The sequence below is a fragment of the Acinonyx jubatus genome, chromosome B1, assembly GCF_027475565.1.
Source record: "Acinonyx jubatus isolate Ajub_Pintada_27869175 chromosome B1, VMU_Ajub_asm_v1.0, whole genome shotgun sequence".
In the NCBI taxonomy this organism is placed as follows: domain Eukaryota; kingdom Metazoa; phylum Chordata; class Mammalia; order Carnivora; family Felidae; genus Acinonyx; species Acinonyx jubatus.
In genome coordinates this window covers 174,843,308-174,915,396 of record NC_069382.1, presented here as the reverse complement: position 1 = coordinate 174,915,396, position 72,089 = coordinate 174,843,308, and the positions used below count along the sequence as shown (strand labels likewise).

General features: G+C 35.9%; 1 long non-coding RNA gene across 1 annotated transcript; it reads right to left on the bottom strand.

Moving 5' to 3' along the window:
• Positions 1 to 30,361: 30,361 nt before the first annotated feature.
• Positions 30,362 to 43,803, bottom strand: LOC128314571 (uncharacterized). The gene is made up of 3 exons (XR_008296366.1): positions 43,509 to 43,803; positions 39,596 to 39,668; positions 30,362 to 37,388 (listed from the first exon to the last, which is right to left on the bottom strand). It is a non-coding gene; the product is annotated as an uncharacterized LOC128314571 (long non-coding RNA).
• Between the last annotated feature and the right edge of the window lie 28,286 nt (positions 43,804 to 72,089).

Genomic DNA, 72,089 nt, shown 5'->3' with positions numbered 1-72,089 from the left:
TTTTTTTTTGCTTTCAACCTGTTATGTTGTAATAAAAATGTTGCAACTGTTCTTTCTTAATGATTTTTTTAATAGATAGGGTTAATTTAAAGTTTAGGTCAGATTTAAGAAAACATCCATGTTATTTTAGCACTCCTGAAAAATTCTGAGGCACTTAAAATTATCATGGTAAAAATGTGGATATTTTCAATACATGGTGAAAGAAAAACAGGTCTAAAGTCAAACAAATATAAATCTGAATCTCAGTTCTGACACTCATTAAACTATGATGTGGAAAAGTTACTGTTATGACGTGGGTCTCTTCATGCATAAAATCGGGCATTGTGTACTTCGTAAAGGTATTATGAAGATTACATTGTAATATTTTTTTTTAAATCTTAAAATACTTTCTGGCTTCTGATAAATGATTGATAACTATATGGCTTTAATATAATATTTTTATTTGAACACTGTTACTGCTACTATTATTAGCCTTAAAGTTATATGGTACCTGTATTATAAAACTTAAATTTAAAATATAAAATAAAATAGAGGGCATTGATCATATGCCATAGAAAATATTTAATGTACAGCTTTTTTCCTACTGAAAATTGCAGACTTTTCTCATTTTCAGAAACAAATGTTGATTGGCAAATTTATCTATAGAAAGAACAAATAAACATACTGTAAGTTTAATTTAAATTATTTTTGATATTCTAAAGGGAGAAAATATGAAACAATTCTATGGAAAAAAGCATATGTATAAAATCAAGATGAATTGTTTACCTGTTGGGGGTTTGAATTTATCTGTTAATTGGATGATAACAGCTTAATTAATCAAATTTAACTTACGTAAAAGCTCTACAAATGTTAGTTATTATATCTGAAACCTTACCACAGGGAAACCTGGGAAAAATTAGCTCTTGTCACTTACTCTTTAATACTTCCATAATTTTTAATTTAAAGATAATATATTAAAGACCCAAAAGTTTCAGCATTTGCAGGGCACACTTATTGTTTTATTTACCCCCTACACATCTTCTAGAAACTGTACTTCTCATGCCCATCATTCCAAACTATCCACACATCCACCACCCACATGGTTATAATGGCAGCTGCCATGTTGGAATAACATGACCACTGCTCAGGGTTTTTGATGCAAACTGGTTCTATGAAAGTATTATCCATGGTAAGTGTGGATCTGATATTTGGGAACTAAATCATGTAAATGACAATACTCCCAAAAAAGAATCCAACGCTTAATGTAAGAATCCAACACTTAATTTGTCAGACTCCCTGTTGTATGCCAAGAGACAACTTGGCATTATTTTAATAATTTCTCCTATGCTTACCCATCTCCTTTTCCTTTTTCATTTCCTCTATTTACACAAACTTGAGAAATCTTCCATGTGAAAACAAATAAATGCTGAGGTGGATATACTGGGCAACTGATAGATTCTGTTCTTTGGATCCCCAATTCTTGGGTAAGGTTACTATTTGCATGTATTAAAAGGTATTCCCCTTAAAGTCTGTAGCAGAAGCTAAAAAATCTTAAGCCATCATAAAAGGCATGAACTTGGTAGACATGTTAATTCCAAACAATATTCCCAAGCAATCATTAATAGTGCCAAAAGACTGATGGGTCTTGAAGATTGATGGGGGAATGATCACCCTAACTGTAATCAGAGAGTAAGTCCAATACTAGCTAAGATTTCAAGTCTGTGTCCCATACCCTCGTAGAACAATGTGCTCCATTCATTTGGTACACAGATATATTGATCTTGCAGTGTATATTTATTACTCAGTGTACTAATATGCAGCCAAAACTAATTTGCTTTCACCTACTTTTCGGTCCCAGTGATTTCTACTCTGAAGTTTATGACACTATGACTCTGTTAATATCTTAGGGATTAACCAGGAGTAGTTGCCATTGTGAGGGTACACACATCCAGGAAAACATGCCAGGATAAACATGTTCTTGCTTCACTATCTCTTCAGAGAATTTTTTTTAAGATGATTCGAAAGCAATTCATAGGGGCTCCTGGGCGGCTTGGTCGGTTAAGCGTCCGACTTCGGCTCAGGTCATGATCTCACGGTCCGTGAGTTCGAGCCCTGCGTTGGGCTCTGTGCTGACAGCTCAGAGCCTGCAGCCTGTTTCAGATTCTGTGTCTCCCTCTCTCTTTGCCCCTCCCCTGTTCATGCTCTGTCTCTGTCTGTCTCAAAAATAAATAAACGTTAAAAAAATTTAAAAAAAAGCAATTCATAGTGATTGTAGTATTTCTAAAACTTTCCACAGTGATTACAAAAACAGAAACAAAAACAAAAACAAACAAAAAAAAACCAGGAGATGTTCTGCAGGTACCACAATTGTTGGTCGTAAGTAAGCAAATCTCTCACAAAATACTTGTGATTAATTTGTAAGGGCTAATACATTATTTTAACTTTCATTGTTTGAACTTTTTGTATGTAAGAGGCATTATGTGAGGTAATTAGCATATGTTATTTTATTCAGTTACAATAATTATATGATGGAAATATTATTCTTCGCATTTTACCTTCATGGATAGCGAGGCATAGAGAAACTAAACCTCCTCTGTTTCTCACATCTAACCAGTGGTTGAACATGGATTCAAATCTATACCATGTAATTAGAATTTCCTTCAGGAAAAAGTAACATATACTTCAAATAAAGCAACTCAAGGTAGAGGATTTTTTTTAAGCAAAAGGAAGTTTAGAGTTAGATAGTCTAATGCCAGGGCAAAGTCCAACAGTGCTATCAGGATCTTCTGCTTATTTATAACTTTGAGAAGCAGTTTAGTCAGAGCATGAGAATACAGCTCGGGGGCGGGGGTGGGGGCAGAGCTCTTGGGTTCATTTCCCACCTCTATCACAAAATTGTTACAGGACCTCGGGTGACTTACTTAATCTCTTTTTGCTTTATTTCCCTCCTCTTAATGTTACATACAACGACAGTACCTAAGTTACAGGAGTTTGGTAAAAACTAGAATACAATCTGTTGTGGACACACTACAAGGATGGACTCCTTCACCCCAAATTTGTTTCTGATATCAAGACTGATGACAAAACACATACGGAAGAGTATATATATGCTTATCTTCACATAATGATGCTTCCTAGGAGAGCAGGGAAGTCTCCAAAGCAGGTCCACAAAGGGTTTGAGAGAACAGGAAAAGGAGATAGATGGCTTGGATTTATTTGTAAATAGGGGGTGGGACCGGGGTCAGAGTTCCTATGCACAAACAAGCAGTGGCTTGCATGTTTTGAATTTCCTGTCAGCCCCAAAGGAAGGAAGAACACCTGGCTTTCTTACCAAGTTTCCCAAGAGGTGAGGCAGAAGGAACAGAGGCAGTGGTAGAGGTCACATGTCGTCACCAAACATCGCAAACAAATGCAGATTCTTTATTGCCATTCATGCCTCAAGTTTGAAGACTGCAATGGGCCATGTGCCATTTATTTGAATTTAAATTTATTTAAGTAAGCCATTATGGCACTCTTTGAGGTAAGTAGCTTGAGTCCACTAAAAGGGGTGAAAATCCTCTTGAATGTCCTAAGAGACCTGCATGTGGATAAGGAATATCTTGGTGAGACTTTATGTTGTGTCTTTAGTTTGTGTGGAGGTATGTATAACCTTAATTCATATCGTGGGTAACTATGAGGTAAAAGATTTACAACAGTTCTTTATCACAAAGGGCTAACCTTGGATAAGTCATTTTTACCCCTATTGACCAGATCAGACGGTTAGACCATTGGCAATATCCTGAGTCTAAAAATGTGCAGAAGGGGCTGACTGTGGGCCAGGATAGCCATTGCTAAAATGACTGCCTGAGGTTGGGCCCACTTTGCTTACTCTTGAGTCCTGTCGCTAATCAGGGGCATCTTAGTTAAGGGATGAAAAGCAGCAACTCTCCAGCACACTCCATCATATGCAGTGTTGCAACTACTGCCTGTAAATCATAGTAACTCTTTTGCTGCTCACTCAGTTGTTCCCCAGAAGCTACGCACGTAGTCAAGGAGCTCAGGAAACGGGAAGCCTCCTCCAACATTATGGCATCTGGCAAGAGACTGAAGACAGAGGAGGTCAACCACTCTTGCAGGTGAGATTTGCCAAAGGGTCTGCATTTGACTCTATTCTATAGGTACCGTTTCCATCTTAGCAAGGAGGGCATAGTGGCTGTGCCAAGCTTGAGGATGCTGCTTCTAATGGGAAACTGTGTACCAAGGGTCTTGGGTTCAGAACATATGAGAGTCTTTATTTCCAGAAGAGCCCAGTGTTCAGCAAGCAATCAGTACAATGGCATACAGAGTGGTGCTGAGGAAGACAGTTTCTTGTACCAGAAGTCCAGGGGCATTTGTCACCATCACGGCTAGTTGAGTGACTCCAGAAGTGTGCTAAAGTCTCTGTTGTGAAGGAGCCTTTCAAGGGTATTAATGGGTGTGTTTGTTGTAATTTGGACAGATTCTAGCGATTCTTTTTGTTGGGAGTCCTATAATGAGGGCCAATTTGCAAGTAACACCATAACAGGCTTAAGTAAAATTTGCAAACAAAAAATATGTTGTCTTTAGGGTGCCTGGGTGGCTCAGTTGGTTAAGTGACTGACTCTTGATTTCAGCTCAGGTCATTATCTCACAGTTCATGACATGGAGCCCCACATTGGTTTCTGTGCTGACCACACAGAGCCTGCTAGGGATTCTCTCTCTCCCTCTCTCTGCCCCTTCCCCCTCTTGTTTTCTCTCTCTCCCAAAATAAATAAATAAACTTAAAAAACATGTTGTCTTTAGAAGCCATAAAAATCTACAGTGTGTTAGTCTTGCTTTAATGTTAATATTGTTGCTTTAATGTTGAATGGGTACTGAGAAGGTCAATAGCTATGCCTTTATGGTGTTGAGGATACAGCGTCCCTTGGTTGAATAAAAGATTTTCAACAATTTAACCAAGGTGGTGAGGTCTTTTACTGTGTGTACTATGTGTGGGACAATGGCCCATCTCCTTTGCATGAACTCCTTTGTGATTATCTGTATGTGAGTGTGTCAAATGAATCTCCTCGGAGGAGGATGTCATCAATGTAATATTATACCTTTGTTGCAAGGGAAAATTAAACGTAATTAAGATTACATGCATGTGATGGCAAGGCAGTTGGGAGAACTCAGCAGGGTAAAGATGTGTTGTGCCTTTTGAGAAGGTAAAGGCAAACTGCAGCTGAGAAGCCACTGAAAGAGGCACTGAACAAAACATATTAGTCAATTCTATGACTGTGGAGTATTTATCATCTGTTGATCAGATGAAAATCAGTCATTTCAATAATATTGGGTATGGGTCCTTAATGGTCAAGGTCATAGCATTGAGGTTGTGGAATCTACCATGAGGTGCCATTCTTTCTTTCCAAATTTAAGAATTAGCTAAATTTGATTATTAAGTGGAGAAGCAGAGTACATAATTACCTCTTCTTTAAACAGGTCTTGTATAATGGATTTCAATTCTTGAAGATACTGTTTTATATTATATTAAGCTATACTAAATATACTAATCAAGGATGGAGATTCATGGAAGCCTTTTGTTGTCAGACTAGTTTTAAGAGCCAAAAACATAATTTTAATTTATTATTCATTGGGTTACTAAGATGCTACAAATGCCTTTGCTGATGCTGCCTATACTTCTGTCATTAAAAAAGATCCTGATCTTTAGAGTTTAAGGAAAAATACCCAATTCACCCCCATTGCAAGAGCAAAGGGTTAATCAAACTCATTCATGCCTATTTTTTTGCTATTTTTAGGGCAAAAGCTGTTATGGCTATGGAGAACTTAGGTAGGGCAGTAGTTCTCACGGCTTAGGTAAAGCATACCTGATATTGCCCTATGATTTATGCTTGGTAACCTGCCTAAAAGCATAGAGGTACCTCACTTAAATGTGATGGAATTCACAAGTTTAACTCTAATTTGAGACCTAGTATGGACTAAGTCCATGAAAGTTTTCTAATTGGTGCTTTTCAGCAGATGTTAGTTAATTCAGAACTTATGGTCTAGAAGCACAAAAGCCAATCAACCCCTTTTATCTTGTAACAAATTCTATTTGCAAATATTTGGATTACCGAATTGTGGAATTTTGGGCTCTCAAATTGGTCCAAATTGTGGACCTCTATTTTCAGGCTTTGTTTCCTTCCTTGTGTCAAACCATTTTTTTGTTTTGTTTTGGTGATTTCTGGATATACTTCAAAGGGTTTCTCTCTACCCTACTTGTATTTATAATGTATTTTCCTCTAGAGCATCTCAATTCAATCTCATTAAGACTTGGGGCCTCTTCCATGAAAATGATGGATTTATAGGATTTAAGTACCCCAGGCTCGAGTTGGGTTTAAATGAACCATGTGCACTAGGAGTGCCTGGGGTATTTTCCCTAAAACTTTAAGGATCACAATCTCTTTCATGATAAAGGTACAGGCAGCAGCAGCAAAAGTATTTTGTAGGATCCCAGTGAGTCACCTGCTTTTACTGACCATGCAAGGGGACCTCATATCATACAGACTATTAGGTTTTCTCCTGAGCATGCTATAGATTGGAGCCGACACCTGATGGAGACACAGAATCCATTCAAAGTCACAGGGTAATAGTTGTCACCCTGAATTCCCATCATGGCTTTTGCTGGAATCAAGTCATATCCTTCAATCTGAGATACACAGATATGTTCAGGCAGAAACACATGACCCAAAGCCACTTTAACGAGGGTGACAAACTGACACCCCATTTCTAAACATTAGCTCTTGGAACTCCTTAGTTAAATCTGTAACAGAACTCCGTACAATTCGGCAAATGTGGCATAAAGCAGCCAGCACAAGATTTCCAACAGGTAGCAGCTCAAAGCTCAAGTTAGGCAGCAGGCAGCAACATAGTTCAAAGAATGTGCTAGCCAGCAGGCAGCAGAGCAAATTAGGGAGATATTAAAAGAAGAAAGACCCCTGGTGGTTGTGATCATCACCTAGGTATCTTGCTCAGAATGCTAATGGTTGAGGTTAGCTCATAGAAGTGAAATGGACATCCCATTGAAAATTTGGATTGGATATTGAGACAGGTGACACCACACACATGCCAGGAGGGTATAAAAAGGCTTTATGAAGTTTTCTGGGGATAGCAAGGCGAGCTCCCTGGTGGGCTGGAAAATGACTTGCATGAACAGGGTTAGACAAACTGGCTTTTCTTATGCATGGAGAGTGGGCTGGGTGAAATTTTCTGTGCACAAGTGGGCTGTGGTTCATGTGTCTGAAATAACCTTTTGGTATTGAAATGCGGAGCACATGAAATTTCTTATCAACTCTCTCAGATATGGGCTGAAGACGAAGAGAGAATAGAGGGCCTTGAAAGCTCTTAGTAGCCAAATATTAAAATCTGAGTCAGACTCTTTATTACACTAATGTATTATTTTTTCCACAAGTGGTGTCTTTATCAACCTCTGAGTATCATATTCCTTCTCATAATTGTTGCTCTGTAACTACAAGGTGCTGTTGAACTTGCAGGCGTCACACAAACATTCCTAGCATGTATGAGGGTTAAGATCTAAATTGGCACAGATTGCACCTATCCCTTTTATAAAGTAAGGAAAAACTTGCCCAAGAACTCTTACTGCAGCTTTCCCCTTAAATATCAGTGAATAAAACTCAATGACATGAGCATCCCTACCTCAAGGAAGACTGAGAAAGGCAGTACAGTAAAACCTTGGTTTGTGAGCATAATTCCTTCCAGAAACATGCTCGTAACCCAAAGCTCACAACCCAAAGCGAATGTCAGGAACCATTGGCTCAGTTGTGATCACGTGACATTCAGCATCATGTACTACTCAATGTTGCAAGACACTGCGTCTTTATCAAGTTAAAATTTATTAGAAATGTTCTCTCATCTTGCAAAACACTCGCAGAACAAGTTCCTCACAATGCAAGGTTTTATTTCTAACTTTGAGCAAATGAGAAGCCCTCTTATTAATAACTACTGGTAGGTAGTTGGCTAACTATGACAGTTATGGTCTTTTTTATTTCCTTCTGCAAAGAGGTTTATACAATAGTCACCAACAGTTGTAGATGCTGTGAATTGTTTTATTGCAGCTCACACCCTGTTACCTGCTGCTAAAAGTTGGCAACATCCATCACATAAAAATAGCTAAGGAGTTTACAGTTATCTATACTTTATCAATATTGTGTCATGTCTTATACATGTGGAAAAGGGGGAGGGACCAAGAGAAGATGCACTTATTACACTGGAAACTTACTAAAATTTCTTGTCTTTCTGTTTCAATGGCTGATAGATGAACATGCATATTTTAAGAGATCGTTGGATGGTCACCTATGTAGCTGTTCTTAAAAAAAATAAAAGAAAAGAAATAGAAAAGCTCAACCCTGAATATGAAGCATTAGCCTATTTCTGAGTCTATTTCAGACATAAATTATATTTCCCACCCATTCCTAAAGGTCAAATAATCAATCATAGGAAAAAATCTTTTAAGTATATTTCCATCCAGTCACATAAATAAGGAGAAGGAAGAACAGTATGTACTTTAAAAACGTTTGAAATGAAACTGAATGAAATGAAATCTGTTCACATTTGGATATCACAATTGTATATCTCAGTGCCTTTCCTTTCATACTTAAGAAACATAATGCCCCTGAAGACGAGAAGAATAAATTCAAGCTATTAAACACATGTTCTTTTCTCTGTGCCTCTGCATTGATTAACACCCTGAGCTCACACAGCTGTAAAGTTATACTGATGTCCTCTTTAGACCATGCCTCACATGACTTTACTCAGAAAAGGAGAGAAAGCCTCGTCAAGTCAAGAGCAAATGAGATATCTCATTTGCATTGAAATATAGAGAAGACCAAAGGGAAGGACTTTCTTTCTGTATGCTGAGAATAAGATCTCATTTCCCACTTTGGATTACTTTATCCTATTATACTATCCACATGATTGAAAACAACCTTGTAAATAAAATACCCAAAATTTACTATCTGATAAAAATAATTTATCACCCCTTCTCCTACCAAGAAGTACAGAGGTAGTTAAATACATGAAATCAGACATTCTTTACTACTTTGCCTCAAGCATTATTCAACAGAGGGTAGTGGTTATTTGAACAATTATATAAAATTAGTCTAGCTTTCTGACCATATGAAGTAATCTGATTCATTGTAAAGTTGTTCAGGTGAGCCATACTCATTATGTAAACATTACAATAACATGTATGTTTCATTTCATTTCCCCATCACATTCATACTTAAAAAAAAGCAAAACAAACAAAACACTTTGACTACACATTTCCATGCTCGAGGAGAATAATAATAATATTATTTTCCTTAATGTCTAAATATATAAAATTAATAATTTTTTCAGTTGGCTACACTTGGTAAAAATGGCCCTGAGGTGGATGAATATTTCCAGAATCGACAGACAGCACTCTTTAGCTTGGGTTACCACAAGCAAGACACTATAGGGAATGCACAACATTGCATCTGAAAAGCAAAGCAGTGTCCTTTCTCGCCAGCTTCTCTTGCACTGCTGGATTCAGTTCTGCGTGCTGTGATTGTAGTAGGCTAATTCCCATCCTGCTGTTTCTAGGTCAGACTAGTCTGCCCTTGCCTGGATTCTACACACACAGACATTTCACCAGTTAATTACTTCTCCTCCAGAGTATTGTTCAAGGACCTGCACCATTGCATGTCACACTAGTAGGTTATTATGATAAAGGAGGTGCTAATTTAATGTATTATTGGAGAATATAGACCATGGACTTCAATATAGGAATTGCCATAAGGAAACCTCCAGTAAGAAAATAATTTAGATTGTAACCTTTTAGTTCAGGTCAATCCATAAACAGCATTAAGTACCTGGGACTAATGACCCCCAAGTATAAAACAACAACTTGTTAATATCATGAAACATTTATAATTAGATTACAATTCATTTCCAACATTAACTTTTTTAAACTTCTAATGCTTGTAAAAAATTTTTGTATGGTTCATTTACATATTTCATCATGAATTTTACTTTATTCTTTTACGTACCCTGATTCATTCATGTAAACGTTTCTGGTCTTTAAGGAAAACTCTGCTTCACAGCATAAGCAAACTTTGTAGAAACCTGTCTAAATTCATTACCTCCACCTCTTTAGCTTTGATTCAGTCCTCACTGCAGAACTGCATCTCTGGGGCACCTGGGTGGCTCAGTCGTTGAGCCTCCAACTTCAGCTCAGGTCATGATCTCACAGTCTGTGAGTTCGAGCCCCGCATCAGGCTCTGTGCTGACAGCTCAGAGCCTGGAGCCTGCTTGGGATTCTGTGTCTCCCTCTCTCTCTGACCCTCCCCCGTTCATGCTCTGTCTCTCTCTGTCTCAAAAAATAAATAAACGTTAAAAAAATTTAAAAAAAAAAGAACTGCATCTCTTACTATCACTTGCCTCATCTCTAAAACAGGTGGTTCAGGGGGCGCCTGGATGGCTCAGCCTGTTTTTTTTTTTTTTTATTTTTTTTTTTTTAACGTTTATTTATTTTTGAGACAGGGAGAGGCAGCATGAACGGGGGAGAGTCAGAGAGAGAGGGAGACACAGAATCTGAAACAGGCTCCAAGCTCTGAGCTGTCAGCACAGAGCCTGACACGGGGCTTGAACTCACAGACTGCGAGATCATGACCTGAGCCGAAGTCGGACGCCCAACCGACTGATGGATGGCTCAGCCTGTTAAGCGTCCAACTTTGGCTCAGGTCATGATCTCACGTTTGAGTTCCGGCCCTGCATCGGGCTCTATGCTCCCAGCCTGGCTCCTGGAGCCTGCTTCAGATTCGGTGTCTCCCTCTTGCTCTCCATCCCTCCCCTGCTCACACTCTATGTGTGTCTCTCTCTTTCTCTCAAAACTAAATACACATTAAAAAAATTATTAAGGGGCACCTAATTGGCTCAGTTGGTTAAATGTCCAAATTCAGCTCAGGTCATGATCTCTCAGTTTATGGGTTCGAGCCTTGCGTCTGACTCTGCATTGACAGCTCAGAGCATGGAGCCTGCTTTGGATTCTGGGTCTCCCCCTCTCGATGCCCCTCCCCGACTCACGCACACGCTCTCTCGCTCACTCTCTTTCTGTCTCAAAAATCAATAAAACACTAAAAAAATTTAAAAATTTAAAACAGGGGTTTCAAATACGCACTAGCAGACCGAATTTCAGGGTAAAACCCTACATGTGTGAATTCTTAAAAAAAAGGACATTTTCTTATTTAGGGTATTAACAAATGTCACCTCTTACATCTTACTCTTTCAGAAAAATTCGTATTTTCAAACAATTTATTAGCTTTACTGTTGATATACTGTTTATTGAAGGTAGCTTTAACTATCAGGCAAAATGACTTCCTAAGTTTCTGACACAGAGTTAAAGAGGCTTACCCAATCTTAAGCAGAGAGGTCTAAAAAGAAAATAACAATGAGCAAACCATGAAGAACCCTTTTGCAGGCAGGAAGAGGGAGGAGGGAAGGCTGAACTTAGTATCTTCCCTCAAAGAAACTGTATTAGTTTCCCAACACCACTAGAAAATATTCCCACAAACTTAATAGCATAAAAAAAACACATACATTTATAATCTTACCAATTATTAGTATGTCAGGCATCTTACAAACGCATACTGAGCTAAAAATCAAGCTAGTGGCAGCCCTCTATTCCCTTCTTAAGGGTCTAGGGAGGATTAACACCTTTGCCTTTTCCAGCTTCTAGAAGCTGCCTGCATTCACTCGCTCTTGGGTCTTGTCCTCTCTCCAAACCAGCAATAGCAGGTTGAGTCTTCCTCATATTAAATTATCTCAAACCTCTTCTTTCAGTGTTCCTCTTTCATTTTTAAGGATTCATTTCCCCCACCCAAACAACCCAGGATAATCTCCCTTTTTTTTAAGTTTATTTATTTTTAAGAGAGACGGAGACAGTGTGAGCGACAGAGGATCAGAGAGCGGGAAAGAGAGAACCCAAGCAGGCTCTGGGGTGCCAGTGCAGAGCCCAACGTGGGGCTCAAACTCACAAAACCATGAGATCACGACCTGAGCTGAAACCAAGAGTCAGAGGCTTAACCAACTGAGCCACCCAGGGGCCCCGATAATATCCCTATCTTAAGGATAGCTGTCTGGCAAATGTAATTCCACTTGCTGCCTTAATTCTCCTGGCTATGTGAGGTGTCATATTCCCAGATTACAGAGATCAAAATGTGGGTATCTTTGACCTACCATTATTCTGCCTGCTATAGTCAAACCTGGTCATCATGCCTTCCCCGAGTGAGGGCTTAGTAGAAACCTAATCGAGTCGTTCCAGACAACATCTCCATCCAGGAAACTTGACAATGGTGATAAGTATTCTTCCCACTGTCAATTGAACTGCAAGAAAGTCCTGATTGTTTCTTCTCTGAATCCACCCCCATTGCATTGTGTCTTTGCAGCTCCACTTAACCAAAAGGTGGAGTCCATTTCTTCACTCTATGATTCCTGGCAGGCCTGGCCACTGGCTTTGATAAGCACAATGCTGCAAATGGGATCGTGTCAGTACCTGAACCTGTCTATGCCTCAAGATAACTCAGGTTTCCACACACTCTTGCTCGCTTCTCTGCCTTTGCCATGAGAATGTGTCCAGGCTAACCTGTGGGATTATAGGAGACATGTGGCCCATCATACTCCTTCCTTTCATCAAGACACCTACTAGATAAACATACTTGAGGCCACAGAACCACCCAGTCAAGTCTACAGCAATTTGCCAAAACCAAAACCAAGAAGTCACTTTTAGTGCATTACATTTTGTGGTTGGTTATGCAGGACTGTCATGGCAATAGACTATTACGCATCATAGTAATAACAGTGTCTACCTGAAATGAAGTTGAAGAAACATTTCAGACACATCATCTCACCTAGAAAGGGATCCTATTGCTTATTGATATACCACTTTCCCAGTTATCAAATGGATTTCATTGTCTGACCTTACCTCTTTGTTCTTCTTGTCTCTGTTATACGGAAGGTTGATTGATACGAGGTTCAGTCCCTTACTCAGGGTTCCACAAATGTTGGCTAACTCTACTCAAGCTTTTATGTTTTCAATTCCTCGATGGCAAGTTCTAAAGTAAATATATTGACTTTGTTTCACTATAATTTAGTAGTTATAGTTGTTTCAACTTCACCATCCTTGTGAAAACGTAATATTAGCAGACTTAACAAAATAAAATATAAATGTAATATTTGCAGACTTTAATGTGTGAAACTCAAGTAATGCAGAATAGTATCATATGAACCCATATGCACAGTATTGAACATATTTGAAAGGTTCTTAGGCTAGAATAATGTATTAAATATTAATATAATTTGTTAACATATTGATTATTCCCTTCCCTTACATTTAATTTCAGAAAAGATATTTTTTTGTTTAATGAATAATTGTTAAGAACATTTGGAAAATAGGGAAAGATGGAACTAGACATCAGGTAGACCTTCACCAGTTAAAAACAGAGATGGGTTGGGCAGCAACCATATTTACTTTTAGATATAGTTAATGCCACACAGTATTATGATAAAGAATAAGTTAAATTATGAAGAGAAACATTATCAAAAATAAGTAATGTGTATTAACAATAACAGTAAATATAATAACAAAGCTAATTGGTACTCCATAAAAATCAGAGCCTTTTTTTACCTTTGAATTTCATGAGGATTTGCTGCAATATTTGACTTTTTGTGTCAATTTTTTTAACTTAAAAATAATCCATTAAATTTCAAGTGGAAAGGGGCGCCTGGGTGGCGCAGTCGGTTCAGCGTCCGACTTCAGCCAGGTCACGATCTCGCGTTCCGTGAGTTCGAGCCCCGCGTCAGGCTCTGGGCTGATGGCTCAGAGCCTGGAGCCTGTTTCCGGTTCTGTGTCTCCCTCTCTCTCTGCCCCTCCCCCGTTCATGCTCTGTCTCTCTCTGTCCCAAAAAAAAATAAATAAATAAACGTTGAAAAAAAAATTTCAAGTGGAAAATTTACCATATAGTTAATGTTTATTCATTTCCAAAATTTTTCTATTTCAGTGGTGGTTTTTTAGGAAAATTCTAATGTAACTGACTTTTATACTTACAACTAGGCTAAATGCTATATGGAAGCATTGGAGAAAGATAAGTAAGAAAAATTAGAGAAACTGGAATGGTGGATAATAGCCCATGGTCTGGAGCCAAACTAGCTAGGATTTGACTCATGGCTCTGCCATTCACTATTCATATGCCCTGGGTAAGGTTATCCAACCTGGGTTATCCAACATCTGTATGCCTCAGTACCATATAAATGATGATAATATCATATGTCTTATGCAGTTATTATGAACATTCAATAAGTTAGCATTAATTGCTCAGAGCAATGACAGGCACACGACAGATTTCATGTAATTGTTAAAGTGTCTTTCTCTTTGTCTCTTTCTCTCAAAGTGTCCAAAATTAAGGTGAAGAATTACAACAACATCAAAAGTAAAGTGACCATTTCTTCTTCCTTTTGATGGGAAAATAAATATGGTAATGATATGCAAATATAGAGGCGGGTGTGCAGTTAATAAAATTATTAAAATTTAGGGTATAGATGGAGAGCAAATACAATTGCCATCTTGCAGTCCACATGCCCCTGCAACTGTGTGTGTTCCAATCATTTTCTCAGCACACTACCTCCCATTGGTGATAAATTCTTCTTCGATTTGCCCTTAACTTCAAAGAACCTACTGAGAAAAGAACAAAGGTATGGGTGGGCAACGCGAACATTTTTTTTTCTTCTTCTTTTTCTTTTTTTGAGAGACATTGCTGGGGAGGGGCAGAGGCAGAGAGAGAGAGAGAGAGAGAGAGAGAGAGAATCTCAAGCAGGGTCCACACCCAGTGCAGAACTGAGCTCAATGTCACGACCTTGAGATCATGACCTGAGCTAAAATCAAGATCCAGAAGCTAGGGGTGCCTGGCTTGCTCAGTCATTAAGTGTCTGACTCTTGATTTCAGCTCAGATCATGATCTCACGGTTCTCTGCTGGCAGTGCAGAGCTTACTTGGGATTCTCTCCGTCCCTGTCTCTGCCCCTGCGCTCTCGCTCTTTCTCAAAACAAATAAATAAACATTAAAAAAATTAAAACAAATGAATAGTCAGACACTTATCCAACTGAGCCACTCAGGCTCCCCACAAAGAAGACTTTTCCAATATAAACATCTCTTGGCTTATTATTAAACAACTTTAAAAATTATTTCATTTTCCTTCTCCAAATTCCCTTTGGTTCTCTTGCCATCTTAGTTTTCTCAACTATCCAACTTAATGCCAAGAACTATTTTCAGCCTCCTTCTCTTCTTTTTCTCTCCTTAATTCTCCTCCTTCATCTCTAAAATAAAATTCCTACACTTGTTTCCATCCATCCTATACACATAAAGGTAGGCTAAGCTGTTTCAGTAAACAAAAAAATAGAAATCCTGGTGAATACCATTTTTTTATCTCATTTAATCTAAGAATTAAATCATGAATAGTTATATATTAACTTCAAATACTCAAAGAAAACCATGCAGAACTGAAAAAAATAAGTTATTAAAGCAGGCCTTGAAAGTGGATGCACTTGAGGGGTGCCTGGGTGGCTCAGGCTATTAAGCGTTCATCTCTTGGTTTTCACTCAGGTCCCGATCTCATGGTTTGTGGGTTTGAGCCCTGCATTGCGCTCTGTGCTGGTAGTGTGGAGCCTGCTTGAGATTCATTCTCTCTTTCCTTCTCTATCTCCCCCTTCCCCTCTCTCTCTCTTTCTTTCTCTCTCTCAAAATAAATAAACTTAAAAAAAAATTGGATGCCATGAATATTCACTTGAAAAATACTGAAATTGGATCCCTATCTTATGCCACTGACAATATTAAGTAGGAACAAATTAAAGACTTAAAATTTAAAACTTGAATACCTAAATCTCCTAGAGGAAAACATAGGGAAAAGGCTCTTTGGAATTGGTCTTAATAGTTTTTTGGATAAGCAACCAAAAGCAAAAGTAAAAATAAACAGGTGGGACTACATCAAAACTAAAGGACTTCTCCATAGCAAGAGAAACAATCAACAGAATGAACAGGTAACCTACAGAATGGGAGAAATTATTAGCACACCATATATCTGATCAAGGGCTAATATCCAAAATATATATGAAACTCATACAATTCAATAACAGCAACAGTAAAATTCCAATTAAAAATGGGCAAAGGAACTGAATCAACTTTTTCCAAAGAACATATACAAATGCCCAACAGGTACATGAAAAGTTGTTCATCATTAATCATCAAGGAAATGGAAATCAAAACCACAATGAGATACCACCTCACACCTGTTAGAATGACTATTACCCAAAAGACAAGAGGTATGCGTTGTGACATGTGGAGAAATTAGAACCCTAGCACACTGTTGGTGCAAATGTAAACTGGCACAACCACTAGAAAAGACAGAATAAAGTTTTCTAAAAAATTAAAATTACAGCTGCCATATAATTTAGTAACCCTATGGCTAGATATGCATCTGACAGAAATGAAATCACTATCTCAAAGATATATCTATACCCGCATGTCTATTGCATTATTCACAATAAACAAGATGTGGAAACCACGGTAGTGTCCATTAATGGATGAATGGGTAAAGAAAATATGGTATATATCGACAGTGGAATATTAGTCTTAAAAATGAGGAAGTCTTAATATTGGCAACAATATGGATAAACCTTGGGGGAATTATGTTAAGTTAAATAAATCAGATAAGAAAAGGAACATATTATATGGTTTCAATTTTTAGGTGGAATCTGGGGGTGGGGGGGAGCCAAACATATAGAAAGACAGAGTAAAATGCTGGTTTCCAATGGCTGGGGTTGAGGGAAGTAGGTATTTGTCAAAGCATGCAAGCTTCCAGTTATAAAGTGAATAAGTTCTGGAGATCTAATACTCAGTGTGATGATTGCAGTAAAAATACTGTATAATATGCCTGAAAGTTTCTACAGAAATAGATCTTTAATGTACTCACCACACACCACACACACACACACACACAAATTGTAATTATGGCAAGTGATGGATGTGTTAACTAACCTGATAGTTATCATTTCATAATAAATACATGTATCAAATAATCTCATTATACACCTTAAATTTAAACAATGTTACATGCCAATTATATCTCAATAAATTTAGGGGAAAAAGTGGATGCCATGCAAGTCGGTTACCATTTAAACATGGACATATATATGATTATAAAATTACTCTAGAGGTCTTTAATATTTTTAACTATTTGGTCTTAAATTTCAAGCCAATAAGACATGCCCAAAGTTCCTTGCACTATCTTTTCTCAATTCTTTGAATTTTTAACTGCTCTCTTACCACCCTTCCATGTAAAAATTGCCAACTCCATACAATTCAAGGTAAAGCATGAAGGTAAAATCACAAAAGAGAAATAACATCTTAAAAGGAAAGAGATTAAAGGAAGATAAAGACATCTCTCAAAGACTGCAAATAATAAAGTTTGGAAAACCTCTGAATTACTAGGAAGCACTATTTTAAGGGAAACTTTGATAAGAATAATTGGCAATAACTTTATTATCTTGTTTTAGACTATTTTTTTCCCTGGAATGGGAATGTGAAATATTACATTTTTAGATTTTTTTGCTCAGCTTCGATGGAAAGAAAATGCTTTCCTCACATTGAGTGGATTATTTCTAGATAATAAAAGCCCAAAGAGAATTCTGAAGCACATCTTGTTTTAAAAAATGCACACAGGGGAACCTGAGTGGCTCAGTTGGTTGAGCATCTGACTCTTACTTTCACTCAGGTCATGATCCTAGGGTCATGGGATTGAGCCCCCCATTGGACTCCACACTGAGCATGGATCCTGATTGAGATTCTTTCTCTCTCTCCCTCTGCCCCTCTCCCCAGCACTCTCTCTCTCTCTCTCTCACTCTAAAATTAAAAAAAAAAAGAAAAGAAAACTTCTAAAAATGCACACAATATTTTTGATGTTTTAAAATAATGCTCATTTTTGGAATTCATATTCATAGATTAGGCTCTAAATGACAATTCTATCTTGCATCTTGTACTGTGATTGTCTCCTGTCTTGGCGATTTATGTGTTTGTTAATTGTTCATTGAAAGTAGTTATATTGGGTTAACTATATCAACAGAATTGAAGATTTCAGCATTGTAGTCTAGTTAAATAAAATTAAGTAAACCTTGGCCAAAGTGCCACCAGCTGGAATTGCCAGTTATTTTAAGAATTAAAAAAAGAGCTTCACTCAGAAGACTGGTAGCATCGAAGAAGCAAACTTACCAGGTAACTTAATGAGGAAGAAAATATCAGAAGATATCAGAAAAGAAGGAAAGACAAACACACACACACACACACACACACACACACACACACACACACAAAGAAAAAGAAAAAGAAAAATCTGTCCCAGAAAAAAATCACTAGAGAGAGAAAAGTCACTTAGGAAAGATCTTCCTTCGAAACAGGACCTTTTTATGCTAAAACTCCATTATTTTATCCTTAAGACACTGAGTTACTAGCATTCAATTTCTACTTCCAAAAACTATGGTGTGAACCAGAGATCAAAGTGAACACAGGCAAACTGGAAGTATCTCAGTCCACTTAATAAATGGTCAGCGCACGAATTTCTGCTTTCTGTAGTTTCAGCTCAGGCTAGGGGTTAAATAATAGCCAACTTGGAGGGCAGGAATAAGTTGGAAAGGTAGACTAGAGGGATAAACATACACACAGATATGTATCAATCTAGAAACCTTTCCAAGTAGAAGGAAGTAGACCTAAGGAAATTGTCAAGAAAACCAGGTCAGCAGTGCCTGGATGGCTCAACTGGGTAAGCGTCCAACTCCTGGTTTCAGCTCAGGTCATAATCTCGTGGTTTGTGGGATTGAACCCTAAGCTGCTTACAGCAGAGCCTGCTTCAGATTCTCTCTCTCTTTCTCTCCATCTCTACTCCTTCCCTGCTCAAGCTCTCTCTCTCTCTGTCTCTCCCCCCCTCTAAGAATTAATAAACAAACAAAACAAAACAAAAACCAAAAAAGGCAATCAGTTCAAATGCCAAGGGAATTGACCTCAATGATGTAGCACCTAAGGACTGAAATAGCACCAAATACCTATGCTGAACTATTCATATAAATTATCAATGGGAATATTGATAGATTTAAAAAAAAAAAACTGGCAGCAATAGGCCTAGCACACATTTGATCATTAACAAAAGTTTCCTCAACAGTATCATTAATCCAAAGGACATGGGTTTATAAAACCTTGTTAGTACTGATTTTTCTGGACAGCATAACACATATCAAACTGCTATCAAGCATTTTCAGGACATGGATGTCATGGAGACACACTGCCCTTGCTCCCTATCTGTCACGTTTTCTGTGGTGGTTACAACTTGATTAGCAGCTCATAACTAATCCTTTCGCACCCCCACATATTCTGAGCTTTCCTAGCTTCCTAGATTACCCCTTGAAAACCTTTTCACTAGGGGCTTATGTCTCCCCACAAAGCAAGTAAATCTAATATAAAATCACTGGTTGCAGAGAACCTCTGGGGAAGATGATAGAAGAGTAGGAGGATTGCAAGTTCACTGCCTCCTACAAATATAGTTAAATAACACCGTTGTCAGTGTAAATAACCCAGAAAAATGACCTGGAGACTCACAGAACAAATTCTCCACTGGTAAGTGCAGAAAGGGGCCACATGGAAGAGGTTAGGAAGGGAGAATGTGTGGCGGGGAACTGAATGGACCTGAAGGACTGTCCGTGGGAGGGGAGGACACCATGGGCAGGCAGAGGGGAAAGAAACAGACACTCCAGGCAGCCCAGGGATGGGGAACCTGCACAGCCCGTAACATTTGGCTTTGAAAACCAGAGGGGCTGACTTACACGAGTTCTGATAGTCAGAGGGGCTTAACATTTGGAGCTTTAAACACTTTTTTAAAGGCTTATTTATTTTGAGGGAGAAAAGTGGAGAGAGCACAATTGGGGGGGGGTGCAGAGAGAGAAGGAGAGAGAGGATCCCAAGCATGCTCTGTGCTGTCAGCGTGGAGCTGGTTGCAGGGCTGGATCCCATGAACTGTGAGATCATGACCAGAGCTGAAATCAAGAGTCAGATCCACTCAGGACCCCAACATTTGGAACTTTAAAAATCAGCAGGCTCAGCTCTGGGAGAGCCAGGAGGATGGAATCCCTGCCACTAAAGAGACCACACAAGGGGTGGCTGGGTGGCTCAGTCAGTCCAACTTCGGCTCAGGTCACGATCTAGGGGTCCGTAAGTTCAAGCCCCGTGTCGAGCTCTGTGTTGACAGCTCAGAGCCTGGAGCCTGACTCAGATTCTGTGTCTCCCTGTCTTTCTGACCCTCCCCCATTCACACTATCTTTCTCTTTCTCTCAATAATAAATAAGCATTAAAAAACATTAAAAAAAATAAAAAGACAACACAAGAAACAGCCTCATGGAGATACAGCATAGAAGCAGCAGTTTGAACGACATATGGTGTGTATGGAGGGAGATTTACTCACTAATCTCAGAGCGCGTGCCAGAGGAGCAGAGATTGTTGAGAGACTTCTCCAGGAAAAAGGGAGGTGGCAGGCACCATTTCTCTCCCGGACTCCCCAGCCTAGATACAAGGACACCTGTTGGATCCAGCACAGCAGCAACACTCCCCATCTAAGTAGCTAATACCAGCTCTCCACCCACATGTGCTTCCGCAGATCTGCGCCCTCCAATTTGGCCTGTCTTGGTCCCTGGTGGTTACAGGTCCCCTCTTGCAGCAGACCAGTGGGTCCTTGCTGGTACCATATGCCCCACCTCCCCCTTGATTCTCCTGCAGACCTGCCCCCTCCAACACACACTTGGCCTGAGCCCATCAAAAGTGGTCCACAAATCTGGTTGTGTGCAAACAGGCCTGACAGGGGCCAGGCCCACTCCTAAGTGACTCCTGCCCCAGAGAGAAAGGAAGATAACCACATACAGCAGTCTGGTTGAGGCCCCAGAAGTGGGCTGGGGGCAGGCATCTGGTCTGCCTGCAGGTCCCGCCCACCAACAAAAGCCTCTAAGGGGGACAGTATGGGGAAAGTGCCCTGCAAACTGGTACTATTGCATCCTTGGCAAATGTCTGGTCTGACTCCATTCAAACCCAAGATGACCACAGAGTGGCCCGCTAACAACACAGGGATCTAATCCTGCCCCCCCAACAGGCACAGTGGACCCATTGCAAAGGACTGGGCTCAAGGCAAAAGCAGCTCACCTCTAATAGTGTGGTTCATATAGCACATAGGAAACGCCCCTGACACCAAGCTTTTAAGGAAGAGTTAATATTTATTCTTCTCAAACTATTTTAAAAAGTAAGTGAGGGAGGAAATTTATAAATTCATTCATTCTATCAGCATTACTCTGATACCAAAGCCAGATAAAAACATCACAAAATAAAGAGAACTACAGGCCAATGTCTCTGATGCACATAGATGCAAAAATCCTCAACAAAGTATTAGCAAACCAAATCCAACAATACATTAAAAAAATCATTCATCACAATTATGTGGGATTTATTCCTGGGATGCAAGCGTGGTTCAATATTCACAAATCAATCAACATGATACATACATCAACAAGAGAGAAGATGAAAGTCATATGATCATTCAAAAGATGCAGAAAAAGCACTTGACTAAGTACAACATCCATTCATGATAGAAACCCTCAACAAAATAGGTTTAGAGGGAACATATCTTAACATAATAAAGTCCATACATGAAAAACCCACAGCTAACATCATACTCAAAGGTGAAAAACTGAGAACAGTTTCCCTAAGATCAGGAACAAAAAGGATGTCCATTCTCACCACTTTTATTCAAACATAGTACTAGAAGTCCTAGCCACAGCAATCAGACAAGAGAAAGAAATAAAATGCATCCAAATTGGTAAGGAAGCAGTAAAATATTTACCATTGGCAGTAGACATGATACAATGCATAGAAAACACCAAAGATTCCACCAAAGGCCTATTGGTACTGAGAAATGAATTCAGTAAGGTCACAGGATATCAGATCAATATATAGAAATCCATTGCATTTTTATACCCTAATAATCAAGTAGCAGAAAGATAAATTAAGAAAACAATCCCATTTATAATTGCATGAAAAATAATAAAATGCCAGGGATAAGCTTAACCAAGGAGGTGAAAAACCTGTACTCTGAGAACTATAAAAGATTGATGAAAGAAACTGGGGATGACACAACAAATGGGAAGCTATTCCATGCTCCTGGACTGGAAGAACAAACATTCTTAAAATATTTATACTACGCAATGCAATTAGACTTAATAGAATTCCATATCAAAATATCAACAGCATTTTTCACAGAACTAGAACAATCTTAAAATTTGTATGGAACCACAAAAGACCCTGAATACCCAAATCAATCTTGAAAAACAAAAGCAGAACTGGAGGTATCACAATCCTGGATTTTTTTTTAACATTTATTTATTTTTGAGACAGAGAGAGACAGAGACATGAATGGGGGAGGGTCAGAGAGAGAGGGAGACACAGAATCTGAAACAGGGTCCAGGCCCTGAGCTGTCAGCACAGAGTCCGACATGGGGCTCAAACCCACGGACTATGAGATCATGACCTGAGCTGAAGTTGGGTGCTCAACCGACTGAGCCACCCAGGCGCCCCACAATCCCAGATTTTAAGATATACTATAAAACTGTAGTAATCAATACAGTATGGTACTGGCACAAAACTGACACACGGAACAGGAGAATAGAATAGAGACCCCAGAAATAAACCTACAGTTACATGGTCAAATAATCTTTGACTAAGGAGGCAAAAATATGCAATATGAAAAAGAGGATCTCTTCAACAAATAGTGTTGGGAAAACTGAACAGCTACATGCAAAAGAATGAAACTAGATAACATTCTTACACCATACATAAAAATAAACTCAAAAGGGATAAAAGACCTAAATGTGAGACCTGAAGCCATAAAAATCCTAGAAGAGAGCACAGGCAGTAATTTCTCTGACATAGCCATAGCAACGGTTTTCTAGATAGATCTCCTGAAGCAAGGGAAACAAAAGCAAAAATAATCTATTGAGATTACATTAAAATAAAAAGCTTCCAGACAGCAAAGGAGACAATCAGCAAAACTAAAAGACCACCTACTGAATGGGAGAAAATATTTGCAAATGACAAATCTGATAAAGGGTTAATATACAATATATATGAAGAACTTACTACTCAACACAAGCCCCCCCCAATAATCTAATAAAAAAAAATGGCCAGAAGACATAAACAGACATTTCCCAAATAAAGACATCCAGAATGCCGACAGTTACATAAAAAAATGCTCAACATCACTCATCATCAGGGAAATGCAAATCAGAACCACAATGAGATGTCACCTCACACCTGTCTGACTGGCTAAAATCAACAACACAAGAAGAAAGTGTTGGGTAAGGATGTGAAGAACAAAGAATCCTCATGCACTGTTGGTTGGAATATAAACTGGTAGAGACACTGTGGAAGACAGTATGGGGGTTCCTCAGAAAGTTAAAAAGAGGGGCACCAGGATGGCTCAGTTGGTTGAGCTTCTGACTCTTGATTTCAGCTCAGGTCATGATCATAGGGGTGTGAGATCCAGCCCTGCATCAGGCTCCACGCTGAGCATGGAGCCTGTTTAAGATTCTCTCTCTTTCCCTCTGCCCGTCTTCAACTCTTTCTCTATATTTCTTTAAAAAAAAATGAGGGGGCGCCTGAGTGGCTCAGTCGGTTGAGCGGCCAACTTCAGCTCAGGTCATGTTCTCGCAGACCGTGAGTCCGACCCCGGCGTCGGGCTCTGTGCTGACAGCTCAGAGCCTGAAGCCTCTTTCAGATTCTGTGTCTCCCTCCTTCTGACCCTCCCTCGTCCATGCTCTGTCTCTCTCTGTCTCAAAAATAACTAAACATTAAAAAAATTTTTTAAAAATGAGTTAAAAATAGAACTACCCTATGATTCAATAATCACACTACTGGGTATTTGCGCCAAAAAATACAAAAACATTAATTCAAAGGGATACATGCACCCTTATGTTTATGGCAGCCAAACTTTGGAAATAGCCTCAGTATACATCAGTAGATGAATGGAGAAATAAGCTGTGGTGTTTATATGCAATGGAATATTACTCGGCCATAAAAAAGAATGAAATCTTGACATTTGCAACAACATGGATAGAACTAGAGTGTATAGTGCTAAGTGAAATAAGCCAGTCAGAGAAAGACAAATAGCATAATGATTTCCTTCATATGTGTAATTTAAGAAATAAAACAAACTAACAAAGAAAAACAGAAATGCAGTTAAATGCTACAGATGAGAATGTGAGCAAGATAATCTCTTCCCTCAAAAATTTTATCATGGAGAAATCGATGGAAACAGGCAAATGTGGCTTATAAATGTGAAAGGATTAATCCAACAGTGTTTATCTCAACTGAGCAGGCTAAGGAGTAGGGCATTTTAGAGATGGAAGGACAGCCGTATCAGTACTTCTCAAGTCCAAAAATATAAACACCCCCACATGTGTCATTTGTGTATTCTAATGTCAATTTTTATATTTTCACATTTTCCAGTTTTCACTTCTTTGTACATATAATCTCATCTATATGCCATAAATGTGTTTTGAATCAGTAGGAATCTGTAGACAGTGGGAAACAAGTGCCTGCTGATGGCCACAAAGTAAAAATTTTACCTATAAAAAAGAAACTTCTCACATTAAAATATTTTAGAGCTTATTCTGAATGGTCTTAGCAATATTACAGAGCTCACACTGTTTTAGAAAGTGAGGAAATAATCACAAATGTTTCTGAGAATGACTAGCTCTTAGAGGAGAATTGCCAGCCATTGCTTCGTTGATTTCAGTTGATTTCTTTTCAGAATGAGAAATTATAATGAATCACCACCAATCAGCAAACCTGATTATGGATGTCAGTTACATAGCCTAAAAAAAGCACCTGCTTCCTGGGCAAGTGCTAGACAGCTGTGGGCAAGACTGGAACTAAGTAGTCCTACACTAGCAACAAAGATTTTGGAAATCTCTCATTCTAAAACCTCTCCATCTGTAACATATTTCTTAAATCGTACCTTAATTATGCCCCCTCACAATTGAAATCTAGGATTTAAGATATATATTATATAGACTTAGAATTGTATCTATCTATTATCTATCTATCTATCTATCATCTATCTACACTATATAGTAAGTTGTCAGCTTTCTATTGACAGGGCTCTCATTTTAGTCCAAAGATAATGATAAAGGTGATGTGCAAAAACTGAATTACCCAGTAGGCAGGATATCATATACGGGTAACCAAATACCTCAGTAAAATAAAATGGGAAATGTAAAACTAGAAATATGTTAAATATTAATGTGTGTGTCCGTGTATGTTTTGGATCCATTTCAAATTTTGCTTTATGATATAGTGTTGTCTTCATTTTAAATTACCTGTAGGATACGTATCATTTTTTCCAAGGCTTAAAATTACTGAAGTTCTTAATTCAGCCCAGATGTTGCCACTGCCTATCTCAAACATAAGTGGTTCTCCTTTAACTGGGCAGTGTCCTAGGTCAACCCATGTGACATATGTTGCGGTGTTTGGGTTCACCCTGTATATAGTTGTCTCTGGATTCAGCATAAGCTTCTTATGAAATCTGTCTAGGTTGAGAATGTTGACTCGTTCAACGTAACAGAAATGGTCCCAACGTTGATCATAATAAATGGGAAAAATAATTTTAGCTATGTTTCTCAGGAAGAGGCAATGTAACAGATAGAAACCATAGGCATGATAATCTCCAGGTTAATACCTTTAATTAATGCTATTACAGGAAAGGTCAAATTGTTTTGGATGGGTGATTGGGTGCCTCTAAAAATCTCTCAATTCTAATATTTTGATTATAAATGTGACAGCTGGGATGAAATACAAAACTATTTTGAAAGTTTTAATTTGCTAAAATACTTTTGGTAAAAAGCATACAGTATTTTATCTTTTCACCACAAAATACATGTTCTGGTAACTCAAGGATGCTACTATTGACAAGTTTTAGCGTTGATGAGTGAGCATGACCTCAAAGAACAACATACGGTCCACAGATCTTTTTGTGCTGTGTATATGCAAAAATTTCACAAGAATCAAAATAAAGCCAGATGTTTCAGTGAGGATGCATGAACTATCTGTACAACCCAAATAAAGCATTTTATTTTTTGTCACAAGGAAGCCTTCAGGTTAAAACCTACTACAAAACCATTTTCATGGCTTGAAAAGAGGTTTTTTTTTTGGAGCCCCTGGGTGGCTAAATTGGTTAAGTGTCTGACTTCAGCTCACGTCATGATCACATGGTTCGTGGGCTCGAGCCCCATGTTGGGCTCTGTGCTAACAGCTCAGAGCCTGGAGCCTGCTTCAGATTCTGTGTCTGCCTCTCTCTCTGCCCCTCCCCCACTCACACTCTGTCTCTCTCTGTCTCTCAAAAATGAATAAACATTAAAAAAAATTTTAAACAATGTTTTTTTTTCATTTGTTAGTCTGCCATCTGAATGACCTTCATTATATTTTATCTCAGATCTTAATAATAGACTCCAACATGAAGAAGGAACCAAAAGTCATAACATTTATATATATCACCCATCCCAACGTCATGTTTCATTAAAATTTGAGGAAGAGGAAGGAGCTTAAGATAAATGGAAGGTGACAGCAGCATTAGAGAACTAAGAAATAAAATGGGGAAGTAGTAAAATGACTAGGTAACCAAGAAACAGGACACACATTGGTAATCTCCTCCAATTACCATGTTGACTTTCTTCTTCAGCTGAACTTCTTGTTTTACTACCCTCTCCATTCACTTCAAGATTTTTCTTAGAAAAACTAAATAAGAATACCTACCTTAAGAAATCACAATTATGACATATTCAGTGACCGTAATGAAGTCTTAACAGTCGTTAAACAAAACTTAAAGATGGTTATACCTGAAATATAGTTTTAATATGTAGAGTTTGGAATGGCCTTATAAACATCTTAATCTCCAGATAGAATAATTTGACATGTCTCCCTTTTGTAATAAAAAGGTGCTAGGTAAAAATATGAGTAATTTTCTCTGTAGATGTATTATGTGATAATATCCTGCATTTAGTATCTAAAAAGCATATTTTCTGTGGCCCACTGCAGTAGTATTTCCGCACCATTCCAAGTGTCTATCAGTCTTTCATATAAAGCAATCATTTATTTCATTAGGACAGAAATACAGTTATTTCCAACATTTCATATTAAGTGATCAAGTTTTTGAAATGAGTTTAAATGCTAGATCAGTTAGGATAAGCCAAGAAGTAATACCTTAGAACTGTCCTGTGTATAACCTGGTTATAAAACCAAGGCTAAAAATAAATTACAATGCTGACTAGAACACTGCATTTGTTGGTGGCAGTTAACTCCCCTACCTGTATACAAATGCAAAATTTCAAGAGTTCTGGGAAAATGTAAGTATATTTACATGTATACGCTTTAGCTGAATCAATGCTAAGCTTTTAAATACAGTGTGTTCCTGCACTTACTTTAGAGTTAATTATATATCTTGTCTCTTGTAATAATAATTTGCTAGTATCTCTGGTACAATGTTACATGACAATGGCAACAACGGATATTTTTGCCTACTTGCTGACTTAATGGAGGTATAAATCTTGCCTCACAAGGCTATTACAGTATAGATTACAATATTGCACATAAAATCCTTTCATAATCCCCACACTCACTGAGCACCTCAATTACTTGGTAATACTTGGTAATATTACTGTTTTATACAGATTAGTATCTTGAAAATGTGTTTAATTATATTGCCAGAATTTCTCTCCTCTCCTTTGGAGAGTTCGTCCCTCTGTGTTACCTTTACCCTACTCCACATGTTCCTGGTGGGTCTGTCGGGCACACTATCTACCTTAGCATCCCCACAGATATAGGCATGAGAAAGTGACTCAGGCCTCCAGAAGTAGAGTCCGCATGTACTGTAATTGATCTAAAGGTTGGAAAATGACACAAATACATTCACTTACATTCTTTTTATTTGATTGTTGTGTAGATATTGAAGAACTGAGTCTGTTCTTCAAATGAAAGTATTGTCTGCATGATTTAAGCCAGGGTTTGCCACTGGCCATTTTTCCTGTTTGGGGGGGGTGGGGGAAGCCCTTCTCCAATAGAGACAAAACATGTTTTTAGAGTCAAGTAGGATTAAAGAATCATTGCATTCAAAATATTAGAAGGACTGAGGGGCCAGAGATACAATGCTGGAAACTGAGAAAAACAGAGCTTTGCGGTGAAAGTACATACAAAGATCCAGAGCATGACTCTGGGGAGTGAAGGATGGAGAAGGGGGATACAGTGAGATCATTTAGGAGGATGTATTGATACATTTCATGATGAGAGAATTGGAGAGAACTGGATCCTATTTGTAGATACTGAAATTGTGAAAGCATTCAGTTATGAGTAGAGCCAGGGGGACAGTGAGTGAGGAGCTAGAATCTTCCTGAGTATGACTATGATGCAGAAATGGTGGAATAGCTTAATGGCATGGGAGTCAACGTGGAGAAGTTTTACAGGAAGGAGAATGGACTGGAATTAGCACTGAAGAGCCAAAAGGTCACCACTTTACTTCCACTGGTACAAAAATGGTAGGGAAACATGCCCCCACTTGAGAAGACTGGATGTAATACACAGCCCTTAGGGTAGAGTCATATTTCAGGAAAGAAAGAAGGTAAATGACATTTTTTTTTTTATTAATTGAGAGTATGTTTTTGTTCCTGGATGGCTATTTACAGAGGGTACAAAGGAAGAATGTGACGCAATCTGGAAAAGTTTTGGGGCAGGAAAATCCCTGAGTCCTCTGAACAGAGGGATAGCAGAGAGAATAGTCGTCTTACCCAGAATGGGCCAAATTACCCTTCACTCAGGCTGGAAGAGCATTGTAACATTAGACATACAAGAGTCTTTGAAAGATATTATTTACATTTTATATTTTGTTTTAAAATTCGTGGAGGTTTGGATAACAGAATTGGCCCCATTAATATATGAACTAGCAACAGTGTTCAGATAGTTTCAAGATGAAAAATTAAAATAGATTTTATTATTTTATTTTATTTTTATTTTTTTATGTGTATTTTTTTTTTTTGAGAAAGGGAGACAGAGAGAGAGAGAGAGAGAGAGAGAGAGAGAGAGAGAGAGAGAGAGAGAGAGAGAGAGAGAGAGAGACCACGAGTTGGGGAGGGACAGAGAGCAAGGGAGACAGAATACAAAGCAGGCTCCAGGCTCCTAGATGTCAGCACAGAGCCCCATGTGGCGGGGGGGGGCTCAAACTCACAAACTGTGAGATCATGACGTGAGCCAAAGTCAGACGTTTAAGGGACTGAGCCACCCAGGCACTCCTAAAATAGATTTTAATGTTAAAATGTATTTTAAACACTGGACTTCTAGCCATTACGTTCACTTCAAGCTTAATAAATGTAGTAACATTTTTGTATCTTTCCTGATATACACATACATCTACAGACTCGCACCCCTGTACTCACACATTCTTTTAAACTCTTAAGAAAATGTTGCAGCATTATACACATTGTTCCCACTACTGAAAATTTTTCATTGAAAATATTTATTTTAATGCCTTTTGATGGGTAAGTTTTATTCCATTTCATTACGTCCCATTTTATTAAATGTATCCATTATCAGTGAACATCTATGGTTGTTTTATCCCCAGTCTTTCACTATTACAAGCCATTTTGCAATGTGTAACCTGCATAAGTGAACCTAATCAAGTATTTCTAACAACTAAATTCCGAGAAGTGAAATTTCTGAATCAAAAGGTCAAATTATAAACGTAATTGTAATTTCAGTAGAGATTACAAAATTGCCTTTCATGAAGTTGTACCAATCCACATCTGCAAATAGTGGAAATTTGTTTTCAGATTACTATTTTTATAGCTATAATTCATTTATCACTTCTTTTTTAAATTTCTTTTAAATTTTTTAATGTTTCTTTATTTGAGAAAGAGACAGAGACAGAGACAGAGCACAAGTGGAGGAGGGTCAGAGAGAGAGAGGGAGACAGAATCTGAAGCAGGGTCCAAGCTCAGAACTGTCAGAACAGAGCACCACGTTGGGCTCGAACTCATGAACTGTGAGATCATCACCTGAGCCGAAGTCTGACACAACCAACTGAGCCACACAGATGCCCCAATTTTTACTTCCAATAACAACTGGATAGAATCTCTGAAACAAAGTTAAATGACAATGTACAATAAATATTCTTTTCACTTTCCTGACCATCCATTGACACTATACTATTTGCTTGGGTGGATTTTTTTTTTGGGGGGGGGGGAGGGTTAGAAAATATTTCATATATACATTTGTTGTTCTTTAAAATGATGGTTTAAAAGTGCATTTTAAGCTTTTCTGAAAATGTAAATATTATTTTCTTAAATTAATATGATGAATTATTTTGATATATTTTGTAATATTGCACTATCCTTGCATTCTTGGATTGAACAAAACCATCCTTCCCCTGCTCCCCCCAAAAATGAGTAAACAAAAATGTTAAAAATAAAACAATTATTCTAGGATAATGAGGTTGTCTGAACTTTTTTCTTATGTATAATCAGTTTCAGTAAATTTTATTTTGTAGTTGCAGACATACAAATACTGATGCTACATTATATGGTGCATAGGTATAAGTAACATCTTAATTATATTATAAAAAATAATTTTTAACTGGTCTTCTATATCACCTAATAATTTGGGGTCAGTTTTTCTTTTTTATTATTGGTTTTATTTTTAGAAAACTTATATCTTCAGGTATAATTTTAGTCTTAATTTTATTTTCAAATAGTCCTATTCATTTTGTTTGCCTGTGTCTTTATATAGAGCATAGTCACATAGTTTTTATTTAATTTTTTTAACATTTATTTATTTTTGAGAGATAGAGAGAGACAGAGTGCTAATGTGGGAGTGGCAGACAGAGAAGGAGACACAGAATCCAAAGCAGGCTCCAGACTCTGAGCAATCAGCACAGAGCCTGATATGTGGCTCAAACCCACAAACTGTGAGATTATGACTTGAGCTGAAGTCAGACGCTCAACCGACTGAGCCACCTAGACACCCCCATAGTCACATATTTTACTTTTAATTCAATTGAATTATGATAGCAGATACTTCTTGTGTGTGTGTGTGTGTGTGTGTGTGTGTGTGTGTGTGTGTGTGTGTTTTACCCAATTGCATTTACTGGTACAGTAGATAGGTATTGGTTTTTTTATGCCATATTTGTTTTGCTTTCTCTCTATATATTTTTAAAGTAACTTTTATTATTTATCCATTTTTGCTTTGAGTGTGATGTGTTTATATTAGTATATTTTGCTCTAGTAATTAACTATATAACTTTATATTTGAAACTCCAAATCTACTTGTTAAAGTTTTATTTACTAATGTAGATGTTTATGTTCCTTCTTCCTCCATATCTGTCAATTTTCTTCACTATTTAGTGTAAATCATATTATTATTCTTGGTGTTTATATTTATAAAAATAGTATTTTATATCATTTATTTCCTTGATTAACTCTAATATCCTTCAGGAGGTGAGACACTTTACTCCACCTGCCATTTTCTTTTCCCATTTCCATTGTAAAAGTTAATGTAATACTTTCTTTCTAAGCAAACATTTGTTTTTGCCTGGCATCTAATTTTAAATGTTATCAACAATTTTTTTTCTGTATTTTATTCAAAAGTCCTTTTTACTCTGTGGTGATTTACAGGAAGAGAAAGCAGGCATGTTAATGTTCAACACATCTTCAAAGAAAAAACCCATAATCAATGATAAGGAAAAAACTCATAATCAATTGATAAGGAAACTACTTCTGCTAGTAATAAAACAAAATACTTTTACATTATAGTTACTTTCCATCTGTCAAAATTTTTGAAGAATTGATGAAAAATCATTTTTAATTTTATTTTAAAACATAATTATTGCTTGAAAAATATCTAATTGTACAACCATCACCATAACAGTTGACTGGTGCCTGCGTGGCTCAGTTGGTTGAGTGACCAAACTCTTGGTTTTGGCTCAGGTCATGATCTCAGGTTGGGACTTCTAGTCCCTTGTCAGGCTCAGTGCTGGGTATGGAACCTGCTTGAGATTCAGTCTCTCTCCTTCTCTCTCTGTCTTTGCCTCTCCCCTGCTCACTCTCTCTAAAAAAAATAAAATAAAATATAAAATAACAAAAATAAAATAATAAAATAAATAAAATAAAATAAAATTGAAAGATACTGTATTTTATTTCTATTGTTGTGGCAAATTACTGCCAGTTTAGGGGCTTAAAACTACACAAATTCATTAGCTCTTGTAGATGAGAAGTCTGACATGGATCCTGCAGGGGTAACATCAAAATGTCTGCAGAGTTATATTCTTTTCTAAGGCTTTAGAAGAGAATCTGCTTCCTTGCCTTTGATAAATTCTAGCAGTCTCCCACTTTCTTTGACTCATGGCTCTTTCCTCCATTTTAAAAGACAACAATCTTGAGTTGAGTCCCTCTCATAATGCCATTTCTGTGATTCTCCTCTATCTCTATCTTCCATATTTAAGGACCCTTGATTATGTGGAACTCACCCACATAATCCAGGATAATCTATTTTAAGGTCAACTGATTAGCAACCTTAATTCCGTCTGCAAATTCAGTCTCCCACCCACTACATCTTGTCATGGGACATAACCCATTCACAGCCTCCAGACATTAAAATGTGGATATTGCTGAAGGGGCATATTTATTCTACTTACTACAGCTACCCTTCATCACGTATCATGGTCATCAATGTAGCTGTTTCTCATTAACTGACTAGTATGATGGCCAAATACAAAAGATTTAACTTTTCTAGTTTATTTTTCCTTATGAAGAAAGTGAATGTTTGATGAACTCTGCCTTTAGTTCTTGATTTGAGTTTAGTGACTGTGTCTTTTAAAAGCCATTAATTTAACATTACATACAATTTCATATTTGTGAAGTTTATCCTTGCCAATATCCTACCTCTTAAACAATTAAATGCATTGATGAGGAAACTCAGTTTCTTTTAAAGACTTTACTTGAGGATGAGAGAGAAAAGCAGAAAATCTTTGGGAGAGATATCAGAATGTCCTTAAGTTTAATAACTGTATGTTTTGAAGCTAAGGAGATGATTGGAAATGTTGGCAACAGCATTCATCACAGAAGATTATGTAGCTCTTAATGATCAGGTTTTTGAAGAATATTGAATAATATTTCATAATCTAAGGTTTCCTGAAAATTAAAGACACTAATCTTTTGTTTAATATTTTAATTCTGTTTAGTTTGTTTAAAAATGCTTGCAAAAGAGCATAAAAGGACTCAAAGTAAATACAACTAATTAATGAGCACAATTTTCTTTTTGGCATATTGTCTATAGGATATTCATGTATATTTTTTCTTTAAATTTCTCTGTATTTTCCCATTTTCTATCAGATCATAACTAATACATCTATAAAAAGTAACTTTATTTTATTTTTTTAACTTTATTTTATTTTGGAGAGAGAAAGAGAGTGTGTGAGTAGGGTAGAAGGGCAGAGGGAGAGAGAGAGAGAATCTCAAGCAGTCCCATACTCAGCATGGGGCCCAACATGGGATCATGACTTTAGCTGAAATCAAGTCAGATGTTCAACCAACTGAGCAACCCAGGTGCCCTCAAAGTAATTTTTTTGAAATTAGAAGTTTGGGGAGATGTATAATAAAGAAACTGATAGCGAGTCAAATAACTAACATAGCCCCATGGATAAATAATAACACCTAACCCAGAAAAAACTAGAGATACTTTTCTAAATACAACATTTTAATCCAACTGTCATTATCCAGAACAAGACCTCCAGAACAAGGAGTCTGACTCCTCACACAGTCTTGTGCCACATCTACACAATTTATTCTTTTTACTCCAAACACAGCAAATCTTGACCTCATATGTGCCTCCAGTTCAAAGAGCCTTGAAGTTTCTTCCTATTCACCAGCTCATTTATATCTTCATGTTATTCTCTACAGAGTTTAGGTTCCATAGTCCACCATTTCTATCAACTTTCCTGCCAGTATACTAACTATCCTTGCCTCTTTAAATTTCTAATGTGCCCCTTTGGCTAAACCCCAATCCCAATCAAATCAAACACAAAAATCTCACAGCTCCAGGAAGCCTGAATACCTCAAAGGAAAAAAAAAAAAATCACACGTCTATTTTTGTTAACACCACTACACTTTCAGGGCCGTTGGCTACAGTTGTAGCTTACAAATATGTAGACCAATGGAACAATGTTTCCCTACAAAACACTTTTTTCCAGTTCATTTTTTCATGGAACTAATTGAAAATATTATCTACTTTCTTCAAATTTCCAACTAGGACCCTATCTATTCTCTCACACTTAATAATGTCTCCCTTTATTTCCTGGATAATATAGAAGCCAAAAGGAAAAAACAACACTCTAAACCGAGATTTTCCTCATTCATAGATAGATATATTCACATCTAAACACACAAATATACACATGCACATTCTATCTTTCAGATTTTTTGTTGGAATTCCTTTTCCTCTGGTGCTCGCTTTCTAGTTCTCTTCTAGCTTATGAGTTTACATTTCTTTTATTCCTTTTGTATAATTATTTTGGGATTTTGTAGTTACAAGATAAGTATTTGTATCTATTTACTCTGATTTTGAGTTTTATAGAATACGCATCTGAATGTACAAAAAGTAGAGAAATCAACATACCCCCTTGTCCCATCACCCACCATCAATAATGATACACATTCTATTACAATGTTTCATCCATCCTTTTCATTTCCTTTTTTGGTTCATGACTTTAAAGCAATTCCAGGACATCATATCATCTCATTATCAAATACTGTAATGTGCCTCTAATAGGAGACAATTTTTCATAATCTCAATACCATTATCATATTTAACACAATTAACAAAAATACTTCACTATCATTTCACACAAATTTCCTAATTGTGTTATCAAATTGGCTGAATTATTCAAATCAGAACCTAAATAAAACACACTGCTTTTATTCAGTTGTTTTATACTCTTTCTCTTTTAATTTAGAATGCTCCTGTCCCCCATTCCTCTTTTTCACACTGACAGCTCAGAAATGAGGTCAGTTTTCCTAAAATATCTGGTATTCGGATTTGACTGATTACTTCCTGAAGGTAGGGCATTTCTTATTCCTGTATGCCCAATATTTTCTTTAAACGGGAAGTACAATGGCCTGTTTGGATTTAGATTCAATTTAGAGGACAAAAGTGGTTCAAAGGTATTCCATGGATTTCACATTATTTCAAAACATAAGGCATATATCTCCAGTCATCTATCTATCTTATTTTGAAAATGGGTTGCCTCTGCTGTGAACATATTTCAGAAATTTCCCAAGCACTATACTTAAAATGGCAGAATTCCATTGGCCTGTACAATATGAATAAAATTATTCGTTCAGAAATTTACTTTAAAAATTGGAATAATTTGGCTTTTTCAAACAACTTCTTAGGTTGTTCAGCCTGAGAAACTTTTTTTTGTACTATTTCCATAATAGGAGTAAGAGGTTGTACACTTACATCATTCCACAACATTTCCATTTAAATGGAGTTGATTTTTATCCAGGGACTTAGCTATTTCTACCCATAACCTGTCGGCTAAGATTTCAAAATAGATTTCAAAGCAAAATATAATTTTTTGGTTCAAATGATTTCCTTAAACAAAATTACCTATTTCAGGGGAAACATATCTTATTATGTACTTATTTATGACAGAAATAATTTTACATCATTGAATCCTGAAAAGACCTCACAATATAGACAACAAAATGGCTTTTTAAAAATCATTTTTCTTTGTAAACCTCCTCAAATTCTTAGAAATTGCAGTACTTTACAAAAACAAATGTCTTGGGTAATCAAGATATTCTGTTTCTACTGTTAACATTCTCAAAACAAAACCAAACCAGAAACAAAACAAAACACTTACCTTAGAAGTGGAGATTTCCTCAATTTCTTTCACAAGCTTTCTATAGTTTTCAGTGTACAGATTTTTCACCTCTTTGGTTAGATTTATTCCTAGGTATTTTATGGTTTTTGGTGCAATTGTAAATGGGGTCACTTCCTTGATTTCTCTTTCTGTTGCTTTATTGTTGGTGTATAGGAATGCAACCGATTTCTGTGCCTTGATTTTATATCCCACAACTTTGCTGAATTTGTGAATCAGTTCTGTCAGTTTTTTAGGGGAATCTTTACGGTTTTCCATATAGAGTATCATGTCATTTGTGGAGAGTGAAAGTTGGCCTCCTCCTGGCCAATTTGGATGTCTCTCATTTCTTTGTGTTGTCTGATTGCAGAGGCTAAGAATTCCAATACTATGTTGAATAACAGTGGCGAGAGTGGACATCCCTGTCTTGTTCCTGACCTTAGGGGGGAAGCTGTCAGTTTTTCCCCATTGAGGATGATATTAGCACTGGGTCATTAATATATGGCTTTTATGATCTCGAGGTATGATCCTTCTATCCCTACTTTCTTGAGGGTTTTTATCAAGAAAGGATGTTGTATTTTGTCAAATGCATTCTCTGCATCTATTGAGAGGATCATATGGTTCTTGTCCTTTTATTGATGTGATGAATCACATTAAGTGTTTTGCAGATATTTAACCAGCCCTGCATCCCAGGTATAATTACCACTTGGTCATGGTGAATAATTTTTTTAATGTATCATTGGATCCAGTTGGCTAATATCTTGTTGAGGATTTTTGCATCCATGTTCATCAGGGAAATTGGTCTATAGTTCTCCTTTTTAGTGAGGTCTCTGGTTTTGGAATCAAGGTAATGCTGGCTTTATAGAAAGAGTTTGGAAGTTTTCCTTTCATTTCTATTTTCTGTAACAGCTTCAAGAGAATAGGTGTTAACTATTCCTTAAATGTTTGGTAGAATTCCCCTGGAAAGCCATCTGGCCCTGGACTCTTGTATTTTGGGAGATTTTTGATTACTAATTCGATTTCTTTACGGGTTATAAGTCTGTTCAAATTTTCTATTTCTCCCTGTTTCATTTTTGATAGTGTATGTTTCTAGGAATTTGTCCATTTCTTCCAGGTTGCCCATTTTATTGGCATATAATTGCTCATAATATTCTCTTATTATTGTTTTATATCCACTGTGTTGGTTGTGATCTCTCCTCTTTCATTATTGGTTTTATTTATTTGGGTCCTTTCCTTTTTCTTTTTCCTCAAACTGGCTAGTGGTTTATCAATTTTGTTACTTCTTTCAAAGAACCAACTTCTGGTTTCATTGATCTGTAGACACACACACACACACACACACACACACACACAAAGGGAAAAATAGTCAATGCTCCAGAATAGGAAGAACAAATATTGTTAAAATGTCAATACTACCCAAAGCAATCTACATATTCAATGCAATCCCTATCAAAATAACACCAGCATTCTTCACAGAGCTAGAACAAACAATCCTAAAATTTGTATGGAACCAGAAAAGACCCCAAATAGCGAAAGCAATCTTGAAAAAAAACAAAACAAAAAACAAACCAGGAGGCATCACAATCCCACACTTCAAGCTATACTACAAAGCTGTAATCATCAAGACAGTATGGTACTGGCACAACAACAGACACTCAGATCAATGGAACAGAATAGAGAACCCAGCAATGGACCCGCAAATGTATAACCAACTAATCTTTGACAAAGAAGGAAAGAATATCCAATGGAATAAAGAAAGTCTCTTCAGCAAGTGATGATGGGAAAACTGGACAGCGACATGCAGAAGAATGAACCTGAACCACTTTCTTACACCATACACAAAAATAAACTCAAAATGGATGAAAGACCTCAATGTAAGACAGGAAGCCATCAACATTTTCAAGGAGAAAGCAGGAAAAAACCTCTTTGATCTTGCCCACAGCAACTTCTTACTCAACACGTCTCCAGAGGCAAAGGAAACACAGCAAAAATGAACTACTGGGAACTCATCAAAATATAAAGCTTCTGCACAGCAAAGAAAAAATCAGCAAAACTAAAAGGCAGCCAACAGAATGGGAGAAGATATTTGCAAAGGACCTATCAGACAAAGGGTTAGTATCCAAAATCTACAAAGAACTGATCAAACTCAACACCCAAAAATAAATAATCCAGTGAAGAAATGGGCAAAAGACATAGATAGACGCTTCTCCAAAGAAGATATCCAGGTGGCCAACCAGCACATGAAAAACTGCTCAACTTCACTCATCATCAGGGAAATACAAGTAAAAACCACCATGAGATATTACCTTACACCTGTCAGAATGGCTAACATTAACAACTCAGGCAACAATAGATGTTGGTGAGGATGTGGAGAAAGAAGAGCTCTTTTGCATTTTTGGTGGGAATGCAAGCTGATGCAGCCAGTCTGCAAAACAGTGTGGAGATCCTTCAAAAAAACAAAAAATAGAACTACCCTTTGACCCAGCAATTGCGCTACTAGGCATTCATCCAAGGGATACAGGTATGCTGTTTCGAAGGAACACATGCACCCCAATGTTTATGGCAGCACTATCAACAATAGCCAAAGTATGGAAAGAGCCCAAATGTCCATCGATGGATGAATGGATAAAGAAGATGTGGTGTGTATATATATATATATATATATATATATATATATATGTACACACATACAATGGAGCATTACAAGGCAATCAAAAGGAATGAAATCTTGCCATTTGCAACTATGTGGATGGAACTGGAGGGTATTATGCTAAGTGAAATTAGTCAGTCAGAGAAAGACAAAAATCATATGACTTCACTCATATGAGGACTTTAAGATACAAAAGAGATGAACATAAGGGAAGGGACACAAAAAATAATACAAAAACAGGGAGGGGGACAAAACATAGGTGACTCATAAATATGGAGAATAAACAGAGGGTTACTGGAAGGGGTGTGGGGGGGGGATGAGATAAATGGGTAAGGTGCATTAAGGAATCTACTCCTGAAATCATTGTTGCACTATATGCTAACTAATTTGTATGCAAATAAAAGAAAATTAATTAAAAAAAGAAAAAAAATATATACACCTTATGTTCAATAAAAAACCATGATTGTTAAAAAAAAAAGAAAAAAAAAAGAAGTGGAGATTTCCTTCACTATTTTTGTTTTTTTCTTTTTGCCCTTAGGTTTGAAGTAAACTTAACCTGAACTTCCAGTCACTAGCAACACCAAATAGATGATGGAGTGTAAGTACAACTGCTAAGAAACTTGTATATATATTCTAAAAGTTAGGAATATGTAACTTTACCCTTTCATTCTAAATGCTCTTTTGAAACCACGTACTGTCATAACTGAAGATATTAGAGATTTTCCACCCAAACCTCATCCTTATGTATATGAGAAAAATGTGGCCAGAAGGTGGGTGGCTTTTCTGAAGGGTTAAATGCTAATTACAGGCACAGCTTGTACTAGAATACATATTCCCTAACCTCCAATATAGTATTTTTCTAATTACTCACATTCTTTGCTGCTTTCCTTCCTATGTGCTTTGTAGTTACCGGAACTAAGATGTAGATCACTGCAGCAAATTGCCTGAAACATAAAAGGCATTCAATAGTGTTTAGTGAACTAATTTGTGTCAGCTATTTTAGTAGAAAAAAAACATAACTGTATATAAGTATCCTCCCAAAGAGGTGTGTTCCTTTGAGTGGAAATAGTGGTTTCGTAGAAAATCCTTCTCCTCCTTTCTAATTATAACAGCCCTTAGTCACTAGAAAATTAGTCAGGAAATTAGTAATGCATAGAAAATTAGTAATGCAACAACTATAACAATTATTTTCATTTTTTATAAATTTATGGTATTTATATCAAGTTGCTTTGTGCATTTGTTTATTTTTTAACTATTAAAATATATATATAATATATTTAGGAAACAGAAATACATCAAAGGATAAAAGCATTGCCCACAAACTCAAAAACCTAGCAATAAACAACACTTAATATATAGTAAATATCTGTGTGTTATCTTCAAAAGGAATAGCAAATTTTATAACTGACTGCTCTTATAATACTCCGATAGTAAACTTCTCTCCAACATAAATTCTTCCTAAACTTATTTTAATTTCTACAAAATATTCAATATACCTATTGCTTAGAATTAAGTTGCTAGTCTGAAATGATTATCTTAATTTCTGTCCACATGCATGGGAATACTGGTATAAAGTATATAATTATGTAGACACTCTTCAAAAGATTTGCCACATTCATTTCCATAAATAAATCCCAAATTGTACCAATAGAGGTAGTGCAAAAATAAATAAATAAATAAATAAATAAATAAATAAATAAAGGTGAGATTTCCCTAAATACTATACAACATTATCATTTCCATCTCTCAAATTTCATAAATAACAAATGGCAAATCTAAATTTGTTTAATTTATACTTATTTAATTATCAGTGAGTAAACACCAAAATACATTTCCCCAATACTAACTTATTTTATAAAATTCTGAAGAGACTTATTTCAAATACACTTTGCATTAATTACTTTGTATATTCTGTCTCTCATTTTATAATATGGAAAAATGTTAATGACAAAATCAAGACGGTATGTTAGTGTGGTTATGTGTAATAAAACAAAAACACTTTACAGAGACAAAGTTGTTGCATAATTCAATCTGAAACCATCAAAACATATAAAGTTGATATGAGATGCATATGTGTATATCTGTATACCTGAAATAATGAGAGGAGTGCATAACCATCAAAATATATTCATACACATTGCAGTCTGATACATCCTCAAAGTTTATCCCCATATTTCTTAAATAACATACTAAACTCTTGTTCCCTATGCTGTAGAATATATGTGCATAATATATACAACATCTATTTAAATTAGTTATAAACTTTGATGTACTAACTGAAGGCTAAATTTGGACAAATGTGTCCACAGAAAAGTGGAATTTTTTTTTCAGTTTATTTACATTTATCTTGAGAAAGAGAGAACAGGAGCAGGGACTAGGCAGAGGGAGGGAGGGAGGGAGGGAGAAAGAGAGAGAGAGAGAGAGAGAGAGAGAGAATCTCAAGCAGGCTCCCCACCACCAGCACACAGCCCACCATGGGGCCCGAACACATGAACCATGAGATCACGACCTGAGCCGAAATCAAGAGTCAAAAACACTCATCCTACTGAGACACCCAGGTGCCCCACGAAACATTTTTCATTCATATCTGTGAGGCAGAAGTGGATTTCAGAGAGGAAGTGAGAGATAATCGGTAGGTTTCCAAAGGCCAACTTCAAAGTGGAACAGGACTCACAAAGGGTTAGAAGAAAGAACCATATGACTCAATTCAGCTGTGAACAAAGAAGAACGTGGCAGGTGGTGTTCTCCGAAAGGCAGACTTGGGTGAGGTCTGGTGTGCACGAGATTTACCAGAAGTCAGCCCAGTCATGGTAAGGAAGCAGGATTCGCCCTAGTCACTCTCAGTCAGGTTGTGGAGCACACCCATGGTGACCTCAGCTGACCCCCAAAGAGCTGTGGACCTAAAAATTGCCTTGTGTTTGGCTAAAATAAAATAATACAATAAAATAGGCCTTTGCACCCCCGCTTTAATCAGTCTGCCCTGGGAGCATAGGTTCTTTGGCAAACTGGCTCTGGGCAGCAGAAGGCACTTCCCGGAGTAGCTGATAAGCTGGAAGTTCTCCGCCAGACAGCATGCTCAGAAGCTCTGAGAAAAGGGCATTAGATGCACAGTTCCATGTTCATCATAAAGACTCATCAGAGATATTAGAGAAACTAATCATATTTGAAACAGGGGGAAATGGTGGGAAATCAAATGGCATTGAGATAACTGGTTGAAATTCTCCAACTTGATTCCAGAAAGCGAATGCTTAAATCACAGAGATTTAAACACCTGGGCCTCTTTATCAGGTGCTCTTATGCTTCTTTCCAACACTTTTACTTGGTTGAAGTTACAAAGTTGCCGTGGTTATATAATACCCATGGTTAATACACATCATATCGAAACAATAAAACACAGTTTGGTGTGGATGGCTGCTTGCCTGCTGTACAATGTTCAATGTTGAAACTAGAAGAATAAAGTTTTCAAATTCCCACAAACATGATGAAAATGATATGGATCTTTGGGCCAACCTCCTGGTTGGCAATGTAAGGTCAAATTGCATTGTACCTTTACTTCAGCTCACTTCTGTAGGTACAGAAAAATAGTTTATATCAGATAAAGTATACTGTGAACACATAATGTTTTTTTCTGTTTAAATATGCATGTGCCTAGAAAATGTAAATTAAATTTTGACATTTAATAATCAAACTATATAGTTTTATAAATGTCTGTGAGAAAAAAATAGGAAATTTAGAAAAAATAGCAACAGAATTGAAAATTTTAAAAAGGAAAAAGGTATTTGAGAACCTTAACTCCCCACAAAAATAAGTCCAGATAGATAAAATAATATGTTCCAAATTATTTTATAAAAATTCTAAATACTTCTCATACAGTCTATTACCTGGTGTCATGATATTTTATCTCAATAGTAAGAAAAAAGGAAAAGTGACTTAAAGCACCTATTATTGTTCTCAATTACCACTTACAGTTTTAGAAACAATCAGTTCTAGAATGTATTGCAAGAGGAAGACAAATCTAACTACAGAAGTGGGAAATATGGTTATTTTTCAATGCTCAACAGTAAAATTAAGGAAAAGATCAGTAATACATAAAAATCTGTTTCAATGATGTAAAACAGCAATTTTTGTTTCTTTTAACATGATCTCTTATTTTAGATTTATCCATACTATTTTATCTGTTGAAAAATAGTTTACTTAAAATATTCATAAATACATTTTCAATATATTTAGTTCTCATTTCACTACATTTTAAGGGAAGGAGTAAAACTCCCTTTACCTGTAATGTGAACTCAAGTTAGTGACTTTTTAACACATAGAATACGAAAACAATGATTTTTTTTACATTTGATAAACCTAGCAACCAGCACCTTAAAAGAACAAAAATTATCACCAGTAAGTGCTTTGTATCCCTGTCCTGATGTGATGAGACAGGAACATCACTTCTGTGGTATTCTTCCCCCAAATACACGACCTCAGTATAATCATGGAAAAATATCAGACAAACTGAGTAACCTTCTGCAAAATATTTGATCCCCTCTCTTCAAACTGGTAAAGGTCATGAGAGACAAAATAAGGCGGAGAAATGAGTCCAGGTTGGAGGAGAGTAACAGGACATGACAAATAAATGTAACACGCTACCTGGATTGGTAACCGGATGCTGGAACAGAATAAACAGCGTCAGGGGAGAGTCTAATGAAACATGAATGGAATCCAAAGTTCAGAAGAGTAGAAGCCTCTATATTACCCTATTATACCGTTAAGTTTTTAAGTTTGGATAAACATACCTGTGGAAGGAGGTCATCCATAGGGTGTGACCTCTAGTTAACCGTTGAGTTGGCCCCCGGGCAATCAGAGGCTCCTCACCCCTCCCTCCCCCGTGCTTGGAAAAGAAGGGCTCCGTCAGCTGTTTCCACCGTGGGAGCCAGTTTTTAAGTTCACTTTCTCCGGAGAGCAACGTTGAGAGGGTCTGGATCATACACTTGACTGAACCCAGCTGAGACCTCCGTATAAACTTGAAAGATTCTGGCGAGCTGTGGGGAGGTCTTCGACTCCTGGCGGCAGCCCAAGACAAGCCTCGGATGTAAGTTTCCTTGTTTCTTAAATCGGCCCCTGGCAACCAGGAGCGGCTTGCTTCTTTCTGTGTCCTCTCCTTGACCTCTGTATTCAGAGCTCAACCAACAGTACCGTGATACATCAGTTGTGATCATTTGCCGGGTGAGGGTGGGCTGTAGGTCATACGCGAACACTCTCTTCTATTTTTGCTGCCCTTCTATGCAACTACCATCATTTCAAAATAAGAGTATACAAATAAAGCGGCGCTTGCGTGGCTCAGTTGGTTAAGCTTCCGACTTCGGCTCAGGTAAGGATGTCAAGGTCTGTGAGCTCCGGCCAGGTCAGGCTCTGTGCTGACAGCTCAGAGCCTGGAGCCTGCTTCAGATTCTGTCTCTCCTTCTCTCTTCCCTTCCCCCATTTGCATTATGCCTCTCTCGACATACACACACACACACACACATATACAATCATTAAAATCGTTTCCAATTAATTTTACGATTTGTTTTTAAAGTTAACAGAATACCCAAATTCAAAGAGGTAGCCTATAAAAAAAAAAAAATCAACCTTAGTTCTTGTGCCTTGGGACCCTTCAATCCTTTAGGAGTTTAATATATGAGTCCCCACCCCTCCCCCATTTTCTATTTCTCTCTAACCACCACCCCCCTCGCACATACATACACACTCAAAACATTTACTTTGAGATCTATGGTGTTTCTGTCTTATCTAAACAAAATTGTATCTATAGGAATATTCGGACATTTTTTTTTTTTTTAGAAAATAAGAATTTTGAAGTAAGTTTTGATGATTTTCCATTTAAAACAGTTTTCATAAGACCAAATTCTGTCCACATTCATATTCATTTTTCCTTCGGAAGTTTTAACCGAGGGCATGGCTGTTCAACTCAGGTATGCATTTATCAGACTTTGATTCAGGTAGGCATGGCCAAAGTACATAAAATGTCTATTTCATTACTTTTATTTAAAATTTTTTTTAACATTTATTTATTTTTTAAGAGACACAGACAGAGCGTGAGCAGGGTAGGGGCAGAGAGAAAGGAAGACACAGAATCCAAAGCAGGCTCCAGGTTCTGAGCTGTCAGTGCAGAGCCCTTTGGGGGCTGAAACTCAGGATCTGGGAGGTCATGACCTGAACTGAAGTCAGAGTGGGCTCAACCCACGTGAGCCACCCAAAGACCCCTTTATTTCATTACTTTTCAGTAAGGAGACAAGAGTGCATGCTCTGGTCTTTTAGCTCACTCACTGACAGGAATGTTAAGGTTATGACCTTACTAGAGAAGCCCCCCTAGGCTATGCGTACAATACCGGGTGTGGACGGTATAACAATTGATGGAAGGGAATTGCATCCCAGGATGAATTCTTTCCCTCCCCTCCCCCCGCCCATTGTGGAAAAATGAATTACTCTCTTATTTGTCACTGTTATTTGTGAAATCTCTTTAAACAAGTCCATGATTATCCTTGTTAATAGTGTAACGCACTAGCATAGAAAGTTGAAACAAATATGTTTCCACAAATTAAAAGGTACTGAGTTGCATAAGTCAGTGTTATATTGAAATGTTTGTTTATATGTTTACTTAAATGTCTATATATGACCATCAAGTGCGTTGTGCTTGTTTTTCCAGTGATAGATCACCGCTTAAATTACAGTCTTTCTTTTCATAGTTCACAATACTGGAGTAAGAAGGTAGAGAGGCACTTCATTACATTTGGATAATTTAGCTCAAGTTGTCACTTTTGTTTTATAATATGTACTGTGAAATATGCTTCTGTATTTTTACTGTAATAAAATTTCTTAAAATTTTGTCCTTAATTGTTCAATGTTTTCATGTCTTAATCCTCTAGACTTTATAGAGATATGAAATATGATGCTATATTTATTTAATTATGTGCATCAGATAAATTAGATTAAGGTGTAGATAACTCCAGACATGTCAGCAGGATAATATTAAGTAGAATAAATTAGCACTAAATTTTTTCTGAAGCTACATGAAACTAAAATAAAATATCATTATCTTTCCATCTAATAACTCATGTTTAACTAAATATGTGTATATATATATTTGTGTATATGTATATATATATGTGTGTTCATATATATATATATATATATAATGTGAATGTTGTATAAATATAATATTGATCCTAATTAATCACTTTTGGATAAAAGGAAATATTCAAAACATGGCTGTACTAATTATATTACTTATTAGGATATAATAAATATTTATACCTTTTTTTTTACTTTGTGGTGAAATATTTTTGAGTTGGATTACTGAATATGACTTTTTGTTTCCTGTTTTCCTTATTTAAAACATTTAGCTTTGTAGCTATGTAATTGCTGTCTCTAATTTTGAAATACTAGGCAGCTATATTTAAGTATTGGGTGTTGCAGCAGGCTTTCAATTAAACCTCACCTTTTAAAATTTTCTTTGTCAGGCTTAGTCTTTTCAAAACCACAAAATAAAGTAAATAAAATGTTTTAAGAATAAACATTATTATGCTCAAAACTAGGCTATCCATGGGATTATTTAATAACCAACCTGTTCAGTTTATTATTGATATTTTGCTGAATTTTGAAAACATCCTAGGATAATTTGTGTTTGGTACAACAGTTGGTTTCAAATTTTGTAAACAGTATGACTGGAAGGAGATAAACACTTTACAAGGGCTACATAGAAATGGATAGGTTTAAGGAATCAAAATCCAGATCCTCAGTGTCTTTGCTAAAAGATGTACCTAGGAGATCTTACCTAGGAGATAATACCTAGGAGTTGTAAATGCAGATAATACCTAGGAATTGTTCTGGTTCTCAGGTCCTAATTTTCCCTTCACCTTCATAGAAATGAAGGAAAGAAAAGGAAAAAAGTGGGGGAGTGGGCAGGAAGAAATGATCAATTATATGAGACTCACGTATTTTAAATCTTATGATGACAAATCTATCCCTAGAATGTTCTTTTGGACAATTGAAATTCTCAATGTAAGCATTTATTGTTTTTGCATTTTTTTTAAGTTTATTTATTTTGAGAGAGAAAGAGAAAGTGGGGGAGGGGTAGACAGAGAGAGAGAGAGAGAGAGAGAGAGAGAGAGAGAGAGAATCCCAAGCTGACAGCATGCAGCCCAACCTCAAGAACCATGAGATCATGACCTGAGCCAAAATCAAGAGTTGGACACTTAACCGAGTGAGCCATCCAGGTACCCCTACAAGCGATCATCTTAATTCCATTCATTCAGCAGGATGTTTTTTCCATGTTCATGCCCAACACTTTTAAACGTTGTACTTGACATTAGGAACTGGCATCGACTCTTTTCAGATGGTTTCTGAATTTTGGTAAGTTCTAGAGAGAGGTAGGAGTGATACAATATTTTATGTAATGACCTCACTTTCTCATCTCATGACAGTTGTAAAAAGTTCACTGCTTCTGAGAGAAAATCTGTTGAAATGTACGTGAAGGAATTGGTGAAAATTAATGGATTTGGCAACTAATATCTCCTGGGCAACGACTGTTGGTAAAGCTTTGTGCTTTTTCGATCTATATGACAGATAAAAAGCCTTATCCAATTTAACACTCAATTCCAAAACTTCAACTTTTTATGTTCAATAGTTGTTCATCAAAATGTGCAAATATTTTCTTAAACAAGCGTATACTAGTACTTTTACTAATTAAAGTTGAGAACGCATCTTTAACCATTATAGCCTTACAGTCTCAAGAATTTTTTTAATATTTTTTTATCTTATCTTTATATGGAGAGTATGATATGTAATTCAGCAAATACTTTCATGGGTGAAATATTATATTAGGTTGAAAACTTATGGGGAAAGCGGAATGGAAATATAATGCTACAGAAATGACTACTTCTGCAAATCTTTCAATTTATGACAAAAAATTTTGTCAACTTTTAAAAAAATAGAGGTTTACAGAGTATTTAAAATTTGTTTTAGGGTGACACACATAAAAAATTGAAAATACTATGCTAATGCATCAAACCAGCAATGCCCCTAAAGAGTTTGGAGAGTGTAAGAGATGACTGTATTATATTATTATTTTTATTAGAATTTTATCTTAGTTTAATTTGTAAAGCAGATTTTATTTTCTTATGAAATATATTGTCAAATTGGTTTCCATACAACACTTAGTGCTCATCCCAACAGGTGCCCTCCTCAATGCCCATCACCCACCCTCCCCTCCCTCCCACCCCCCATCAACCCTCAGTTTATTCTCAGTTTTTAAGAGTCTCTTATGATTTGGCTTCCTCCCTCTCTAACTTTTTTTTTTTCCTTCCCCTCCCCCATGGTCTTCTGTTAAGTTTCTCAGGATCCACATAAGAGTGAAAGTCATACAGAGAAAGACAGATACCATAAGTAAAGCAGATTTTTAAACAATATATTTTATGTTCATAAACATGATCAAGGTACGAATTTGGGGTAGGCAGCTCATTTTTGACAAACCTGAAAACTATGCAATTTGTTTAAAAACTGTCAAAAATGTAGAACAGGAATATTTGGCTGAACTCTAATTAGAAATGGTAAGAGTCATCTCAAATTCAAAGTGTATGAGTTATTTTCTAAGATTATCTGTTGCCTTATTTATATGTATTACAAAACAACACCCAGTCATTATAGAAAAAAACAATAATAAAGCAAGCAAAAGAACATAAAGAACACCTGTTAATCTACTGCAGAGATGGAAATCCTTCAGAGTGGGATCCTTTAGGTAAACAGCACAGCTAAATAGTTGTAAGTACAACTCTTTCATTTCAAATCTTAAACCTTTTTAAAAAGTAGCTTCACTCTTACTTTATCCCTTGTTTTATCACCTTTAAATGAAGCTGCTAATAGTACCTACTTCACACAGTTGTAGAATTAATACTTATCAAATACTTGGAAAAGTAGTAGCATATACTTAGCAATCAATCAATATTATCCCAATTTTATCTATGCACATAGTTATGTGACATTTAAAGTGAAATAATGTAATATATATGTTCCATATAAACTTAAACATATACATATAGTTAATAAATGGTATATGTATGTACATGTGTGTATGTGAATGTGTATATATATGTGCACACGAAGAAAATTTTAACATGTATTTTTCTACAAATCATCCATTTTTATCTACTGTTTTCTTATTAATCTCTTCTAAATAATACAAAGCATTACGAATTAGGTGAATATGAAAAGTTAAAACATATTGTGGAACCCCAAACTTCTGATAGTAAAACAAAAATGATTAGAGTAACGTAAGCCTAACTCATGATTCCCCAAAACTAGTATGTGAAAAAAAGAATATCTTTTAACCAGTTTCAATTTAAGCAGATTGTAACCATACCATCTGGTGTACTCAAGTCACAATAAATTGCAAATACATTGAGAAAAAATGTTCACAGAAAGCCTATATTCTGGAACGACAGCAATATATTAAGCCTTGCATGTAAAAAGTGTTTCTGTTTAAACACTTCTCTATAATTTAAACTAAACTTAATACTTGAGAAGAAAATGTTCAGTCTTATACATTAACAGGTACCTACACCAAGAATTCAGGTCCTCCACAGATGAAGATTTGTATCAATTCATTGAATAAAATCCTCAGCCAGGGTAAGGAGACCATGGAAGGAGTGGGGGAATGGGGTACTGGTAACTCCAACCACAAGCTACTTGATCCACTAAAACAGATGTGACTGTAGCTCTTAAAGCTTATGATACTTAATCTTACCAATTCTTTTCTACTTTAATGTAAGAACGGTGATCCTAACAATCATTTTAGGTTGTAGGTAGAAATAAATCTGAACTAATATCAATCTACAACAGTAGTTCATTGACTGAGCTTTATGCACGCTCCACATTAGAGAAAAGTTTTCCTCCAGATAGAGTGTTTGCTAAGGAATCAAATCCGTGGACCATGCCTGATAGCTTTAAGGGCATAAAGCCTTCTACCTAAGCTCTCTGCCCTAGGAGGAGTCATGTTTAGGCTACTGCCAGTAGATAACACTGGCCAACTAGAACACAACTGGATTTGGCCAATGGGGTCTCCTGCAAGAAAGTAGAATGACGTAGGAAGGTAAAATCAAAGCATTTGATTCTCCTGCCTTCTTCGAGAATTACTTTTGGTTGAGTTCTTGCCCTAAGGTCAGAATTCCTCTCAAATGAGCCCTACAAAAATTTCTCCTGGCTTCTTCAGTAACTTCTCTCTATATTTCATCCTTCATGGAAGAGACTAAGGCTAGTAACAGATCCAATGTGCTAGTGATTTCCTTAAACCCTGACAACACGTTAGAAATAGGCCTTCTCTCCAAATTATAATTTAAGGCCATTTATCTCCTCCTGTGCTGATTTAGTATCTTCATCCCATGCTCTTTTATCTGCCATTTCTTCTCTGGCCATTTGCCTGTGTAATGCCAACCCGTTCTTAGTAGTAGTTTTAAACTCTTAAAAATGTTAATGTCTTTCATGATCCTTATGTGGTGAGATCATGGCTTTGATTAAACAAACTCCCAGTACCTTAAGCTTCTTGTTCTTGACACTTAGCACAATTACGCCTGAATAATTATGTAATTTGTTCTTTGTTATCTTCCCTCTGTTCTAGAATTAAGTCACATTATAAAATGAAATAGCTGTGGTATGCTTACTATACCTATCACATTGTCCTGTCTGAGGGTACACTAAATCAATAAGACTTGGATGAATGAGTGATTTATTGGATAAGTGGTTGGTTAAATGAATGAAGAGTAGACCATAAGTCCTCTTGTATCCAATTGAATTTAAGTTAATGATTCTTAGAGAAATATGGACAATAATTGGGGGAAAACTGAGTGATTTCTGATCAGTAGTCAGTGTACTAATTCATTTTGCGAAATCAATACCCTAAGTTAGGTGATCTTTGGAAAAGGCAAATCATGCTAAACTCCTCTGTGCTCAAAACTCTTAAAAGTCCTTCTGTAAGTTTACAAAGAAATGCCTTCACTAGTGTGTACAGGTTATTTCATGATTCCGTCTCTGGTTCGCTGTCTGAAGGTATTTTAGTCTCCTGCTCATGAACTACCCACCAGTCTACTTAAGTTATTGCCCTTCTCTCTTACATACATAGTTCTTTGTCTACTCAAACCTTTATAAATTGCTATTTATGCTAACTAGAAAGTTATTCCTCTAAAAATTTCGTGTAACTTATTTCATGTTGCAATTTTTATTCTCTGGGAAGCAGGCTTTGGGACACAATAAATAATATGCAAGATCAGCACTTGTGGAATGGAAGGAAAGATGCAAGATGGGGCAGAGAGAGAGAGAGAGGTTGAGACTGCCATAGTCTTACATGGAGAGCTCAGAGACCGGAAGGATCATGTGGCCCCCATGTTGGCCATTCGTTGACTGAAAACTCCCTTTGATGGGGTTATGAACTTGGGTGAGGCCATTCACTTCAGTTGAGTTACATCTGAAGAGACACAACAGCCAGCACACCCAGGATCTGGGGAAATAAGTCCACCAGCTCTGAAGGGACATCTGGGAGACACATCACAGTGTCCACTACCCAACATCATATAGTGTCATTCCAATGCTTTCTTTCAAATAAGTTTGTCATTACTACAATGGGTTTTATTTTATCCTGCCTTAATTTTTATCATAGCATGTATCATCACCAGACTGTATAATATGTATTCATTTTATTTTTGCATCATATATTACTCCCTTATAATGCAATCCCCCAAGAGGATGACACAGTCTATAATACTTATTGCTTTAGTTGCATAGCCTAGAATTGTGCCTAGTGAAAATAAAACTGACTAGTTCTTTTTTTTTTTTTTGAGGGGGGTTAAAAGCTTTTTTTAAAGTACTAAAACAATGGTTTCTTTCTTTTCATCATTCTTGCAAACATATATACACTAAAATAACCTTTTCTATAATCTATTAAGTTGTGTGAGACAAAACAATCAGCCTGATTATTTTACTAACATATTTTTTTCATAAGGCTATTTTTTTTTCAAATATCCTATCAATTAACTATTAGGATTCCAGTATATAGTAAACAATAATTCTATAATTATTTGTAAGCACTTTCCCTTTACACAGTAAATTATGCTTCTAACATGTTCTGAACCTCATAAAAAGAAAATCATGTGTATATTATAACAAATCTTTTTCATTATTTAGAAATGTTAGAAAAGGGGCTCCTGGGTGGCTAGGTCGGTTAAGCCTCCTACATCAGCTCAGGTCATGATCCCTCAGTTTTTGGTTCAAGCCTGGAGTCTGGCTCTGTGCTGACAGCTCAGGGCCTGGTGCCTGCTTCAGATTCTAAGTCTCCCTCTCTGTCACAAGGATAAATAAATAAACATTAAAAAAAAAAAAGAAATGTTGAAAATATAATCCAATATATATCTCCTTCAACAAAACGACCAGGGAAAAGTTCTAGCATGGAAGATTATTTGGCTGCATGCAGTTATTAAGAACATTCTTAGCAGCAATTTCAGAAATATCAGAAATAATAATACTGGCGTGCTTGATAGAACCAAAGATAGCATAATTCAGGAGGTTTTTTCTTCTTTTTTTTAATTTGTGGAGGGGGGCTTGTCAGTTTGCAAACGATGAATGACTGTGCATGTGAAAGTATATGGTAGGTAGACAGAAATGGGGTAAGAAATGTAATTACCATCTAAGCAGAGAATTAAGGACTAAATTCTAAAAAGTTAAATTAGTATCTAAATTAGGAGCACTCATTACTTGCTCTTGAGCTTTTTTTTTTTTTTCCTTATTTATTTATTTATTTATTTATTTATTTATTTATTTAAGTAGGCTCCACACCCAACAAGGAGCTTGAACTCACGACGCTGGGATCAAAAGTCAGATGCTTTACCGACTGAGCCAGCTAGGCACCACTTGAGTCTTTTTTTTTATTTTTCTAATTCAACGAGTAAGTTTTTCACCACAATTATGAAATTAATCAAATAAAGATTTACCTATTAAATTCAAAAATGTCTCCTGGGTATTTGCAAAATCTCTCACAATTTCAAAACGTAATGTCAGAAAGGAATGAGCATTAAACGTGTGATAGCATGTTAAATATGATACACACAGTGCTAAGAACTAGTTTTTCAGACACTCAATACTTAGACAATTTCCAATAAATGTTGATTTTATAAAGACCAGACAAATGGTTAATTGATTGAGGTTTTTATTTTAAACTAGTGATTGTGTTGTTATCCAGCAGGGTTAGCAAACTTTTCGTGCAAAGGGCCACATTGTAAATATTTGGGGTTTGCAGGCTGTGCAATAAACAGACATGAAAGCAACAATAGCCATTACATAAACAAGAGAGCTGGCTGGACTCCAATAACCTGGATTTACAAAAACAGTAAGAGGAAAATCTTGATCTAATACCATTTTCCAGTAAAAGGAACGGAAGGTTTTCAAAGAATGGCTAATCTTAAGGCTAGGTAGATAATATATAAAAGGAGCCTAGGGTCGTCTGGGTGGCTCAGTCTGTTGAGCCTTCAACTTCCGCTCAGGTCATGATCTCGCGGTTAGTGAGTTCGAGCCCCAGGTCGGGCTCTCTGCTGACTGCTCAGAGCCTGGAGCCTGCTTCAGATTCTGTGTCTCCCTCTCTCTGCCCCTCCCATACTCATGCTCTGTCTCTCTCTGTCTCAAAAACAAATAAACATTAAAAAAAAAAAAAGGAGCCTAGAACATTATGCTGTGCTCCAAACCAAAGAACTGTTAACACACACACACACACACACACACACACGGGCAAAGCTGATAAAATTGGAGCAACTATGACATTGGATGATACCTCAAAACATAAAATAAATATTCCTGAGCCTATATTACTATACAAATGGTTGAGTAAGTAAACAAATTATGGAGAAAAAGCAAATCCCCTGTAAAGAATCCTAAAAATGTACGAAGATACTGCAAACTCCAGAAGACGGAGAGCTTAGCTTGCTACTCCTTACAATGGACTGCAAATAGTGACCTTGTTCCAGTCTTCCATGTTTTTCTGAAACAGGTACTAAGAAACAGATTCTATGCACCTAAAGAGAGTTTTCAGCAATTTATATATTCAAATACCCTTTTTAATTTTTTAGAATATATGTATTAGCTTATTTATTCCCTTTTTAAAAAAGAAAAACATTGTAATACAATAATGGACTGGAAATATTATGGCATTTTTATTTCTCTCAAATCAAAATCAATTGCTACTATTGTTAAATCAACATATATAGCGTTATGGTGGTTTTTAAATTTACATATTTATTTTTTGTGCCATTCAGAGGTTTTGGTAAAAATAAAAATGATAAAATGACACTAATAATGACAGACCATTTCCTTATATCATCATACTTTCTATTTTGATTTATTAATGGGATCATAAATTGTATTATAAATTTTCTAAGCACAACACATTTGCATACTTTTTTCTATTCAGATTTTTGTTTAAATTCTAGTGAGTTAACATACAGTGCAATATTGGTTTCAGGAGCAGAATTCGGTGATTCATCACTTAAGATACAACACCCAGTACTCATCAAAACAAGTGCCTTCCTTAATACCCATCACACATCTAGCCCATCGCCCACCCACATCCCTCCATCAAACTTCAGTTTATATTTGCATATGGTTAAAAGATATGTTGGGAATCCATAGTATCCACCTTATTTTACAGCACTTTATATTGTATTATAAGCAGATTTTTTTACATTTTTTCAATTTTACAGTTTGAAACATAGTTTTGAATTTAATTATATATCATATGGCTGTATTAATGCTTCTTTGTGAGGCAATCACAATTCCAGATATTTGAAAATAATTTGATGACACACATTTGGATTTATGTAACGACCTTTGAATGTTTCAGCCTTTGTGAAAGCACTTTAGTTTAATTCCATAATCTGAGATTATCTCTTCCAATTTAAAGCTATTGAATAATAAGCATAATTGAGAGATTCATTTGTTAATGAAATGTCCTAACAGTGTCAAATCTAATTTTTGTATTAGCATTTTAATTAATATTTTAGTATTTTTCTTAGTATGTATTTGCTTAGCTTTAAATTTCAAATAAATTTCTTTCCAAAGGTGCTTTCACAGGAAGTGACATTTGAAATACAATGAATATTAAAATTCTGTGTGTCTCTTTATGATCATTAAAATATATCAAATTAACATTGTTAAGTTCCTTAGCTTGTACAAAAAAAAAGCACTATTAATCCATGTGAATGTATTTGTTTTATAGGTGTTTTTTTTTTCCTAAATGTTTATATTCTCCAATTATTTGGCTTGCTATGCATATCCTTCCAAATGTATGTCTTCTTATGAGATTATGGCCTTGAACAAGAATTTGACAGTAGTGAATTGTGGAAAATATATTAATTTGAATTCATATATAATGTAAAATAAAGCATGATCATGGTCAAATAATGTCATTGCAGTATTAAAGATGACAAATCCCTTCACAAGAATGGAAATCCATTGGAAAATTTAAGTATGAATTCTGTTAGCAAAAGAAGAAGCAAATGAGCCACTTTGTTTACAGTTGACTCAGATAAATAGCCATGAACAGTATATGAAGAGTCTGTTTTAACAATTTGGAAATGTAAAAAGTTCAGGTTATTACTCTGTTCATCTTACACTCATACCTGCCATCTATTAATTTATACTTTACTATTAAACATAACTGCCATTGTATTTAGTGAGCTTTTAAATGTATTGAAATTTAAGTTCAAATATTTGCGATTAATGTTCTTTGCATATACTCGTCTGTAAAAAATGATGTAGTAAACAATTTGGAAAAATCTAATATATCTTCTAAGCAGTCGCTCAAAAATAGGTCTTCCTGAAATTAAACTTGTCAGTGACACTCTTAAACTTCCTATATATCTATTTAGATGTAGAACTTCTTTGATATTACCTATAAATGCCATGATAGAATTCCAGGAATCAGCATTGTAATCTTACTGTGACAATTAAAAATAATATTTTTCATAAAAAAATTGGAAAGGGATTTTCAAAGAGAACAGATAATGCCACATATTTTTAGAACGTTAAGTAGAATTGGATTTTGAGGGACACTTAGTATCAGGAGAAGACTAGAATAAGAACTGATAGCATATCTTTGGGTTCCTAGAAAGAAATATAATTGTCTTGCACCATGTAAAATCAGCTCAAACTATAAATATTTTCTAAACAAGGCTCTAGACCAATTGTGTATCAAAGTCACAAATAAAATAAAGTTAAAAATGCATGTTTGAAATACAGTTTTATGAGGTCCTAATAAAGAAGTATTATTAATTGTGTTAACAATGATAATGTAATATTTTAATGTAAATAAATAACAGAGGGAGCTTAGTATGTTAAAGATGCTTGCAGAAATTAGTGTGTGAGATGATTTAACAGCTTGGATTTTAAAAAATCATGCAGCAAAAGGATAAAAAAAAAACAAGCGAAAAGGAATTTGCTAAAATGTATATTCCCAAGAGCTAGTCTCTCAGATAGAGATTGATATTTCTAATGTTTATTGTATGTACTCTTGGGATCAACAAATGCCAGGACAATAAAAGCATCTTCTACTTTGTGAACAGGAAAAAGTAAGCGCATATTGCCGTTTTATTCTTTGTCCAAAATATGAAAATGAATTTGTCTCTTTATTTCTTTTAAGTATTTGATATTAAGGGTCCTGAATGCCTTGAAATAGGGAAATGAACTTGGAAAAACTTACATGAGCTGTCTGTAGGCTATTCAGACGGTTCAGAATCTACTTTGTTACATTTTTTTATTGCTAAGCATCACTAATATTTTAATTAACATGTTAATACTCATATGGTCATTTCTGTCATTACTTGCAATTTGCAAGTTGGAAATTATTAGCTCTTAGACTACTTGCTAGGTTTAATGATTTCTTATTTGGTCCATTATTTGCGGCCATGAACCAAACTCAGTCTTGACCCTTGTTACTTAATAAATGGTCTATAATCATAACTCAGTCACCATCACTTCAGGGTGAGCTAAAAATGCAGGATAGAACTTGGTTCCGTGACATAATTTTTCGATGAGTAAATTATATACTTTAAAAAAGAAGTTGGGGGGCCTGGGTGGCTCAGTCAGTTAAGCGTCCAACTTTGGCTCACATCATGATCCCACGCTTCGTGGGTTCAAACCCCGCGTGGGGCTCTGTGCAGACAGCTCAGAGCCTGGAGCCCACTTCGGGTTCTGTGTCTCCCTCTCTCTGCCCTTCCCCCACTTGTGCTCAAGCACTCTCTATCTCAATAAATGAATAAATAAATAAATAAATAAATAAATACATACATACATAATAGAAAAAGAAGAAGAATGAAAAGTAGGAGGAGTAATCAGAAAAGGAGAAATGAGACAAGAGGATGGATAAAAAGGTTGAAAGGAGAAAAGAAGGTGAGAGTGTAGAAGACACTTTGATGAAGGAGTCATAGTGTTCTAACATTGCAGTCCTGTTTTTGTGTGAGGCTACTGGCTCTCAGCTGACACTTAGGCATCGCCCAGATACCTTTATCTATATATAGATATACATCTATCCATATCTGTATACCTGACTTGATTTAAATAAAGAAATCTCTGTATAAAAGGATAGTGGAAGCGAAGGCATATGGCCTTTATCACAGGTCCAAAAGGGATATCTGTGGGAATAATGCAACTGGAAGCAGACTTCAGCTGCTTCAGCTCAGGTCATGATCTAGCGGTTTGTGAGTTCGAGCCCAGCGTCAGGCTCTGCGCTGACAGCTCAGAGCCTGGAGCCTTCTTTGGATTCCGTGTCTCCGTCTCTCTCTGTCCCTACCCCACTCGTGTTCTGTCTCTGTGTCTCTCTCAAAAATAAATAAACATAAATAAATAAATAAATAAATAAATAAATAAATAAATAAAATATAAAAAAATAAATCTTACTCTTTTTTTTTATCTTACTAGTATTCAAAACAACCCCAAGTAAATGTGGGGCCTATATCTAAATTTTGATGAAGAACATATGAAAATGTCTAGTCAAAATTAAAATTTTAATGAACAATATGTGAAAATGTCTACTAAAACTTTGTCTATTGTAAGCACGAACCTATTCTAGGGGAAAAGATGGTCTTTGGAGATCAGCACTTAAAGACTAAGATAATTGCTATTTTGGCACAAATTATATGATTTCCATAAATATCAGATCAACCAAAAACAACTTATTGCTTGCATATTAAAATAAATGGCTCACTACATATATATACTCATTATTTTCCATGGCAGCTGTTGTCTATAGTTGTACACATAGATATTTTACACTTGCTTAGCATTTATGCACTTGACATGTCCTTGACATATTTTGTCACTAAATCTTTACAAAAATCTGTAATGTTGATATAATTAACTCTAATTTTCAAAGGAGGAAGTTAAGAATCAGAAAAGTAGATATTAGACAAACATATTAAGCAAGTAAGTGTAGGAACTAGAAGTTAGACAGTGTATGTCAATGTGAAGAGCCTACATATCAAACATCACATGTCTACATAGGATGTGAACTTGAGTTATATAAATTAAAATGCCAAAAATTTATTTTGAACATTTTTTAAAATTTCAGTGTAAAGAATGCCATCAACAATCTTAAAATATGAATATTATTTACAGCATTTTACATGTTTTTTTGTTGTTGTTTTGGTGCAAATAGTGATCTTCCTTGATGTTAAGTTATATTTTTCATCGAATGTGCAGAAATTAATGATGTAATTACAAATGGTTTATATGTTTAAATTCCATTTACTTTCTCTTTTCCTGAATTGAATTGATCTTTCATTATATACCCAAGGTCCTTAATTTGTTTTTTTTTCTGTTACTGACTTCATATAAAAAGACCATATTATCCATTCTGCAATAAATATATTTTCAAGATGTTTTAAGTACTGTGAACATTATTTGAGTAACCGTCTAAGCATATATTTTTCTCTAAACAACTGAAACACAGAATAATGTCAAAAGGTAATTTTTAAGGGGTACCTGGTTGGCTCAGTAGGTTAAGTGTCTGACTATTGGTATTGGCTCAGGTCATGATCTCACGGTTTCATGAGTTCAAGTCCCACATCAGGCTGGGAGCCTGCTTGGGATTCTCCCCTGTTTGTCTCTCTCTGTTCCTCCCCCCACTGGCACTGTCTTTTTCTCAAAATAAATAAGTAAACTTAAAAAAAATTAAAAAATTTATATGTACTTATTTTTCATTTATGAAAACTTAAATAAAACCAATATATAATTTGCATTAAAATAATACAAATAGGAAGATTTAAAACATTTCATATACTAAAATGTGTGTATATAAAGTTTAATTCCAAGTAGTTTAACAACTGCTGAATTTCCAAATGTTATTTTTTTTAAAAGCATATTGTACTGTTTTGTTCAAGTAATTGTGACTTTTCTTTCTCTACCACATTTGTAAAACTCTCTCTACATAACTTCTTCATAAATGAAACACATTTTCACACAAAAGTTAAAAAAAAACATTTATGAACTAAACTGCAAGAACTAAGCATGGAATCCACTATTAATGACGTGATCAAAATAGAAAACTTTGAATAATAAAACCTGATATTGAGAAGTAAAATACATGTTTTTGGAACTGGGAGCCATAGTAATGAGGTTTAAACTCAGTCCTGATCAAGTCAATTACCAGACATATGATTTTAGACAAGTTCCTCATTCTATCAGTACACTAGTTTACTTATCTGTCATGTGGGTTAATATTTAGCTCAGAATGTGGTTGTGGCATTGAAGTATTATGAGATCATAAAATAAAGCACTTAGAAAAATGACTAAACCTGTGTATTGATAAAAATGTTATTTCTTTTTCTTTTTCTTTAAACTTTATTTATTTTTTGAGAGAATGAGAGAGACAGAGCATGAGTGGGGGAGGAACAGAGAGAGAGGGAACTGCAGAATCTGAAGCAGACTCCAGGCTCTGAGCTGTCAGCACAGAGCCCCATGTGGGGCTTGAACTCATGGACCATGAAATCATGTCCTGAGCCAAAGTCCAATACTTAACCAACGGAGTCATGCAGGTGCCCCCCCCCCCAAAATGCTATTTCTTAACGATTTACTATAGTTAATATTATTTGACAAATATGGAGTCCAAAAATATAGATGACCCAAACTCAAACCCAGTATTAACTATGCCCTATAGCCACCTATTATTCTTTAATTTAATCAGTCCATCTTATTGATTGAGAAACATCTCTGTGACGCACTCTGGATATGTTGTTGAAATATAAGAACAGAAAGAAGCACACATCCTTGGTGTTCCTCCAGCCTGACACAGTTAACTTCCCACAACTGCAGTTTTGGTTTATGTAAAACAAACAGTTTCATAAGCCTAAGTGTTCATCAGTTCAAAGGTCTGGCTTGCCAACCAATAACAATAATGAGGAAAGCTGCGCATGTGCAAACAGAGGAAAAGCAGATTCCTTTAAATAGGCCAGATGCTACTGTGCTAGAAGGATTGATGGGTAATTCTCGTATCAGTCTGCCATCCGACTCCATGCACTTGTATATTCTTGGGCAAGTTAGTTCTCTTTGATCTTCAGGTGATGGAAATTATCCCACCTGATATAACTGCTGTAAAGATTAAAAGAAACCATAGCTGCAGTGGCCTTGGCACTAACGGTAAGAAAGAGAAGTACCCTACAAGTGATAGTTAGAATGAGGAAGGGGAGGAAGGGACATGAATCCAGTATTGCCATAGTTTCACATTGCCAAGGACACTTTATTAGGATGACAGGTTTTATATAAGATGTCCTCATTTTTAACATTGATCACTAACCCTAAATGTGAAAGAAAAAATATATTTGCTGTGGCCAGTGATCCACCAGTTAGTGACCTGCTTGTTAGATAAACTTAATGACCTTTTGCCTCCAACACTGTCTTCATATGTTATTCACCTGGAATGGAAAAAAAAAAAATGTGCTTTTCAATAGATCCTTGTGGAAAGTAATCAAGTCGCTTAGGACACCCAATTAAAAACAAAACAAAAACAAAAACAAACAAACAAAAACCTTCCACCTCCTTTGAAAGAATAACAAAATTACATGCTGACTTTCTTCAAAGGACCTATATAGTTAATCAAATGAATCTGTCTAATTCTACACCATGGATTGAGAATAGGAGACAGACACCATATGTGTGTATATCTGTCACCGAGAGCTGTGCTAGGTCATTCAAGTACTGCTTTCTCATCTTGACAATCCAGTGACATATTCTTACAAATTTAGCTAAGATCCAGTGACCCTAATTCACCCAATCTTTCTGTAAGAAACCTAATATTGCTTAATAAACATTTTCCATTGGCAGAAATTAAGGGCTTCACTTAAAAATTTTAAAAATTATGCTACTTACTACTTTGTCTCATCTAAATAAGTAAATATTATTTCTTCCTATTGATAATGTTTCTGTACCTGAATATTCTTTGAATAAATCTTGCATTATACATAAATAGTAAGTTTAGTCTAGTCCACCATGTAGTATAACATGTAAAAGGCATATTTTAAAATATATTGAAATCATACTGAAACATCTCCCCTCATTAAAAAAATATTTCAACTTGAGTAACAGTAATGCAGTTAAACTGGAATAGACTGAGATTTAAGCCCATTAAAAGCCAGTGTTTTTCCTGTGTTTCACTGCATCATTGGAAGAAGGTCATCAGTTTGGGGCATTTAAATACATTTTACTTTTCTATGCTGAAATGGTTAGTACTAAATTAATACTGCCAAGCACTTTAGTACTATAATAGTAAGGTTAGTAAACTGTAGCAGAAAAAAATGAAGGGAGTAAAAGCACTCCTTTCAACACAGCGATATTGAAAGAAATGGATTTGAGATGGCAAAATGAGTGTTTTTGACAGTAACACAAAAAGGTTGAAAATGGAAAGATTTTTCATTGTAATAACATTGGCTTAGTGTGTGTGTGTGTGTGTGTGTGTGTGTGTGTGTGACAGAGAGAGAGAATGCATTCAATAATACAATTTTTATTAGTTTATTGCACTATGCTTTAAAGTTTTCAAAGCCAATGCACATATATCATAAATTTGTCACAAGGGCACACATAGAATGTTCATCCCATTTTACAGAGAGCAACCTAAAGCCCAAAAAATGGTTGGTTGATTGTCGTGAATATATTTAATTGTGTTTCTGCTTTCTTCCTCCCAGTCTGGAACTATTTTCACTGGACAAAATTTTTGCTATATTTATTTCAAGAGCAATTGGCTTATGGAGCTATAAGAATATGTATAAAAATACATATTTATAATATATAAGCAATTATATATTACGTATTTACATATACATTTGTGTGAGTACTCTCTGTATCTATTTACCTATCTAAAGAGAGAGACAGAGGCAGAGAGAATTATAAAGATGAGGCAGTGTGCAATTATTAATGTGCATATATTGCATATTTTTTCTTAGAAGTCAATATCTGGCACAGAATAGGCTCTCACTCAATAAGCAGATATCTACATAAATAAATAATTTAAATTAATAAACATTTCAATAGCAGTTATGATAAGAACAGACTTAGTTTATTTTATGTTAATTTACCTGATATTTTGATGCGACATTAATACATATGCAAGTTTATGTGAGAGAGCCATCACTGTAGTCAGGGTTGAAAAATAAATGTTTTAGAGATGAGGAAGGTTTGGACTTATGTGAAGGCATAATTTGGAAATATTTTTTAAGGAGTGACAATTGTCTGAATGAAGGTGGAAAAGTTCAAGATTCTTTCTAAAGAAAGTTAACAAGTCCATGTTTTTTCAGCACAGAAGCACAGAGAGAAGGAAGACAAGGCTCGAGCACAGTTTTGAAAGGTCATTAATCCAAGTTAAAGAGTTTATTTCACCACAGGAAGAATCCTTATGGGAAGGAAATGGCAACTTGAAAGCAGTGTTTAAGCTGGCTGCCTTATGAAGGATGTGTTACAGTGGTAGAAACTCCCAGTTGTGACTCTAGTAAACTAGTGCTTATAGACATGATTGGTGAAACGCAAAAGCCTGACTGGAGAACTTAGAAACACTTGAGTATATATTTTTCTGTGTGTGTGTGTGTGTGTGTGTGTGTATGTGTGTGTGTGCATTCATTAATGATCTAGTAATTTTCCAAAGTCCCAGTATGGCCTAGACTTAAGCCAAACAGTTACCAGTAGGGTTAATATGGTGGCTTCTAGGGATTTTTGCTTGTTTGTCTTGAGTATTTTTTTCTTTTTCTTTTCTTTCCTTATTTTCCCCCAATTTCATGAGTTTGTGGATTGTGGGGAGAAAAAGGGGATCTGGCCTAAATAGATTATTGATATGGACGATCTATAAAATAACTTAGCAACATGGCATGATTTAAGCACAGGGGTACCTTCCCCCGCTAAGTTTTAGTAACACAATTTTAATTTTTTTAATGACCTGATTTCACAACTAGCTGGTGGGAGATAGCTATCAAGGAACAAGCAAGGAACACGTTGTTACATCTACATATCTGCCAATAATGGACATGAGTTTTGTAGACACAGAGGTCTGGGTTTGAATCCAGGGCTTCTTGGCAGTGTGACCTGCAGCAGTCAGTCAACCTTGCTAAAATCGTTTCCTCATCACTGCTCCTCATGGTGATAAGATTGATATAGAAATAATATGTGTGTATGCTTTGTGGAAAGCCTGGAATATACAATATGCAGTGAATAAGAGGCAATGATTGTCAGTAAGCCCGGACAGCTCAAATCCACAGCCAGAAGTGGCTGACTTTCAGGTATTTCTGCACGTTCCTCAGAGGAATTCATAATCTGTGGACACCTTGTTGGAAAAGATCCTCCAAGTAAAAAAAAAAAAAATCATATGTATGGCCATGTGACATAAAGGAAGAATTAGAAGTGGTTTAGAGCCTAAGGAATCTAAAGGATAATAGACACGTTGGATAACAAATCATGGTGATTTTTATATATCACTTAAAGAATTTTGCATTTTATGATGTGTATACTGAGAAAAAATTGAATGCTAGCAAGAGAAGTGATAATAGAAAATTAATAAAACCATGTAAGAAGGGGTGAGAATAAAGGTAAACATGTAAGGAAATAGTAGCAATAGTATTCAGCAATCCCTTGGGTGTGTAATCCACTAAATATATTGTAGTCCGCGGTCTTTTCAGCATCTCAGCAATATTCATTATAGCTATTAGCTATCAATCCTTCCTTTTTGGAAACCCACAATTCTAGGCTTCCAGGATGCTATTCTCCTCTGTTTTCTCCTTATCTCTGGGGCATTTCATGTTACTTCTCTTTGCTATTGCCATCTCTTTGACTTTTATTTTTTAATTTTTTTAATGTTTATTTATTCACTTTGAGAGGGAGACAGAAAGAGAGTGTGAGCAGGGAAGGGGCAGAGAGAGAGAGAGAGAGAGAGAGGATTGCAGATAGGCTCAGCTCTGTCAACATGGAGCCCAAAGTGGAGCTCAAACTAACAAACCATGATATCATGACATGAGTCAAAGTCAAGAGTGAGACGATTAATCGACTGAGCCACCCAAGCACCCCTCTTTTGACTTTGAAATAATGAAAGGTCTCAGAATTTGGTTCCAAACTCCTGTGTCTCTTAATCTATTTTTCCTCCTAAATGAAATGATTCATTTTCATGTCATTTGTAGTTAACAAATTTATTAAAAATAGATTCATGTTGGGGTGCCCGGCTGGCTCAGTTGATAGAGCATACAAGTCTTAATCTCAGGGTTGTGACTTCCAGACCCATGTTGGGTATAAAGATTACTTAAAAAATAAAATCATAAAAAAAAAAGAAAAGAAACTCATGTTGCCTGTAACATAACTATTCTGACTCTGAGAACCTGAGTTAACATAAATTAAAATAACACCATACCATTTCACACATATCAGTTTAAAAATGATAGATTTAAAAAAAAAAACCTGATAATGCCAAGCATTAGTAAGGGTATAGATAAAAGAAAACTTTTCTACACTATTAGTGGGTATAAATGGATTCAACCATGATATGTAAGTTTCATGAAGTCAGAGACATTCTTCGTTTTGTTTATAGCTATTTGCCTAGAACTATGATACATTCCTACCTAGCACATAGTAAATATTCAATATGTATTTATTGAATAATCTAAAATAAATGTAAGCAATTTGAAAATATCTAATTAAATTAAAGTTACATATTTCTTATCTAGAAATTCAGATCCTCTGTGAATTCCTGAAGGACACCCAGAATAATATGCTCAAAGAGACTAGGACTATGATATTCATTGCAAAATCGTTGTAATGGCAAAAAATTGAAAATAAAGAAACATGGAAAAAGGTATAAATAGGGTTGCCTGGGTGGTACAATCAGTTAAGCTTCTGACCCTTGATTTGGTCTCAGGTCATAATCCCAGGGTCCTGAGATCAAGCCCCACATAAAAACTTCACATTGAACATGAAGCACACTTAAGATTCTCTCTCTCACACCCTCTGCCCCTCTCCTGTGCTCATGTTCACTCTCTCTTTCCATCTCAAAAAAGACAAGAAAACGAGAAAAAAAGGAATAAATACATTATAGATCATTGTATCTCTGGTGAGATCCAAAAAAAACAAAAAAAACAAAACAAAACAAAAAAACAAGATGGGGAAATACACATAAATATTTTGAATTGTATCTACGATATTTTACTCCTATAAAAACAATCTAAAAGAATTATGACAAGATATTAAAATATAACTAAGCCTGGGGATAAGCAGGTTTTAATTATATTATTTCCTATACTTTTCCATACAGTTGAAATATGTCGTAACTTTATTTTTTTTAATTTTTAGTGTTTATTTATTTTGAGAGAGAGAGAAACAGGCACAAATAGAGGAGAGACAGAGGGAGGGGAGACACAGATCCGAAGCAAGTTCCAGGCTCTGAGCTGTCAGCACTCAACTGACTGAGCCACCCAGGTGCCCCAAAATATGTCATAATTTTGAACATGAGAAGGCACACTGAAGCAAGAACCATGAGGCTTAATATTATAGTTCCTACTCTGCTACAGTACAAAATTTCTGAGCCAATTTATATAATGTTAGTGTTAGAAAACACTTTATTAACATAGTATGATTTTTTCAGCAAGAAAAAAAAATGTTTTCCTTACTCATAATTCTCCTTACTTTTACAGAAGATATAAAAATATTTTTCCTCAAATTCTTCCTCTTCATTTCTGTGTTTCACTATTAGCATTCTCAACTTTTACATATCATCATGTATTCTTGCTTCTGTTCTTATTTCTTTAGTTTATTTTTTTTGTAATTACCCCTTACTTAATAATTTAGCAACAAAATCTGTAGATAAGTCAAAAAACTTATTTTTACCCCACTAATTAATAATAATAATAATAATAATAATAATAATAATAATAAAGTGATGAGGGAAATACAAGAAAACTGGGCATAAAATTGATTTCTCAAGTTCTCTGTCACAGTAGAAGTCATGTAATAAGACAGATTCTTACCAAGACCTCAAAATACTAGATCTTATTTGGTAAGTGGTGGCTGCTTCATGAATATTGGTCGGATTGATGAGAGAATGAGTGGATGGATGGTTCACCATGAAGTTATTATAATCTTAAATCTGTGTAGCTCAATAGTTCAAGAGCATCATGGAATAGTATAAAGTGGGATATGAATTTTCTTTAAGTTTTTCCATAAGGAAAATCAAGTGGAACATCTATCTCAGGATAGTGTCAGCATTTTTCATTACTACTAAATGTTTGGTTAGAAGTCCCTTCGTGCCAGTGGTACAGCAATACAGTTTGCTGAAATGCATCAACAAACTAAACTAGTCTGTGTCTATTTAAAATGTTAGTTTGCCTGCAGAAAAACATGATGACCTAAAGTGTCATCCTTAATGAGATAGACTTTATCAGAGATTCTGTAATTTATCCACTCTTACAATTTTTACCAAGTCTAAAAAGCAGTCAATTTACCTCTTAATGCGTGTATATGTTCAAGGTTTGCAGAAAGGAATAAGAATGGCTTCTCATCCCTTATATCTTGCCTCCTGTCTAATCAAAGCATTTTCTAATTCAAATTGCATTAAGTAGTGCACATCAGATAAGTTCATCTAGTCTTTGAATGAGGAAAGCATCCCACTGAGGGCTGAGCTGAGGAATCACTTAAAGCTTTTAACTATCAAGCTGTTTTCAACCTATTTATTTTCCATGACATCAATTATCATTTTCACAAGACTGGTTTCTCAATACTTTCTTTTCCTCGTGAGGTCGCATGAAAGATAAAAAATAATAATAATAATCTTCTTTCTCAATTGCATAAATCTTAACACCTAACCCCCATCACATTCCAAACAACTATCCTACTTAAATTCACTGACATAAAATATTACAAACTATAATACTCTAGTCCAAAGTAGGTGTTTAACATTTTGCTTCTTTTATGAATAAAATGCTGGTGATGCAAGCAGGCTGGGTTCAAGGACCCAGATCGGGTCTTGCAGGATCAGCCAAGAGTGTCCTTGGCCAGCAGGAAGTGAGAGCAGAATTTGTTGAAGATACAGAGATCAGATACAGACAGAATTATCTGGGAGACTCAGAAAGGAAAAGGAGAGTGAGTCTCATTCTTGATTAGGGTCTGGGATTTTTATTAAGGACCGTGGTCTGGTGTACACGTGTCCTCTTAGGCATCCAGGAAGCAGTCAAAACAAGGATGAGTGCTTGGGTGTCTTCCATAAGTCACTTATGCCCTGGAGATAGAGGTCTTGGCGTCAACATGTCTGGAGTCAGTCGTCTTGGAAAACGTACATGAAGACCTTCTCCAGTCATTCCTTAGATGTCATCATGCCGGAAGACTCCAAAGCTGTCATTAGCTTCTTGACCTTGACAAGGAAGCCATACATTAAGGCATGTGTAAGGCGAGGGTACAGGTCCTAGCAAGCACAGAAGCAGGAAAAGTTGCCAAGAAAAAAAATTCTTTTTTTCATGGGGTCCCTTCAATTTCCCTTGTTGGGAACTTGGGACTTGTTTAGCTAGATATGAGCAAAGTCAAACCATATTAAGTGTAATCATTCACTGTGTGCTTTGACCACATTCATTTAATAATTAAAATATCAAAATCTTCAGACCAGTTTCTGCTTAATTCCTTGATATTAAGCCATTTCTCAGTATACATTGTATTTCTTACTAATTGATTACAGTAACATAAAAATCAGTCTAAAATTGTCTTTTTCTCAGGAATCTATTAAAAATAAAAGTGATATCGGAGCACCTGCGTGGCTCAGTCGGTTAAGCAACTGACTTCACCTCAGGTCACGGTCTCGTGGTTTGTGAGTTTGAGCCCCCCATCAGGCTCTGTTCTGATAGTTCAGAGCCTGAAGCCTGCCTCAGATTCTGTGTCTCCTGCTCTCTGTGCTCCTCTCCTGCTCACACACTCTCTTTCAGTCTCTCTATCCCTCTCTCAAAAATAAATAAACCTTAAGAAAAAAAAATAAATAAAAGTGACATCAATGAAAATTTCAATTCAATTTTAAAATAGAATCTGATGCTCACAAACATTTCACCAGTTTCTCCCGATACCCACAATTCGAAGCCAAATGCCTCATGGTAGAAATTCTTTAATTATACTTAAAACTATGCTTTAAAACTTATGTTTTTGTTCTGTTAACTCGCCCATAACCATGCTAGCCTGTCTCAGAAATTTTTATTTATATTGTATGATATTGATATACCCTCAATGAATGCATGAAAGAGGAGATGAACATCAGAACAAGTATTAAAAGACCAATTATTCTGTCTTGACAATATGGAATTTTGATGATTAAATGGAAAGATGGCTTCTACATGGGACTGAAGCTGAGGCATAGAGATGGTAAGTGGCTCCTTGGTCACGAGGACTAGAGAGGCAGAGGAAGCTATTCTGCCACACCATAGAATAAAGCTCATGTTTGGAAAAAAACGTAGACTGGACAAAAGAATCCTGATTTCTTGATAATGCCCACAGTAGTTCAGACATAGCTCTTATAAGGGAAGGATCAGTAGGTAACATGCAAAAATATCTGTACATGTGTAAGTGTGCATGTGGTTCACTGACAGACATTAATTGAAAAATTTTACATGACTGATTCAAAGGTCTCAATGAAAAGAAATTGGAGTTGCGATTTTCATGAAAACTTCAGATAAGAAGGAAAAATAGGTGCTGTAGATATTATTATAATATTATGATAAGGGTACTTATAAAGGACTTTTTAATAATATAAAAAGAAGCAGGGGTGCCTGTGTGGCTCAAGGTGATTAAGTCTTCAACTCTTGATTTAGGCTCAGGTCATGAGCCCAGGGTTGTGGGATCAAGCCCCGTATCAGGCTCCTCGCCAACAGCACAGAGCCTGCCTGGGATTCTCTCTGTCCCTTATCTCTGCCCCTCCCCTGCTTGCTAACACATTCTCTCTTTCTCTCTCTCTCTCTCTCTCTCTCTCTCTCTCTCAAAATAAGTAAATTTTCAAATAATAATGCTAATATAAAAAAACATAGAACTGAATGGCTGATATTGGAAGGTGATAGAGAAGTGTTGATCAAGAAGATGGACTTCCAAGTGAATGAAAAGTAAATAATTATGTCAAAAGAGGGAATCTGTATATATTTTACTCAATGTGCTGTGATTATGCTCAATATTTCATCTAGGGATCCACTTAATTGTTAATCATTTTCTAATTATTAAATACCCCAAAAGACTATCCTTTCCCCATTGAGTGGCCTTGGCATTTTTGTAAAAAATCATTTGAATATAAATGTGAGAGTTTATTTCTGGGCTGTCTATTCTATTGGTCTATGTCTGTCTTTATACCAGCACCACTTTTGTTTTGAATACTGTACTTTGCAGTTAGTTTGAAATCAGGAAATGTGCAACGCCCAGATTTGTTTTTCTTTTTCAAGATTGCTTTTGCAATTTGGAGTCTTTAGAGTGCATATGAATTTTTGCATGACTGTTTCTATTTATGCAAAGCAAGTGTTGCTTGAAAACTAGACATCCACATGTAAAACAATGATACCTTACACCTTCTGCAAAAAGTAATTCAAATGAATCAAAAAACCCTAAATGTAAAAGCTTAAGCTTTAAACTCTTAGGAAAAAAAAACATAGCAGAAAAACGTTATGATATTTGGCAATGATTTCTTGATATGACACCAAAGCCTCAGACAACTAATGAAAAAATAGATGAACTGGACTTGATCAAAGTCAGTAACTCCTGTGTATCGAAAAAAAAAACATTATCAAGAGAATAAAAAGGTAACTCATAAAGTGGAAGAAAATAGATGTAAACCATATAATTGATATGGGATTAATAAGTAGCATGCATAAAGAACTCCTAGAACTCAAGAAGAAAAAGATATTTTAAAAAATGGGACTTGAATAGACATTTCTTCAAAGAAAATATACAAATAACCAACGCATATATGAAAAGAGCTCAACATCACACATCATCAGAAAATGAAAATCAAAATTATCATGAGATACCATATCACACACATTAAGATGGATATTATTTTTTTAAAAAGGAAAAAAAATAGCATATTGATGGAGATGTGGAAAAACTGGAACTCTTAATCATTGCTCCTGGGACTATAAATGGTTCAGTTACTCAAAAAAATTAAATACAGAATAACTATGTAACCCATCAGTTACACTGCTGAGTATATACTCAAGAGAACTGAAAGCAGGGATTCACACAGGTATTTTTACAGCAAGGTGCATATCAGTATTGTTCACAAGAGCCAAAAGGAGAAATGGACAAACAAAATGTGATATATACAGATAGATAGATAGATGATAGATAGGTAGACAGATAGATAAATAGATAGAATGAAATATTTAACCTTAAGAATGACTGGAATTCTGATACATGCTAAAATATGACTGAACCTTGAAAACTATTATCCTGAGTGAAATAAACCAGACACAAAAGACAGATACTGTCTGACTTCCTTTATATGAGGAACCTAGAATAGCACAATTCATAGGGGCAGAAAGCAGAACAGTAGTTACAATGGCATGGAGAAAAGGAGAATGGGGGGTTCTCATTTAATGCATATGGAATTTCAGTTTGGAATAATGAAAATGTTCTGGAGGTAGATAACCATGATAATTGCAAAACAATATGAATATATTTAATGACACTGAATTATACACTTAAAAATTAAAGTTAAAGTAATTAAAATGGTATATTTTATGCTATGTATCTTTTATGACGATAAGAAGTTCAACAAAATACCTCGATTGAGGTTTTTATTCTTTTCGTGTTCTCTGAATTGAGAAATCCGGTTACTCACCAAGTCCCCTCTCTTCAAGACCAGTTTACATTCGGTAAGATTGGAAATTTCACACATGCTAAGCTCCATTTGAAATATACATGTAAGTGACTTTTAAAAAGAATTCATGCAGCCTGAGAAAAAAGATGTTTTTAAAGGCTGCCCCTTCTACATCACTGCAGAAAACAACAAATAACTCCTGTGCGGATGCACAGACATGATACAAACTAAAAAAGAAGCATACTTTTAGATATTCCTGGATTTTTTTCAGCAGAAAAAAATGAATAGAATTATTTAGAACTACTTATAGTTGACATAAAGACTTTATACTTGGAAGTTTGATCTTTGAACAAATGCTGAAGGAGAAAACTCGCATGGCAGAGTGTCAGTCACTCTTATACAAAATATGTTTTAATACAAGGAAATATGTCATTGTTCCATGATCGCGCTGAATGAGTATACAATAGTATTCACAAAGAAGAAAATATATTAGAAATATGCAGTCCTATAAAGTAGTGGCCAAATGTAGACTAAAATAAGTTGTAACAAAAGATGTTGAGGATAGCTGAAAAGTTTCACCTTTCGGAAATATATGAAAGGTATAAGTTTGAATAAATAACTTAATGTTAAGAATAATCCAGCCCACAATGGTGGGCAATAAATAGAATGCATGCATGGAAAATTAATATCATATTATTATACATAAATCAAGATGGCAATCAGCATTTGGCATAAGAAATGTCTCAGGATTACATAATTTAGATCGTAGTATAACATGACCTATGTTCTCTCTCCATTCTTGTCTAATTCCATATGATGCTTTCACTTTAGCTCCATTGAATTTCTCTCAGTACATCTAGCACATTCTTTCTCTCCTAGCAATAAATTCATAGCGATAAATTAAAGATTTTCATGTTGAATGGCTTTTTCAGAGGAAAAAGTAATGAAATTTTTTCTTCTAAATAACTTTCTTAGTCTGAAATATATTAATTGTCATGTCATGACTATG